The following is a 67,069-nucleotide window of genomic DNA, read 5'->3' as shown; positions in this document are numbered from 1 at the left end:
TTCAGAGCACCCCAGCACTGATGGGCACCGGGGGATTCTGCCTAAGAGCTCATCTCCATCTCCCCTCGGGCAGGTTCAAGCCATTCCCCTTGGCCTGCCCCTCCAGGCCCTTGTCCAAAGGCTCTCTCCAGGTTTCCTCTAGCAGGGCTGGATCCTGCTGCGGTGCATGCATGGCCCTGGCACTGCCTGCACCATCCAGGGAGCTCCTGCATTCCCCCCCCCCCCCCCCCCCCCCCATCACCCCCAGCATCCAGGCAGGCCCCAGCATCCTCATGCACATCTCCTGGGCTGGTCCAGCACTGAGGGTGTCCAGGAGCCATGCTCCTTGGGGATTGGGCTGGATTGGGTGGTTTTAACCATTTCCCCATGTTCTCCCACCCTGCATGTGCCACTCGGCAGGAAAAGGCAGGCATTGAGCCACCATCTCCCTCTGGTTGGTGATGGATGGGTCTGAAATCACTCCTGGCCTGAGGCAAAAGCAGGGGCTCACTGGGGCTGGAGCCGGGTGATTGTCCCAGGAGGCTGCTTGTTTTCTCCATCCGAGCCATGGGGGATGCTCAGCAGGAGCCGTTCCTCCTCCTCCTCCTCTCCACCCATCCCCGTGTGTTGAGGGATGCTCCATCCCCAACCTGGCCCTGCCACGGGGCTGCCGCACCAGGGGCCGGGCGAGCGCCCTCACCCCCATCCCCATCCCTGCCCGCTCAACTTTGGGGAGAAGAAAATTCCTCGTTTCCATGGGAACCAGAGCAAGGAAAGTTTCTGGGGCTGCGGCTGGGATCGTGCCCCGGGGGGGAGAGGGGCTGGCACCGGCATCTCCCCCCTTGGGGTGCCCCATTCCCACCTCCTGCACCCCGAGGGGTGCCCAGAGCAGCCTGGGGAGCACCGGGGCTCCTCGCCCCCCACCCCTGCGGGGCTGTGTCAGGAGCCATCCGACATCAGCTCAGCCGCGGCGATGGCTCCGATCTGCTCCTCTCCTCCTTCCACGCTCTCCCCCGAGGCGAAAGCTGCTGCTGGGGGAGCAGGGAAGGGCTCTGGCAGCATCAGCATCGCTGTGTGTGGGGCTGCAGGGTCCCAGCAGCACCGGGCTCTCCTCACCGGGCCCTCCCATCACTCAGAGACCGGTTGGCAGGGCCTGGATGTCGGCAGGGGCAGAGATTTGGGGCAGCTTTAGGGGTCTCCTTCCTCCTTTATAACTCCTGACTCCGGGATGCTCAGGATGCAGGGAGCAAAGGCAGCAGCTCCCTGTGGAAGGGGCATCAGGACCCCTCTGAGGGGCTGCCCCCCGCCCCCCCCCGGGGACATCCATCCTTCTGCATCCCTCCCTTTGCCGCTGGGTACCACATGGACCCCATCTCCCTCCTTTGTCCCCAAGTATTTGGAGTGGATTTGGGAGCAGGCGGTGAGGAGCACAGCAGGTGCCCCACATCTTGTGGGGCCTTGGGATGCTTCTGGGGCTTCCTGCTGGTCCCCAGGGCACCGCCACCCTCTGCAGCCCTACAGGATGAGGCCAGGACCCCTGAGACCCCCCAAATCCCCTCCCCAGACCTTGGAGATTGCCTGGAGCAGGGGGTTAATGACGCATCCAGACAGAGCCTGACCTTTCCACCTTCCAGCTTCACCTGCAGCTCCCTTTTCCCTGCCATTATCTGCAGGGATGCCTGTGGATTTCATTTCCATATTCATGGTGCTTTAATGACCACGTAATATCTTTATGTTCTGCAATAAATGTGGAATCTTTCTTTTGTGGGGTTCCCCCCCCCCTTCTGCAGATTAGCATCTGCACAGGTTCATTTGTGGCATCTGAGCAGAGAAAGGGGAGGCTGGGCAGGAGGGGGACGGGGTTAATGAAGCCTCAGAGAGCAGCTCCACTGCCAAACGTCCTTCTTACTATTGGAACCAATGAGGGTTGTGAGGGAGCAGCTCTGGGCCACCCTTTGGGGCAGCTCCTGGGGCTTTTGGAGCGACTCAAAGCCATGGAAGCACACACGGGAACACAGCAGCAAGATCCAAAGCATGACCGAAGCTCTGCTGGTGTCACTGTGGGTGCAGAAGGGTCCTGTGCCCCAGCCCAGCCCAATGGGGCCCTCAGAGCCTCTCCACCATGCAGTGTGTGGTCTGTCCATCCCCCAGCAGGCAGCCCTTAGGGTGGAGAGGTGCCCTGGAGCAGGGCAGGGAGATGGAGAACTCATTCCAGCTCCTATCGCTCCATCTCCGTTCCTGGAGCTCATGGGCATCTCTGCCGGCTGCGCCAGCCCCTCGCTGGGACCCTAATTGGGTTTCAGCCCTGCGAGATGGGCTGAGAGCAGAGCAGGGAGGAAGAGGAGGAGGCAGACACAGATTTCCCCCCACACACACCTTGCCCTCCATCACCTCCTTGCCTCTCTGCGTGCCCATGGGATGCCCTTGGGAGCCCTTGTGTGAGGTGTCTCCCATCACATCACGGGGTGGTTGCTGGGGACAGGCAGCTCCCTGGAGCCACGGGCATCCCCAGGGAGCAGAGCTGGGCTGTACCCAGCGGGTGGGTGGTGATGCTGTAGCCCCCCCCCCCCTCTTTCCCCCCAGCTCTGTGTGGCTCCTCGCAGCCTCCCCCTCCTTTTCCCTCGGTCCTTTTGAAGCTGCAGCTGTGAACGAGATGTTTGTGAGGCTGAGGCGCATTGAATAAAGATGGGGCTGCAAAACACCTTCTCCTGGGGCTGCCGGCTGGGAAGGGCAGCGCTGAATTCATTGGGAATGCTGCCAGGCACTGCGGGAGCCTCAGCCTGGGCAGTTGGAGCAACACGTGCTGACACCCCCCAGACATGTGTGACAGCCCGTGTCCACCCCCTGAGCACATGTGTGTGCATGGGGGGGGCAGCCACATGTCCCATCAGGCCACAAGTGCCTGCAGCAACACACGTGAGGGACCCTTGTCCATCCTGCACCCACTCCCACAGCTCCTAGCGGGGGGCTCCTGGGATGTGAGGCTGGATGCAAGATGCGAGGATGGAGCGAGGCAGGGCTGCTCCCTCCCAGTGCCACCACTGCATCCGGCTGTTCCCTCCCAGTGCCACCACTGCATCCCGCTGCTCCCTCCCAGCGCCAACACTGCATCCCGCTGCTCCCTCCCAGCGCCAACACTGCATCCCGCTGCTCCCTCCCAGCGCCACCACTGCATCCCGCTGCTCCCTCCCAGTGCCACCACTGCATCCGGCTGTTCCCTCCCAGTGCCACCACTGCATCCCGCTGCTCCCTCCCAGCGCCACCACTGCATCCCGCTGCTCCCTCCCAGCGCCACCACTGCATCCCGCTGCTCCCTCCCAGCGCCACCACTGCATCCCGCTGCTCCCTCCCAGCGCCACCACTGCATCCCGCTGCTCCCTCCCAGCGCCACCACTGCATCCCGCTGCTCCCTCCCAGCGCCACCACTGCATCCCGCTGCTCCCTCCCAGCGCCACCACTGCATCCCGCTGCTCCCTCCCAGCGCCACCACTGCATCCCGCTGCTCCCTCCCAGCGCCAACACTGCATCCCGCTGCTCCCTCCCAGCGCCAACACTGCATCCCGCTGCTCCCTCCCAGCGCCAACACTGCATCCCGCTGCTCCCTCCCAGCGCCAACACTGCATCCCGCTGCTCCCTCCCAGCGCCAACACTGCATCCCGCTGCTCCCTCCCAGCGCCAACACTGCATCCCGCTGCTCCCTCCCAGCGCCACCACTGCATCCCGCTGCTCCCTCCCAGCGCCAACACTGCATCCCGCTGCTCCCTCCCAGCGCCAACACTGCATCCCGCTGCTCCCTCCCAGCGCCAACACTGCATCCCGCTGCTCCCTCCCAGCGCCAACACTGCATCCCGCTGCTCCCTCCCAGCGCCAACACTGCATCCCGCTGCTCCCTCCCAGCGCCAACACTGCATCCCGCTGCTCCCTCCCAGCGCCAACACTGCATCCCGCTGCTCCCTCCCAGCGCCACCACTGCATCCCGCTGCTCCAGAGGGATGCAGGGCTTCCTCACCCCCTAAGGCTGACAGGCACCAGGATGAATGAGTCCCTCATCAGCGCTGCTTCGTTCAGCTCCCTCCTGGAGTCAGCAGCTCAGGGTACCACGAGGCAGCATCCAAGCTGTGCCCATGGCAGCAGGGCCGGGGGGCTCACAGCACTCTGCCTTCAGTCTATATTTCAAACACAGGACCTTCCCTGGGTGCAGGATTGATCCCACCAACCAAACCCATGGCAAAGTGGCCATGGGGGAGCCTGCAGCACGGGATGCTCAAGAGGCTACCCCATGGTGAGAGACCATGGCGCATCCTGCTTGGTGCAGGAGGGGCTTTGTGCTGCTTTGCTCTTCCCTCGCCTCCAGCTCCAGGCGTTCCCACACCAGCAGAGTGTGCTCGGAGGAAGCAACCATTCCCTGCCTGCTCTCCCGGCGCTGGCCTTGTGGGAATGTCGACATCCCGAGATGGATTTGCCATCCCAGCGCCGTGCTTGGCAGACACGAGGAGCTGCAAAGCCTTCACTTGCCTGTTGGAACTGTCACATCCCAGCTTCCCCCCGTATTCCAGCACCTGGGATGGCTGTTACCTGACCTGCAGGGCTAATCCCCTACGGCTGCACTGGAATTCCCAGTCCCATGGCAACGCCATCAAATCAGCATGTCAAGATGGGATTGAGGGTGAATTTGGGAAGCTAGAGGTTGCTGCAGGAGGGAGGGAAGAGGAAATAGTGTCCATTTGGGATGCTATGCTCCATTTGGGATGCTATGCTCCATTTGGGATGCTGATGCAGGCACGGTTGTTATGGGAGCTGTGAGAGGGGAGGTACCAGCCTCACATCCAGGGTCTCTGCTCCACATGTCGCCTTCCCAACACCTTGTAACAGTTGGAAAGACGGAGTTTGGACTTGGACCAGGCTTCCACGTCAGGGCTGTGGTGTCTGAGGAGGAGAGGAGCAGTAACAAGTGGATTGAGCATCACAGGGGCATTCCCCCCAGGAAGCCCATCCCTGCATTACAACCAGGAGGGAATGACTACCCCTGGAGAGTCATCACCTTGGTCAAGGTTCCTTGGGCACTGGTGCTGGTATCACCATCAGGGACAGAAGCATCTCTTATGCTTGTAGCTGTTGCACTTCATAGGTGTTCCCAGTCAAAATGCTTCCTGTATGATCTGTTTTGACAAGGGCTGTAGGGACAGGACAAGGAGGAATGGCTTTAAGGTCCCTTCCAACCCAAACCAGGCTGGGATTCCATGAGGTTGGTGGCACCTCAACCCCTCCACCCTCTCAAGTGGCCATGCTGGGATGTACAGAACCTGCACCAGGGCTGCACAGACCATACGTGTTCAATGAGCAGCTCACAGGGCTGGAGGGGTAGTGAGGAGCTGGCATGTTCCAAAGGATAGAGCCTGTTGGAAAACCTGAAGCAGCAGGTTATTTGTGAGGAGCAGAGCTCCATCTAGCATCCATGGAAACTGATGCTTCTCCACAGCTCAATTGAGAGCTACTTGAAATGGCCAAAGCTGTTCTTCTATCTGTTCACAGCCTCAACCGACAGCAAACTTAAGTGTTTCTTTACAGCCAAAGCTTGTACACACAGCTCTCACCTCCTCTGCATCGCCAGCATCCTTCGTGCCTCCAGCAGGACGTGTTTGGACACAAACCCCACTTTCCCAAGGCAGGGTTAGTCCTTTCCCTATCCTGCTACAGGGCTTTTTTTCCCTTTCAAAGCTGCTTTTTGAACCCTTTTTGAAGCCTTTACTCATATCTCCAATCCCTTGTGGCTGCACTGTATCCAGTAGATAGGTCTTTGCTGTTTGTCTCCAGGCTGTAAAGCTTTTCCAGGAAGCAGCATTGCTTACCAGGAGGGCAAGGCTGACGTGGTTTAGAGGCAAAGCAACCCTGGTTTTGGCCAAAGCCACTTCATCCTTCTATGCTTTGTTGTCTTTGTCCACAGAGCAGCAGTTTTAAACTGGGGAGCATCACTGGGGAGCATCACAACATCAGTGGCAGGCAGATGGAGAGCTCCAGTCACCGGCATCCCAACCCCTGCATGGGGTTTAAAGGCCTTTGAGAAGCTCAGCATCAACATCAGGCAGCAGAATGGGCATGGGCAGTGGAGCTGAGCTGCTGCTCCCTTCCCCACTGTGCTGGGGTGACCCTGGCTGGGGGCTGGCTACATCCCCTCCTTCCTCACTGACCTTGGGCTCTGCAGGGCTCCTGCTCTCATCTTCTCACTCCTCAATGTGGCTGCAAAACTGCTCAGGGCTTCTTTATCCCTCCCTTCCTCAATCTTATCCCAAAGGTGCTTCCTCCATCGCGGATGGGCTCAGCCTTGGCCAGTGGTGGCTCTGCCTTGGACCCAGCTCTATGGGTTTTATGGGATGCAGGGAAGCTCTGAGCAGCTCCTCACAGAAGCCACCCTTGAACCCATGGGCTGCCTGAGCTGCTTCCCATATCCCATAGGGAAGCTCTCGGAGCGAACAGCAGAGGGCCTGAGAAGCCATGCCCATTCCTGATCCCGAGGCAAAGCCTTCCTGCTTTTTGTGGTGGCAAAAGACCTGGGAGCCAGGCAGGAAACAGCCCTGAAAGGGAACTATTGGAATGGAATAAAGAGCATCCGCAACGTGTTAGTCCTTTGAGAAGGGAATAAAGGGCTGCTGAAGTGCACTGGGGCACAGCTCAAGGGCCACCACCACTTCAGAGGCACTTGAGGACGCGTTGCTTCCCGAGCTCAAAAGCCTGAGTGAAACCGGGTTGCGGATGCTGCTCCTGGGGAAAGGAGCTTGGGAATCCTCCCCAGGCACAGCTCTGTGGTGGCATCACTGCTGCGGGACAGAGCTGCTCAGAGCCCGAGGGGCATCAACTTGAGCTGAGTGAGCATAGAACCAGGGAATGGGTTGGGTTGGAAGGGACCTTAAAGCTCCTCCATGGGCAGGGACCCCTTCCACTGGAGCAGCTTGCTCCAAGCTCCTGTGTCCAACCTGTTTCCTGCAGCCCCTTGGGGCACTGGGAGGGGTGTCACAGGCAGCTCTGCAACAGCACAGCCCCAGCCGCTGGTGCCAGCGCATCCCTGGGGCTCCGGGGCACGACCACGGCGCAGAGGCAGCATCCTGGGGCTCCAACCCCAATTCCCCCCCTTCCCTCCCGCTAACTGGGATCCAGCAGCTTCTGAGCAACGTGGAGGGCCACGGACTGCTTCCTGCAGAGTGCAGCTCGGTGAGCAACTGACTCTGGGATCAACTGACTGCAGTGATCGATGGACTCGGGTGATCGATGGATTCTGGTGATCGATTGACTCTGGTGATCGATTAACACTGGTGATCGATGGATTCTGGTGATCAATTGACTCTGGTGATCAATTGACTGATGATCGATTTGACTCTGGTGATCGACTAACTCTGGTGATTGATTGATTCTGATGATCAATTGACTCTGGTGATTGATTGACTCTGGCGATCAATGGACTGATGATTGATTGACTCTGGTGATTGATTGACTCCAGTGATTAACTCTGGTGATCAACTGACTCTGGTGATCAATTAACTCTGGTGATCGATTGATGATTGATTGACTCTGGTGATCGATTGATTCTTGTGCTCAATTGACTCTGGTGATCGATTGACTCTGGTGATCAATTGATTCTTGTGCTAAATTGACTCTGGTGATAGATTGACTCCAGTGATCAAATGACTCCAGTGATCAATTACCTTTGGTGATCGATTGATTCTGGTGATCAATTGACTCCGGTGATAGATTAACTCCAGTGATTGATTGACTCCGGTGATCAACTGACTGATGATCGATTGACTCTGGTGACCACTTGACTGATGATCGATTGACTCCGGTTATCAACTGACTGATGATTGATTAACTCCGGTGATCAATTGACTAATGATCGATTGACTCCGGTGATCAACTGACTGATGATTGATTAACTCTGGTGATCGATTGACTGATGATCGATTGACTCTGGTGATCAACTGACTGATGATCGATTGACTGATGATCAATTAACTCCGGTGATCGATTGACTGATGATCGATTAACTCTGGTGATCAACTGACTGATGATCGATTAACTCTGGTGATCGATTGACTGATGACTGATTAACTCCGGTGATCAATTGACTAATGATCGATTGACTCTGGTGATCAACTGACTGATGATCGATTGACTGATGATCAATTAACTCCGGTGATCGATTAACTCTGGTGATCGATTGACTGATGATCGATTAACTCCGGTGATCAACTGACTGATGATCGATTAACTCTGGTGATCGATTGACTGATGATCGATTAACTCCGGTGATCAATTGACTGATGATCGATTGACTGATGATCAACTGACTGATGATCGATTAACTCTGGTGATCGATTGACTGATGATCGATTGACTCCGGTTATCAACTGACTGATGATTGATTAACTCCGGTGATCAATTGACTAATGATCAATTGACTCCGGTGATCAATTGACTAATGATCGATTGACTCTGGTGATCAACTGACTGATGATCGATTGACTGATGATCGATTAACTCTGGTGATCGATTGATGATCGATTAACTCCGGTGATCGATTGATGATCGATTAACTCCGGTGATCAACTGACTGATGATCGATTAACTCCGGTGATCAACTGACTGATGATCGATTGACTGATGATCAATTAACTCCGGTGATCGATTAACTCCGGTGATCGATTGATGATCGATTAACTCCGGTTATCAATTGACTCAAGCTCTGGCTGCGGGCACAGCGCCTCCGTGTCCCGGGGCCCCTCCAGGCCCGCCCCTCCCTCCGCGGCCTCCGCTCCCGGCCCCGCCGCCGGCTCCGCTTGGCCCCTGACCCCTGACCCGGCCCCGCACGGCCGCGCCCCCCGGCGCTCCCCCGCCCTCCCGGCGCCGCAGCCAATGAGCGGCGGCCGCCACATCCGGGGCCTGAGCCCCGCTGCCGCTCGCGCTCGGCCATGGCGGAGGTGAGTGAGGAGCCGCCGGTGCGCTCGGGATGGGCCTCGGGCCTCCCCCGGCGGAACCCGGAGCCCCGGCACCCTCCGGTCCCGGTACCCCCGAGCCCCGGCACTCTCCGGTCCCTTCAACCCCGGGCCCCACCACTCCCAGGGCACCGGCACCCCGAGGCCTACAGCCCGGCGCCGCTCGGGCTCAGGGTGCTGCGGCCGCGGGGTGCAGCGGGGCCCACCGGGGCCGGGCGGAGGGCAACGGGCAGGGGCCGGGGCCGAGCCCCGGGAGCAGCCGCGGGGCTGCCCGGGCCAGGCCTGCGGGAGCGGGGCCGGAGGGATGCGGGTGGATCTGCGGGGTTACGGGGACGGAGCAGAGCCCCGAGGCTTTGGCCCGGCGGGGTGGGATGGGAGCCGGAGTCTGAGGGGTGATGGAAGGGGGCTCAGGAGGGTCGGAGGTGAATGATGGGGTCCGAGCAGTTGGAGAGCGCTGCCGGGCAGGGCATAGGAGCAGGAGAGACTTTGGGATTGGTTTGAGTGATGGGAGAGGGAGACCCACCTTGAGAGGGGGATCCCACAGTGGTGGTTGATGGGGGCCTCGTGCCGAAATGCTGCTGCCATGGCTCCACCGCGCGCCGGCTGCTGATGCCGTTCGCTGTCGCATCTTATCACATCCTTGAGATATCCCCATGCTGTTGTAATGGTCGTGGTGGCACATCCGTGCTTCGTTTCCATCGTGAGGTCCTCGTGGTGACCACGATGTGGGAAGAGGACACTGGGAGAGATTGAGACTTCACTATCAGGGTGTTGAAGCACTGTGAGGAGGAAGGTGCCATCTGGTCTCTCATCTGTCTGGGGGGGGTTTGCTCTTTTTAGGGAGATGCAGGAGCTGCTGGTGTCCCACAGATGAGGCTGGAGTATCTGCAGCAGTGAGTGATTGGGATGCAGGTTTTCCTGAGCTCTGTGTCTCTTGTCCCCTGTTTGTTTGCTTGTTCAGGTGCAGGATGAACCCGTTTCCGTCCATTCCACTTCCCTCTGGCTACAGCTGGAGTTTGTAGAGGAGGGACCCATGTCAAGCAGTAGGGGAAAGGCAAAGGAACAAGGAAGGCTTCTCACTGGGTCTGAAATAGGGGTTAGAGTAGCTCAGGGAGCCATGGGAGTTATTGAAGATGTAGCACTGGAAAGGGAAACCTGCACTCTTCTTCCTCGCTTCCTTGTGAGGGTGGTTTCAGCCTGTAGGTGTTGGGCTTGATGGTTCTTATGGATCCCTTCCAACTTGGGCTACTCCGTGACTCTCTGCAAGGTGTTCTCTGGTAGTGCTCTGGAGAAACCCAGTTTGTACTCATGCCTGAGAAGCAGACATTGGCACTGCCCAAAGTGAATGGAATTCACCCCTGCACCCTTCCCTGCTGATCAACCCTGCCACCAGCCAGAAGAGCATCTCCACCTGGACCAGGAGCTCCTGACCTGGAGATCCCCACCAGCACCTTGATGTCTTTCTGCCCTGTGTAATGCTGTTGCGTGTTCTGTTTCCTGTGTGATACCTGGATTTGAAGCATTGGACTGCAGCTCCTCACCTTCAAACACACCCCTGGCATCAGGAGTCAGTGGGATTGGGAATATTCTCTCTGGCATCGTTCATGTTTTGAAGCCAGACCTGCCTTTCTCCCATGCTCCTTTGACTTGTTTCTGTGGGCTTCTGGGTTTGTAAACCGTTGGAAGGCTTATTAAGATCAACACCTCTTTACATTTGGGGGTGGAGTGGGCTATTGGTCACTTATTTCTCCCCTTCTCATCCCAAATCCGGTGGTGCTGGTTATTTCGTGGCAACTCCAGCTCAGAGCAGCTCCCACTTGCTCTTAATGCTGCGTTACTACTTTGGGGAAATAAACTGCCAAGTTGTTACCCTGTCATATTGCCTGTCACTCTTCATTCCAGCACCTGATTGTTAATGTAAGATCTCATCATTCCTGAAGGATTCTTGACATCCTTTCAAGCTGGCCCAGCCACTGGGACAGATTCAGGCTTTGCTTTCAGAGTCCTTTACGTGCAGCTCCTTATCGATCCCTGTGTGAAGGAGGTGCAATCCATAGATACAAAGATGAGGGTTTCAGCAAAGATCACTGAGGACTGGAGTGTGAGCTTCCCCTTATCCTGCTCATCAAACCAGGGATGCTTGCATGGAAGGCTTTACCCAAGAGGGTTCTGTACTTGGTTGTGGTCCAGCAGAGCCCAGAAAAGCGGCGCTGATACTTCCTTGAGTTCCGAAGCTGTTGCCTGATATGACCATGCTCCAAATGGAGCCTGTCTGATTCCTTTCCATCTTCTTCTCCTTTCATGATCCCATAAACTCCTTCCTTTTCTTTTGGTGACCACCTCTGGGCTCTGCCTGCAGCTACAGTGGTCTCCAGTGGGGTTCTCATGCCTGGGGACAGTGATCTGCAGCGTTGAACCAGAGGCATCCTCTTTTCCCTGGTCCTAGTAGAGGAGGGAGCAGGAATTCCACCGCTGCTTCACACATCCTTCTCCTTCCTCCTTCTTGAGCCTTCTTTCTATGGCAATCTCTTTCCAGGCCAGCCATCATCTCAGTGATAATTAGACCTAAAAACCAGCTGCCTCTGTGTTGCTATGGAATTTGCAGTTGTATGTGTTGGTACCTGAAGGCTCCAACTCCAGACCCAAAATCTGGGGTGGCTTTTCTGGTGTACACTTTGCTTTATTGTTAGAGGATGCATTTTGATGTGAGGCTGGGCTGTGCTTTCAGTTGTAAGAGCCTCGTGCTGCAGCACTGTGGATGTCCTGGCTCCCACTGAGGAGCACCAGTGCACGGCTGAGGTTGTTAATGGCTGAGCATCGTAAACCAGTGTCAGTGGTGACTGAGGGACTGTGATTTTCTTCTGCAGTCGGATGCTCTCAGTCACCCAAAGGCCCTGGTTAGTCCCCTGCTTGCTCCCCACCTAAGCTGAGCTTGATGAACAGCATTTCCCTGCACAGCAGCCCAGGCAGCAGCAGATGTCCTGGGTTCTTTGCCAGGCCTCAGCCCATTCTGCTGCCTGAACTTCCGAGTGAGCACTGAATGCCAGAGGGCAGGTGCCTGTTCTCAGTGTCTACCTGTCTCACCTTTTCCCACCTCACCTGGGCCATTCCCAGTCCTACCAGGCTCCTTTGCTGCCTGCTCAGCACTAAATCTCTTTACTCACCCCTTGGAGCCTTCTGGATGTGGTGAGGAGTTAGGCAGAAGCCATTGAGTTGTGGCTGTCTCCGATTGCCTCCAATGGGGCAGCTCCTAAAAATGCTGCCTTAGACAAGCATGATGTGTGCATTTAGAATAAGGGTCCAAGTAATTCTGTGAGGGAAGATGTAAGACAGAAAGATCTGAGGTCTTAAATTGGTGAGAGGAGAAATAGTTAATGGAGTGCTGAAGATAAAGTGGAAACAGCTCCATACACAGAGAGCCAGGCGAAGGTGATGGAGCTGGGGGATACACTTGAGCTCTCTTTGCACAGTCTCTCGTGCTGCCCATGTGGGTTCTGTTAACTTTGGCTTTGGGATGGCATGAGTTGCATTGCCTGGCGGGGTCACCTTCGAGGAGGAGATGTCTCAGGTGTGGTTTTCTCTTCTCTTCAAGGCCTCGGTTGGGCGGCAGAGCCCCCGGGTGGTGCCGTACCCAGCACGCAGCCTATGTCCTGCAGAGCCCGCCCTTCAGACTGCAGCAGGTACCCGTGGTTTAAGTCTGTGTCTGTCTGTTGGCCCCGTTTCCAGAGGAGGCAGAGCTCCTGTGCTCAGCTTGTCTGTTCCCTTCTCCTTCTGCCATCTTCCAAACCTGTCAGTGGACTTCCATGCCATTTGACAGGGAAGTATTAGAGATGCCAGAGCTCTAAGTGCCCATTTGCCCATTCTTTCTATAAGGGGTAGTTATCCTCAAACCACCTCAGGTGAAGGAAAGGCTTCCCCAGCCATTCACGTGTTGTGACACCAGGGAATCCAGTTGGGACAGACACACTAATACCCAGAAAACCCTCAGCTTTCGGTCACTTGTGGACTTGAATGTGCAGAGAAGCCAGAGTTGGTGTTCCCAGCCCATTTCTACCTCATCTCCTCCTCTCCCTTCTCATGGCTGCACACACATAAGAAGGGATCATCCCAAGCTTTGTTGCAGCTGCAGATTTGGTCCAGGGTGGTGCTAGTGTCCAACTTCTTTTAATCCCTGCAGTTGTGTCCATGGGCTCAGCTGATCATCGACTGAACTTAGCAGAGATCCTTTCACAGAACTATGGTGTACGGGAAGAAAGGGAGGAGGAAGATGATACTCAGGAGAAGCAGAAATCTTTAGAAGAGCTGGAGAAGAGCTTCAGTGCCCCTCAGGTAAAGGCAGCGAGGGAAGGGAAGAGGGGGTTGGGTTTGCTTTGGATTTGCTTCGCTTCCTCTGTATAAACACAACTGTGCTGTCTGGCATCTCTTCACCAGCGTGGAATCTAGTATAAAAAGTAAAGATAATGATTTAATAGTGTGTAATAAATGCAAAGTAATTAAATGTAACATAGAGATATAAAAAGAAATATGCTTTTTAATGCCCTTGGCTGGGCTGAAAGCTACTGGCTTCTCCCCACCCCTGAGAAGAGCAGGTTATGGTGGGTCCTGTTAGACCTCAGTGCCTCCTTCCTTACACAGCATGACCCGAGGCAGATCAGAGCCCCCAGAAGAGCAGAGGTGCCTTGACTGCCTCTGCATATCTCTGTGTTCACTGCAGCTGGTGTTGTGCTCGGTGATTGTTCCCTTCCTGATGAAGCTTTGTCCTCCTCTCGCTCAGAGCAGTGAAATGCCATTTGAGGAGCTGCTTGCACTTTATGGCTATGAGGCATCTGATCCCATCTCGGAGCAGGACAGCGAGAGCAATGATATTACTCCAAATCTCCCAGATATGACTCTGGATAAGGTAAGAGCAGCTCTCTGCTTGGTGTGTGCTCTTAGTGCTGTTGGTTACTGGGCTGTCTGGAGCTTGAGGCATCCAGGAGCTCTTTTCAGCTGGGGTTCAACTGATGCCAAGGGAAGGGGCCTGCCTAGGTCTGGTGTCCCAGTGAGGAATGCCAGCAGCAGCAATGTGAACATAAAGAGTTTAGAGGAGAGAGCTGTTTAAAAAGACCACTGTAAAAACTCTTTATGGAAGCTGGGTTACAAGTCTGGGCACACAGGTGTGGCTCTGGAGAATCAGGGAGGGTTTGCACCTTGCCAGGTGAAGATGTGGCTCCTCTTCTTCTAGCTACAGTCTATGGAAAGCTCTTTTTCTCCTTCCAGCAACTATCTGCTATGAGGGGAGCTCTACAGAAAGGACCACTTGCTTGTCCTCTCTCTGGCTTCCGTGGGAAGCCACTCTTGACACTTGTCAAGGAGCTTCTAAGGAAAATAATCTGGGGGTGGTGGGGAGAGTGAGGGAGAATCTGTCTTTGGGGTTTGAATTGGCCAGGAATGCTTTACTCTAGGCCTCATACCCCACCCCACCCCTCCTCTATTTTCTTCATTTAAACATATTTTTCACTTTCTTGTTGTTGTTAAAAGGAACAAATAGCGAAGGATTTGCTTTCAGGGGAAGAAGAGGAGGAGACACAGTCTTCAGCTGACGACCTGACGCCATCCGTCACATCGCATGATGCATCGGACCTATTCCCAAACCAGCCTGGCTGTATGTGTCCCTAAGTAATTGGGGTTTCTTACTTAGATGTCATGTGCAGGGTAAAGCAAGAAGGGGTTTCTTTCTTTTATCACTCGGTTTCTTGACATCACTTTCCTTCTGGGGGCTGCAGATAACCAAACCTGAGTGCCAGTGGTGCTAAGGAGTGTTGGTGAAGATGTGATAGAGTGGAGATGAGGGATAATTGCCTTTGGGTGTAACTCATACCATTGAGAAAGTGAGAACTGCTTTGCTGCCTGCTGTGGTTGCAGTCTGAGAGATCAGCCCTTGATCTGACATCTCTAGAAGTGAATAAATGCAGTAGTGTGAGTGCTGTGATACACAGTGGCAGTTCCTACATATGGGAAACCGAAGTGCAGAGAGGGAGACTCAGCACAAAGTGGTCTTATCCCGTCTGCTACCCTGCAGAATGAAGGAGCCTGAGCCCCCCAGGTTGGTCAGCAGCACCCATGTAGCAAGGGGGCATATCCTTGTATTTAATCAGGGTAAGTTGTCACTGTGGATCCTGATGAAAGCAACTTTAGGACAGGAAATGAAGGGAAGGAGAGGGAACATAGAGCAGTGTGGGGGGGAAATAACTATAGGTGTTTTCCTTTCCCACAAAGCAAACAACTTCCTTGCTGATGAAGACAAAGAGCCCTGTTCATCTCCATGTGCTTCCTCCATGGCTGAGGATTCGGAGGAGGATTCCATCCCATCCAATGAGTGTAAGAAGGTAAATGATTGGGGCATGTTGGGAAGGGGAGCCAATGCAGTGTGCCTGAGCCTGAGGAAAGCGTGATACCAAAACCAAGGAATTCTATCTCTTTTCTTTTTCCTTAGCACCTTGTATTCTGTGGGAGGTGGCAGCAGATGTGGGTTACAAGAGGTACTTTAAATCCAATCTTGAAACCTGCATCTGAAGTTATCTTCTGCTTCAGCTGTGGCAAATGCTGCTGTGCCTTGGCAAATGAAAACTGCAGCCTGTAGCCCTATAAAGGTGAAAAGCTGTGCAATATTCCCAGCAGGATTTACAGAGGGGGCAGCACCATAGGAAAGAGAGGAGCAGACTTCCAAATACATCCTAGTTGTGAAGGTTGCAGGAGAGCTTCTGCATGACTTTGTCTCCAGCTGAGCTGCTTGCCATATATCTTCACCGTTAAAACTATGTAAATGCCTCCAGTCCCCACAGTACCATCTTGTTGGTAGTAAATCTTCTTAGTTAGCCTATAAAATACTCAGGGTTCCCTAGAACAGTGACAGGGGGGACTACCAATACATAAATCAGCCTCATAGTGTTCCAGCCCCTAAATCATGAAGTGCTCCTCTGTGCCTGCGTGGAGCTGTTTCTATTTCCATTTACCAGCATCTCTGGTGATGTTTCAGGAGATCATGGTTGGACCTCAGTACCAAGCCACTGTTCCCATCCTCCACTTGAACAGGCATGGGGAAAAAGGTAAGCACCTGCTTTCTGTGCCCTGTTTGGATGGAGGGCTGCTGTATTTGGGGGGCCTTCATTTGGAGGTTGTGTCTGATAACCAGGGTGATACCAGAAGCAGCTTGTGGGGTTTCTGAATGAAGTAGCTGACAGAAAGCTCCGTCTGCAGAAATCCCTTGTTTCCTCTTTGGGTCTTTTATCCTTGCAGACTCTGAGCAGATAAGTTCAAGGGGATAAAAGTGATCTGTTTTGCAGGGCCTGTTTCACATTTACCTGTGCAGCTCTCAGAAGGTTTCTGTGTAACTCTTATCAGTGCTCTCAGCCTTCTGTATTAAGAGCACAGATTTAGTGTGTGTTTTCCATGTTTGCATCAGTGTGAAATGAAAGTAAACTGATAGCAGATCTCAGTGGGGGGCCTTCTGTGCTCTGTCAAGTGCCTCTGACCTGATTTTAGTGATTTTACAGGGCAGAAGGGTTGGTTCCTTTGCCTGTGGAAACCAGTTCAGTCCAGGAAGTGCTGATGTCTTCATTTGAATAGAAAAATCTCAGCATTTCTGATGATTTCCTATTGCAGAGTCTTTCTTCTTGCTTCCTCTATGCTGTTACTTTACTTCAGCATCTCTCTGCATTCTTGTGTGCTGTGTTCTCATGTAGAAAGAGCTTTGAAAGCTGAAAGGGGCAAGAATTACTTGATGGTCATGTGTGCTCCTGTGGGTGAAGCAGCTCCTGGAGGAATGTTAGAAGCTGCTGGGGGGACACTCAGCTTTCCAGCTGCTTAGTTCTGTGTCTAGGACAGGGAGAAGGGCTTGAGCCTAAGCCAGGGTTGTAGCTCAAAGCTGCCTTCAGCTCCCACTCCTCTTGTTTACTGTGTGCAGGAAAAGACACCTTAGAACTTAGGGGTTTCTAATAATGAATCAAAGCAACAAGCTTTGAGAACATGGTAACAAAATCCTTATCAGCCAACTCTTCTGAAGAAGTGGAAGCAAGCTGAGCCTGTGCCAGGGCTTGATAAGAGGTATAGGGAGCATTAAGCATCTCCACCTCCAGTATTCCCAGCGATGGTTGCCATCCCTAGTGCCAGGTTGTGGGACCAAGCCCAGGTTTCCTCCCTCCTTGTCTCTCTCCTGTGCAGACCATTCCTGAAAAGCAGTGGAATTCTCTGTTTGATTATCTTATTTCAGTGCTTTTTCTGTTAGCCTATGAGAATGAAGATCAGCTGCTTTGGGACCCAAACATCCTCCCCGAGAGAGAGGTGGAGGAGTTCCTGTACCGCGCGGTGAAGCGGCAGTGGGACGAGCTGTCCAGCAGCAGCCTGCCAGAAGGAGAGATGGTGAAGGACAACGAGCAGGTAAGTGTGGGGCTTCCTGCAGGGATCCTTTGTTCCTGCTTCATAGAACCATGGAATTCCAGAGTGGGTTGGGTTGGAAGGAGCCTTAAAGCCCCTTGCCATGGGCAGGGATACCTCCAACTAGAGCAGCTTGCTCCAAGCCCCTGTGTCCAACCTGGCCTTGAACACTGCCAGGGATGGGGCAGCCACAGCTTCTCTGGGCACCCTGTGCCACAGGCCTGTCTGCCTCAGTGCTGTACCCTCAACGCAGTCACAGTTGCTTGTGGCATGCATGTAACAGGCTGGGTACTGTTCTAACTGTACTCTCCCAGTCTCCCAAACACAGAGCTTGTAGCAGGGTCACCTTTTTGGCTCTGTCCTCTAGAACAGCATCTGATTCTTCTGTGAAGCCAGCAGAAGATCAAACATTTGGCTAAGAAACGAGAGCAGTTGTGTTTCCTCCATGTAGCCAGGTTAGATTCTCACCCTAAGTCTGCAGGAGGGCAATGGCACCCCAGAGGCCTGCAGAGCTGCAGACTTAGGGTTTGTGATCCGGTGCCTCCAAAAGCAGAAGCATCTCCTCTGATGGTCACAGTGGGGTTAGTGGCAAAGTGGCTCCTGGGAAAAAGAGGTGACAAAGGTGAGGCTTGAGCAGGTTGGTTTGGGGTGTGTGGCTCAGTTACACGCTGGGAGTCTTTGCCTTCTCTTTTTAGGCTTTGTACGAGCTGGTTAAATGCAACTTCAATGCAGAAGAGGCACTGCGGAGGCTACGGTTCAACGTGAAGGTCATCAGAGGTGAGAACCCCCTTGCTTGGGGTCTGCCCCAGACCTTGAGGCATGTGTAGAGTCTGGAAAGAGCTCCATCTCCTCCACTTCCACTTTCTCTCTGCTCTAGATGAGCTTTGTGCCTGGAGCGAGGAAGAATGTAGGAATTTTGAGCATGGCTTCAGGGTCCATGGGAAAAACTTCCACCTTATCCAGGCAAACAAGGTAAGGGCATTCCCCACCGCATCCCACTAAGACGGAGGAAAGGAGGCACGTGCCTTGGCACCAGAGGTATGTAGTGAGCCTCAGCTAATGCAGGAAGTTCAGGACTGCTGAGTTCCCATCCCAGGCTTTGTGTTGACTCATGCTATAGCAGGTGATGGGCTGTTCACTGCCCTGCTCTGCCTTATTTTCCAGGTGGGAGAAGTCACAAACACCACTGACCTGCATGAGTGATGTCAGTTAATTACTGATTAGCCCTTTCTGGAGTCTCAAAAGTTCTTTCCAAACTCTCAGCCCTTGCAGTGCTTCTGTGAATGAGTGAGTTGAGCATGTGGATGTTTTGTAAAGTCCCCTGGGGTCCTCTAGAACCAAAGATGCTGTTGTAGGGAAGAGCTGGGCCCCAGGACATACGCTGCTGTGCTGGGAGTTGGCAGAACCAGAGAGTCCAGTTCTACTGCTGATTAATTGTGGGCATGTTGATGCTGGCCAGTGAAAATGGATGCAGGTTTGCTCTCTTGATGGTAAACGTGCTGCTGGAAGCGCAGGGATGTCCTGCACCAACACTGGGCTCTGCAAGAACAACTGTGCACTGTGGGGAGCCCTTTCTTGGGCCGATTACCACCTTGGAAAGCTCACTTTGTGCTGCTGTTGGGGCAGCTTAGATGTGTCCGTAGTGCTAGAAATGACTGGAATTTTTCTATGCTGCTTAAATGGGAAGCTGCTCCTTGCTCCACACCTGGAGGTTTCACTGGGATCTCTTTCCCCTCAGGTCCGTACCCGGTCAGTGGGCGAGTGCGTGGAATATTACTACATGTGGAAGAAGTCGGAGCGTTACGACTACTTCACTCAGCAGACACGTTTAGGAAGGAAGAAGTACGTCCTCCACCCTGGAGCCACGTGCGTGGAATATTCTCACCCTAAACTTAGTAACTCTAAGCTCCCAGTGAAGATTCCTGCTGCAGAGCACCAACGCTTGCTCCTCTAGAAGGTTGCTGGGGTGGGAGTGGGGAGGGATGCGCTGGATGCTCCCACAACCTGATCCCTGCAAGCGTGGGGAGGGGAGAGGAAGCAATGAGTCGCTTGGTTGGGCACTTTGGGTGTCAGAAACCACTTTTCATTCAAGGCAAAGGCAAACAGAAGCACGCAAGTGAAGGGCAAGGGCAGGGATTCAGGGCTGAGCTCGGTGACTCAGTTCAGGGAGGTTTAGGGAAGGGAGCTTTTGAAGTTCAAAGTTACCATTTCTGGTGGTTTGGAACCTGAATTCGTTCCTTTCCCTGCTGCCACCCTTCGAGGCAAATTCCTCACTTGGAAATGCATGCAGGTAGGGCAGGCGCTGCACAGAGAGGTGGAAACCGAAACGTTTTAAAGGTCAAACTGAAGTATTTCAGTTGAATGCATTAAATCCATAGATGAAGTCTTAGATAATCACTTTTTATTGTGATGCAAGAAAGGAAAATAGCTGAAATCCCAAATCCCTCCAGGATGGGAAGATATTTTCCCATCACTTCCCTTTGCTGGCATGCCAGCATTGCCACAAGCCACCCAAGGGGAGGAGGTGTTCCCTTTAAGGAAGGCCTGTGGCTATCTGTTTCCCTTTGGAAGGGGCTGAGGCTCAGAGCTCTGGTTGGGAAAGCTGCGGAGCCCCTTCAGGTTTCTCCCAGGCTGATCTTGGCCACCCTGAGCTACCTTCAGTCACCTCAGTGCTGTTTAAACTGGGCTCTGCCCACCAAGGAGGGATGGACATTGGTTCCAGTGAGGTCTCTACAGTCCTGTTGCTTTCTTTGTGGCTGGGTTGTGATCCCAGCCCTGTTTTCCCTGCCTGCATCCTCACTGGCAGGGGTGGCAGTGCTGACTGTCTGTCTCCACAGGGATTACACCGACAATGACTTGGATGGGGGTGAAGTTGAAAACTCCACTCGTCCTCGGAGCTCCCCTCCCATTCCCTCTGGAACTGGCTGCCTGGATTCCCACTTCAGTCAAGACCAGATAGCAATAGAGAGCACAGGTAATGTCCTTTGTGTTCTCTCTGCCATGGGGATAACTCATCTCCCTCACTCAGGGGGTCTGGGCTGCGTTTGCCTTTCTCCCATTGCCATTATCGAGCTGTTGCTCTTTTCCCCCTACCTTGCCAATGGGTTCACTTTGCCCTGTGCCAAAGAGCAGAGCTTGGTGTGAGCAGAGAAGACTTTGGCTCTGCCTTGACCAGTAGTGACTGAAAACTGCTCCAGAGGCTGATTTATGGCACCAGGAGTTGGGCTGTACCTGATACTGCTCCCAGAGGGATCTGGCTGTGAGCAGACACACAGGGAGTCCCAGATGGGTTCCTTCCCTCATTGTCACACTGCAGATGAGGCCTTTGTGTAGGCATCTCGCAGGGGCTGCCAGCACGAGGGGGGAGAGACTTTGGATTAGCTTTATCTTGGAGTGTCTCTGAGATTCCCTTTAATTTCCATAGAAACACTGCTGGCCTCCCATCTGCTGGCTGCATCTTGCCCTCCTTGGGCCCTCGGTCGCTGTAATAAACCTTTGTGCCAGCAAACTGGTTGGGATTTAGGCAGGATCGAAGTGGAAGCTTGGACTCACTGCAGCTTTCTGTCCCTTGTCCCTCCCCCTTTCTCCCTCCCTGTCTCTCTTGTCTGCCTCTCCCCTCCCCATGGGATGCACAGAGCCCCTGAGCGTGGAGAGCACTGCCTGCAGCCTGGGCAGCATGAGCGAGTCGGGGCAGGGCTACGAGTGCAGCACTCCTTCGGAGACCAACTGCTCCTTCGACCCCCAGGAAGAGCCATCCTCAGGCACCCCCTCGGCTCCCTGCCCTCGCCACCCCACCGCCAGCACCGAGCCGCGGCTCTTCCCTCTGCCCCCGGCGGCCCCGGCACAGGCGGAGAAGCAGGAGCCCTTGCAGAGCTCTGGTGGGACGCTAAGCATGGACTTCCCTCTCCCTGCAGACATTAAGGAGGCTTTGCCTTTAATCGCTGGCCCTGTGGATTTGGACAGAGAGCCAGAGGTGGCCCCTGCGCAAGTGTCCTTATCGGTCACAGAGTTTGGCCTCATCGGCATCGGAGATGTAAATAGTTTCCTGAGTGCTCACCAGGCTTGTCCAGCTCCTGTGGCTCGGTCGGAGCCTTTGTCACAGTGAAAGGCTCCGCTCATGGACTTGTCCCAGACCCAGCAAGGACTTTGAGCTGACTTGACTGAAATCCGGGAGCTTCCGCTGCTCCCCAGGGACAGTTTGGAGCTGTTGGTCAGAACCCGCCTTTCCATCCTCCTTGATCCAAGTGAAACCAAACACCTTTCTGCTCCAGTGTGTTCTGACACCAGCCCGCAAAGCTGGTGGCTGGCTGTGGTGATGGGGGGGGAGCTCGCTCACCCCCTCTTGCCTTGACCCTGTGTCACCCCAGGTAATGCCAGGCTCAGAGAGTCCCTGCCTTGGGACAGGAGAAGTGGCCTTGGCCCCAGAGATGCTTTGAGAGCAGGGATGTGTCACCGGTGCCATGGGGACCCGGGGCGCAGGATGCAGTCTGCAGGTCCAAGAGCTTAGGACATGCCCAGGAAGCACGTTCCAAGGGACAGGCATGGCCATGCCAGAGGAGGAGGATGGAGGAGCCTTTGCCCTTCACCCACAGGTAGCGTGTTGCCGTGGAATCATCCTGCCCATTCCCGTTGTGGGTCCTGGCACCCTGATGGTGATCTCTGCCCGCTGCTGTGTGTTCCTGCGGGTGGGATGCAGCTGGAGGCCGGCCTCAGGTCCTGGCGAAGGGATCCTGTGTGTGCTTAAGTCCTTCTCGCCTTCCCTTGCAGGGAATTGTCCTGGGAGGAAAGGGAGTTTCTAGACACCCCCCCCCAGAGCTGTGCCGCTTCGGTGCCCGGCAGTGAAGGACTTGATCCTTGTGAGCCCTGCAGTGCAGGAGGGGAAAATGCAGATGGAAAGGTCTGGAACTTCCCAGCTCGTGCAGCCATCCCAGCTGTGGGAGGAGGAAGATGAGGAGGGCACCAAGTGTGGTGCCAGCATGGAATCCTGGGCAGGAGAGAGCATCCCTGCCCCTTCCTGCAGCACAGGGAAAGCTGTGTTCCAAGAGGAAAGTCTGTCTTTACTGCCATTAGCAGTGCCCAGGGAGGTGACAACAGGGCTGTGCTGGAGGCCGGAGCCGCTTCGCTTCCCGGGTGTGTTCCAGGGCTTGGGTTTGGCACTGGCTTCAATGCACGTGTTCTCCTTCCCTTTTTATCCATGCGGGAATGCTGTCCGGCTGGCGCAGACCTTCCCTCCTCCATTTGTTTTCCACATTTGGGAAGGGGTTGAGGTTTTCTGCTCGCTTTGATTGAGCCCTTTGAGCTGCCATCAGTGGGTCTGGACGGTGACTAAACCCATTAACCCGCATCCTGTTGTCGCCAGCCCTGGGAGGTGGTGCTCAGCCCCGCGGGAGGGGGGGGATGACAGGATCATACCTTGTGGCTCCTCTTCCAAGCCCCAGGCTGGTTTCATGGGCAGGGCTTTGCTGTGAGGGGTGCTGAGCTCCATCCATCACCATGTGATAACTGGGCTCAAGGGGAAGGCAAACACATGGAACCAGAGTGGAACCACCCGGCTCCGAGTCCTCTTTCCTGGCTGGAGAGGAAGCTCCTTGGAGGGAAGAGAAGCAGAGGGGAGGGCCAGACCTCAGCCTCTCCTCTCTGCCAGCCACAAACAGGCTTAGTTTTCCCCAATCCCTTCTTTCTTTGGTTCATTTCAAGCCCTCCCGAGGCAGGGATCCCTTATTTATGTTCTCCAGTGCTGTTTACAGTCGCATGGGCTCCTTCACCACCGGGGTCCTGCTTTTCCCACCCATCTTCCAAAGGAGAGGAGGGCAGGAAAGGGCTGGGCCAGGGGGGAGGAAGCAGGGGTTTGGTGGGGTTTTCTTTCTCCTTTACAAAGCACATTCACTTTGAGCCACTCCCGCTGCTGGACTCGTTCCCCCCCCAACCCCTACACTGTGAAGTGAAACTGCCTTGAAGCCCCCCTCGCCGCTATTTATTTAATTAAACCCCTCATTTGAAAGTGAGCAGGAGCCTCTTGTGCTGTCGGAGCCGGAGAGAAGCAAAGAAGAGGGTCCTCACCTCGGCCTCATCCTGCCCTGGGGCTGTTGGCCGTTCAGCGTGGAGGCTTTGATGCTCTTACAGGTGCTCTGGTTCCTTTGGAGAGCCTGTGGTTGTGGTAGGAGGAGAAGGGACCCATCCCTCCATCCATCCCTCATTGGCTTCAGCCAGAAACTACATCCAGCGTTCCTGCTGCTGCTCCCTTGTGTGTTGCTCCCCACAAAGCCCCTCTGTTTTGTCCCAAACTCCCTAAGTTTCCTTCTCCAGCTCTTGCCCAGGGCTTTGGGGGTGATGGCAGCTTCCCATCTCCATCCTCAGCTGGAAAACCAGCAGGAAAAGGGCTTGGGGAGCTCTCCTGGTGCCATGTTTCCCCAGGATCGGCCCTGGATGCAATGGGGAGCTCTAGGTCTTAGGGGGTCCCTGTCCTTTGTCTCATCGCATCCTCTAAAGGCCCTTCTGGCTCTGGAAGGTGCAGGACCAGCGGGACCAAACCCCCCACCATCACCACTGCATCCTGCGGGGACGCTGCGGGAGCGGCGCTTCGACGGCAGAGGGGGCACCGGGACCGGGACCGGCTCCTTCCCGGGGCACCGGACATCGGATCCCGCTGCAGTTGCAGCCCCTTGGAGCGGAGCATCAGCATTCCCCAGGATGGGGCCCTGGTGCTGGAATGAGTGCAGGACCCTACGGGAAGCACAGGAGGAGTTGATGGTTACCTAATGGATAGGGGCCAAGTGCCAGGCACCCCCCCACCCTCCCCCGCGGCCCTGCACTGCTCAGCCCCCTGCCCAGCCCCACACAACTGAGCTGGGATTGTGGGGCCGGGCTCAGAGCAGCTCAGAGCCGGGGCTGGGCTCTTCCGGGGTGTCTCCAGCAGCCACAGCACGCTATAGGGCAAAGTCCTGCCCATGGGGCTGCTCCGTGAGGCCATTCCATGGGCACGGGAGCTGCTGCCTTATTTTGCCCCTCTCTGCCCTGCTGCAGCAAGGGGCCTGCAGCATGGGGTTGTGTGACCCCACCAGGCTGCATCCTGTCCTCGCTGAGCCCCCCACCTCCACATCTGAGCCCCTAAAACTGAGTGGGAGGCTCAGCACAGCCCAAGGCCTGCTGGGGGCTGCGATGGGGCTGAGCTCAGTGTGGGGAGAGGCTGCGTTAAACCCTGCATCCTCCCCACCCAGGGCATAGCTTGGGCACCCCACAGTGCCACCAGCCCCCCCTGCCTCTAGCATCCCCGCAGTATTCCCCCCGGCATCTTCTCCAGTATCCCCCTCTGCATCCTCTGAGCACCCTCCCAGCATCCCCTCCTGTATCTCCTCCAGCATCCCTCCCTGCATCCCCTCGAGCATCCCCCCCTGCATCCCCTCGAGCATCCCCTCTAGCATCCCCCCTGCATCCCCTCGAGCATCCCCTCCTGCATCCTCCCCTGCATTCCCCCCAGCATCCCGCTTCTTTCCTGTCCCGGAGCTCTTCCCCTCCCACCCCTAGGACCCGGGGCCCACAGGTAGCACGTGTGGGGCAAACCGGGCCCCAGCAGCAGCACCGGGGCCCCGCAGCACCCGCGGCCAGGAGGGAAGTTGCATCGGGGCACATGGGGTTGGAGCAGAGCAGAGAGACCCCAGCAAGCAGCTCTTGGCCCTCTCCTTAAATCCCAGAGCACCCCAGAGCGTTTCCAGCTCCGCTGCTTCCCCCCATAGCCCGCCCCACACCCCCCAGCCCAGCCCCACGGCTCCAGTTGGGTGCTTTCCCTGTTATTTGTTTCCTTCCGTTCCTGATTGAGACTCGGGCCTGGAGCAAAAGAGCCGGGTTCCGGCTGTCCCCGGTCCCACCGGGAGCTCACATGGGGACCCGTGTTTGACCCTTTGCTCCCATCCCTGCTCTGCCACATCCCAGCAGCGGGCTCCGGCACCGCCTGAGCCTTGGGGAAGCGATGTCCCACATCCCAGAGGTCGGATCCTGCCTTAAAACAGGAGCTCCTCCAGACGGAACAACCGGGCCTGTGCCAGCCCCGCAATCCGCACCCCCCCACCCCGGCCCCGCCTTCTTCCACTCTCGGCTTTTCCTTTTTTCCCCCTTTTTTCCCCCATTTTCCCTCGGGAAAGGAGCCCGGGGCTGGAGGAACCCGCAAGCGGCCTCACCCCCTCCCTCCCGTCCCCTTTCCTCGGGGGCAACCGGAGCTACCGGGGGGGGGGGTTCCCCACCGCCCCACACCTGCCCCGGCCCCTCCGCAGCCCGCGGGCGGGGGCACCGAGCGGGGCTGCCGGTGCCGCCCCGTCCCGCCCCAGCCGCGCTCCGCCCCGTCCCGTCCCGTCCGCCCGGACTTTACCTCCCGGCCGGGCCCGGCTCCGTTCCGGGCCATGTGAGGAGCGGGGCCGGGCCGCAGGGCCGCCACCGGCAGCGCCATGGAGCGCAGGAAAGTGTTCGTGGTGCTCGACGTGCTCTGCCTGGCGGTCGGTGAGGGCTCGGGACCGGCGGATCCCGGACACCCCCCCCCCCCCCCTTCTCCTCCTCCTCTCCCCCGTCCTTTCCCCGATCCCCCCCCCCCCTCTCCGGTGGGGCTGTACCGGGGGGGGGGGGGGGGGGGGGGTCTGAGTGCCCCCGGTGCCGGGGCTGCACCTGAGCGGCCCCACCGGCGCCGTTTCCCTTCCGCGGCGGGCACCGGGCCCTACCCCGGGGCTGCGGGGCCCCGTCGGGGATCCCAGCGCTTGGAGCGGAGGGAAGGGGGGGGTGTTGGGGTTGGTGTCAAGCGTCGAACCGGGGGGTGGAAGCGGCGACCGAAGGGGTCCTGCGACGTTGGCCGGGCTGGGGCCGTTCCCGTTTGCCGCTGCCCCGGGGGGGGCGTTTCCAAACGCCCGTTTCTAAACCGGGGAAGCTGCGAATGGAACCGGGCTAAAAATAAAGGCCCAGGTCGTAATTCCGGCCTCAAGGAGCGGGGCGGGGGGGGGGGGGGGGGGGTGTCTCCTGGGTTTGTTTGGGTCCCGTTTCCCTGCTCTTGTTTTTCGGGAAGCGATTTTGGAGCATGGGATTGTGCAGGGAGGGATACGGGGTCTGATCCGAGCCACGGGGGATGCTTGAGGTGGATGAGGAGGAGGTTGCGAGAGGGGGACCAATACACATACACACATACACGTATACATACATACACATGCATACATGCATACACCCATATACACATACATACATGCACCCATATACGCATACACATACAGACATACACACATATACACATACACACATACATACACATACATCATACATACACACACACACATACACACATACATACACATACATCGTACATACACACATACACACATGCATACACATACATAATACATGCATACATACATACACCCATACATGCATGTACATACATACATGCACACATATACACATACACACGTACACATATATCATACATACACACACATACATACATGCACACACATACATACACGTACATCATACATACATACACACACATACATACACATACATCATACATACACACACATACGCACACACATACATACATACACATACATACATACACACATACATACACACATACATACACACATACATACACATACACCATACACACATACATACACACATACATACACACACATACATACACATGCATCATACATACACACACATACATACACATACATCATACATACATACACATACACACATACATACCCCCCCACACACACATACATACGCAGACATACATACACACACACACACATACATACACATACATCATACATACATACACATACACACATACATACCCCCCCACACACACATACATACGCAGACATACATACACACACACACACACACACATACACATACACATACACATACACACATACATACACACACACATACACACATACATACATACACATACACACATACATACCCCCCCACACACACATACATACGCAGACATACATACACACACACTTACACACATGCACACACCAGGGCTTGGTCCCGGTCCCGGTGGCTCCGCCCGTTTCTTCCCGTTTCCCCGGGTTGGTGCGGGCGGGGCCAAAGGTGCTTGTTCCCGGGAGACGGTGGAACAAGGGCCGGCGGAAGCCGCTGGGAAAGGCGGAACCGGGATCGGAGCCCGGCCTCAGGACGGGCCGAGCATCCCCCGTGCTCCGGGCCAGGAGGTTCCTCTTTGATGGGCAGGGATGGGGCAGAGCCCCCCACGCTCCAAACCACGCTGATGCCGGGGACCAGCCCGTCCCGGCCGCTTGCAGCATCCCTGCAGAACCCGGAGCGGAGCAGGGGATAAGGGAGTCCTCACCCCCCCCCACCCTGCATCTCCAGGCATTGGCTCCCCTGGAGCCGGTGTGAGGGTCCCACTGCTGCGAGAGCCTCTTCTCATCGGTTCTAACGAGCTGCATCCTCCTGGGCTGGAAGACCCTGAGCAGTGGGAGGAGAGGGCACAACATCAGCACCGGGGAGCTGTGGGGCAGCCCTGTGGGTGCCCCGCCGCCATCTCCTGTGGTATCTGGGCGCCTCAGGCAGCTGTGGGTTGTGATAGGGCTCTATCAGCATCAGGGCGAGTCCTCCTGGCCCTGGGGTGCGGGTGGCTCCGGATGGTGTCCCCCGGGGGGTGCCTGTGTTGTCCCCCCCCCTAACTCCTCACCTCTCCTCTGCCTTGCAGCGTCTCTGCCCTTCGTCATCCTGACGCTGGTGAACTCCCCGTACAAACGGGGCTTCTACTGCAACGACGACTCCATCCGCTACCCCTACAAGGCGGACACCATCACCCACGGCCTCATGGCCGGGGTCACCATCACCTGCACCGTCGTCATCGTAAGGAAGCGCCGTCCCCTTCCCTCTTAGGGGTGGGATGCTCCCCCAGGCGTTATCCAGGAGCAGGGGCCCAGCACACCCACCTCCAGACGCCAACGGGGCCCTTGGGTCGGGAGCTCCCTTGGGACCTTCATGCCATGGGGTCGGGCACCGGGAGCATCCCATATCCATGGTGCTGGGGAGCTGCTTGATAGCTCCAAGCCCTTCAGCCCTTGTCCTTTGCAGCTCTCATCAGGGGAGCTGTACCTGGTCTACACGGAGCGCCTCTATTCCAAGTCGGAATTCAACAACTACCTGGCTGCCCTCTACAAGGTGGTGGGGACCTTCCTCTTCGGAGGGGCCATCAGCCAGTCCCTCACTGACCTGGCCAAGTACATGATCGGCCGCCTCCGGCCCAACTTCCTGGCTGTCTGCAATCCCGACTGGTCCAAGGTGAACTGTTCCATCTACGTGCAGCTGGACAACGTCTGCCAAGGGGAGAGCAGGAACGTCACCGAGTCCAGGTGAGTTGTGGGGCTGGGGGACAGCGATGCTCTCCTGCCATGGAGGCCTCACCACCCCTTTTGCCCCGTAGGTTGTCCTTCTACTCGGGCCACTCCTCCTTTGGGATGTACTGCATGATGTTCCTGGCGGTAAGTGCCCCCATGGACCCTGTTACCCAGTGCCCCCCTCACCCCACACACACACTGGGTGATGGCTCCCCAATCCCCTATGCAGCTCTATGTGCAAGCCCGGCTGGTGGGGAAGTGGGCCCGGCTGCTGCGTCCCACCATCCAGTTCTTCCTCATCACCTTCGCCATCTACGTGGGCTACACCAGGGTGTCCGACTACAAGCACCACTGGAGCGATGTGCTGGTGGGGCTGCTCCAAGGGGCTCTCATCGCCATCCTCATCGTGAGTGTCCCCGGTGCCACCCAACCCCGCCATGCTCCTTGGGCCGCAGCGGTCCCCATGCGTCTCCTTCCCGATGCTCTTATCCCAGGTCCGATACGTCTCCGACTTCTTCAAGCAGCGTCCCCCGAGGCCCTGCGATGGGAAGGACCCGGAGCGCAAACCCAGCCTCCCGCTCACCATGAGCGACCCCGACCGCAATCACTACAGCTACCGGGGCGCGCCGTGAGCCGTGCTCCGCACCGGGCTCCCTATGGACCGCTGGCTCCCTATGGAACGCTGGCTCCCTATGGACCACTGGCTCCGGTGCCGCTTGCTGCCGCAGGTACCTGCGGGTTATCCCTGCCTATCCCCACTCCTGGTGTTCTCCGTGCCCGTGGTGCCCCTGCGCTGGCACCGGTGCCCGGTGATCCCAGCATCCTCCCTGAGGGAAGGGAGCTCCTTGGTTCCTTGTGTGTCTGAGTCACGCTCCCAAGCTGCCATCCCGGCTTTCCATGCGCAGGGAGGGGAAGGGAGGCACGTGGGATGGATTTATCAGGCTGGCAAATGGCACGGAGCGAAGAGCAAACTCCTTGGGAAGCCTGAGCTTGCCTGGGCTGTTATCCCTGTCGAATGATCCAGCCTCATGAGCACAAGGAGGGCGGCTGCTGGGTTAGCAAGGATTAAAGCGATCCAGACCTTTCTCTGTTCCCTGATTCCCTTAGAAAGCAACGCTGGTTTCCAGTGTGTGTGAGCGCAGGGAGCATGGGAAGGGCTCTTCCCACTTCCTGATGCTGGGAGCAAGGGATTCTTGCACTCACCGTGCTTGGGGATGCTCCAGCCTTTGTCTCTGCTGCAGCTTCAGCTGATGCTTTAGGGGGTAAGGGGGGGCAAAGGGAGAAGCTTTCTGTGGTAAAGGAAAACCGATGGGGATGTGGAGCTGGATGTGGGGTTCCGAACACCTCGGGAAGGTGGGGAATGGGCCACGGAGCGGGTCCCAGCGCAGCTCTGGAGCCTCTTCCTCAATTCCACACGTTTTCACGATGTGTTTTGATACAAAAAATGCGTTTTCTAAATGAGATCATCCTTAAAGAATGTCTGTGTCAGGCCTGGTCTCTCCTGCCATGGATGCTCCCGGCCTTGGGGTGGATGGAACGGGGCTGAAGAGAATCTGCAGAGCCCCATTCCCATGGGAATGCTGGTCCCATGGGAGCAGCATCCCCTGGGCTCCTTGCCCGCGGTGCCCATGCGCTGCTGCCTTCAAGAGGCTTCTCCTTCACTCAGCCGAGCCTTGGAGAGGTGAGAAAGAGCCGTGGCCAGCGCAGGATCCGGGCTCCATCCCGGCTGGTCCCATCCCTGCTCCCGGGAGCCTCCGGCATTCCCGGCTCCGCAGCCGCTGCCCTCAGCAAAGGGGGAAGGGAAGGGAGGGGAGAAGCTCTTGGAAAAAGTGACGTTTTTGTGCCTGCAGCTCCCTTGGCTGCTCTGGCAGCGCAAGGACAGAGCCTTGGCATGGGATAGGGATAGGGATGGGGATGGTGGCAGCAGCAGGAGCAGAGCCAGGGGCCTTTCAATGGGGGGCATTGGGAGGCAGCGTCAGGCTTGAGGGTGAGCTGGGGCTCCTCCATTGCCCCCGTGTCAGCCGCTATGGCACCGGGAATGCTGTAGGCTCCTTCCAGCTCTGCAGGGTACCAGGGAACACCGGGATCATCCCATCCTGGGCTCAGCTCTGCCTCCGAAACCACTCACTGGTGCTGCTGGTTGTGAGTGACTCCAGTCTGGACAAGCCCTTTGCGGATGCTGCTTTGCTCCTGCAGATCCTTCCCTGCTCCCCACAACGGGATCCTTCCCCCTTTCCCAGCCCTCCAGGCTCCTGGGTTAACATCTGATGGTGTCAAACAAAGCCGGGGGGATGCGGCAGGAATCGCAACCGAAGGTCTGGGAAGGAGCAGCAGCTCCTGGAATAGGGAGCAGGAGGCATCAGCCGGGGCTCCCTTTTCCCCTTTATCCTGGGCTTTGGTGCTCAGCAGCTGCCCCAGATCTTGGCACGGTCCCACCAGCTCCTCTGTGCAGCCAGGAACGTGCCTGTTCCCTTCCCTTGAGATCTGATTTCACCCCTTGGATGCGGCTCTGGAAAAACCAGCTGGGCCACAATGCTGCAGTGTGCAGCTCCCAAGGGCAGGGCAGGCTTGGAGCCGAGGGAGCGCGGCTGCTCCTTCCCGGATGGATGCACGCTGCCAGCCACGGGAAAGGGGCTGAGACCGGACCAAACTCGTGGCATCCCAAGCCCGGAGTAACCTGCCCTTGGTGGGATGCAGCGCCCCGCGTGAACTCGATGGATCCCCTTCCATAGGGATCCCCGATTCTATGATCCCAGGCTGCTCCTCTCACATTCCAGCCCTGGGCTGTGACTGGGGTGCCCGAAGCCCTTTGCAGCCTGCGCTGCCGGAGCCACGGCTCCCATCCTGCTTGTGCTGGGGTACGTTTGACCGCGGCATCAGCTCCATCCCAAGGCTCCTCCTTCCCAAGCCGGGCTCCGGCTCCAGCCCCGCTCGGAGGGGCCCTGCGCTGCCTCCCCCAGCCGGTGCCTCCTTCCTTGTGCCACGCAGCATCCTCCTCCCCGCTCCCTGGCACCGGGGGTTCCTCCATGGGCCGTGTCCCGTTCCTCTGGCTCCAGCCCCGGCTCTCTCCCTGCTTGTTGGCTCCGTGCCCCGGCCCCCTCGCTTCCCGGTGCCCGCTTCCAGGGACGGGCAGAGGCATTGCCAGGAAGGATGTTACTCATCCCCTAAACATCCCGTTCCCTGGCCCAAGGCCCCGGGAGGAGGCAGCAGCGGAGCCGGGACCGGGGATGGGAAGCGCCCCCGGGGCCGGTGCCCGTGGTCCGGAGCGGGGCGGCGGCAGAGGGCCGCAGGAGCCCGGTGGAGCCCGCTCCGCTCCCGGCGGCCTCGCAGGCCTGGCCCCGGTGCTGCTCCTCCTTCTCCTCCTCCTCCTCTCCTCTTTCTCGTCCTTTTGCTCCTGCTCCTCCCTCTCCTTTTGCCTTCTCCTCCTTCTCTTTTGCCTTCTCCTGCTCCTTCTTCCCCCTTTCCTCCTCCTCCGATCCCATCAGTGCCGCCTCCCCTCTCCCCTTTAATCCATGATTCCGGGTGCAGCCGCCTCCTTTGATCTGGCTGCGGAAGGGAAGGAGGGGGCAAAGGAGGAATTAAGCAGTGAGGGCAGGAGGAAAGGAGAAGGGGAAACCCTCCCGTGGGAGGTGATGCAGGAGGTGCCTCTTTATCAGGCAAGACCTGGCCCAGGCCAATGTCCCGGGGAGCGAGCGGGGCCACATCCTGCTTTTGGCTCTGGAGCTGGGACTGGGGAAGGAGCTGGAGCTGGGGATGGAGCTGGGGATGGGAATGGAGAAATAGCTGGGAATGGACATGGAGCTAGGGTTGGCAAAGGAGCTAGGACTGGGGATGGAGCTGGGGCTGGGAAAGGAGCTGGGAATGGACATGGAGCTGGGGATGGGGAAGGAGCTGGGGATGGGGAAGGAGCTGGGAATGGGACTGGAGAAATAGCTGGGAATGGAGATGGAGTTAGGGTTGGCAAAGGAGCTAGGACTGGGGATGGAGCTGGGGATGGGGAAGGAGCTGGGAATGGGGATGGAGATGGAGCTGAGGCTGGGGATGGAGCTGGAGCTGGGAATGGAGCTTTAGGATGGAACTGGGGCTGAAGTTGTGGTTGAAACTGGGGATGGAGCCAGAGCTGGGGCTGGAGCTGTGGACAGAGCTGGGGATGGAGCTCAGCTGGGGCTGGAGCTGGGGCTGGGGCTGGAGCTGGGGCTGGGGCTGGAGCTGGAGCTGGAGCTGGAGCTGGGGATGAGCTGGAGCTGGAGCTGGGGATGAGCTGGAGCTGGAGCTGGGGATGAGCTGGAGCTGGGGATGAGCTGGAGCTGGAGCTGGAGCTGGAGCTGGAGCTGGAGCTGGGGCTGGAGCTGGGGCTGAGCTGGAGCTGGAGCTGGAGCTGGAGCTGGAGCTGGAGCTGGGGCTGGAGCTGGGGCTGAGGCAGGGGCTGGGGCTGGGGCTGGAGCTGGGGCTGGTTCTGGTTGTGCTGCGGGACCAGCAGCTGCGGTGGCAGCGGCGCCGGGAGCTCTCCCCTCCACGCAGCCCCGTCCCTGCTCTGGCACCAGGCGCCGGAGCCAGGCCCGGAGGCACCGCCAGAGGGGACGAGCAGCGCTTTGCTTCCCTGCGCTGCCAGGGCCGGGGCCGTGCTCCCTGCAAGCGTTGGCTGTGGGATGCTGGATGCTCCCCCCTGGCCCTTTCCTCGCACATCCCCACCAAACCCTCTCTGGGATCACTGTGACAAGAGCCCTGGAGAGGGGCTTGGGACAAGGGATGCAGGGACAGGCCAAGGGGAATGGCTTGAACCTGCCAGAGGGGAGACTGAGATGAGCTCTTGGGCAGAAGCTCTTCCCTGGGAGGGTGCTGAGGCGCTGGCACAAGCACGGGAATGGTGGTGCTGGATGGTGCCATCAGAGCCCCGTTTCCAGGATGGGATGGGATGAGCTGATGTGGACCCCTTTTGGTCTTTGATTTCCCTCTTTTTCTCTTACCATAACCTTGGTCAAATGCTTTCTCCTCCCTTTGGGATTTATGGCCCTTTTCCAGAGCGGATCCGTTCTGGCCACCAAAATAGACCTTGTGCTCTTATTCCATTTGAATACATAAGAAGGGCTGGAGAGGGTTCTGCTGCTGCTCCCCCCAGCCCCAACCTCCCTGCCTCCCCAGAGCACAAACGTCTGGGTGGCTGGTGCAGAGCCAAGAGTGGGTGCAGCGAGGGCAGGGGCATTCCCAGCCTTTTCCAGCTCTGGAATTGGGGCTTTCCCATGTTTGCCGAGGGGATTCTTATGGTTCAGGGCCTGGAGGCAAGCTGTGCTCCCTGCGGTTGGCTTCTTGGTCCCTGGATCCTGATGGTGATGGGGATCCAGACACCCAGCCCAGCCCCTTGGGGCTCATTGGGGCTGCAAAAATCAAACACCCAAATGGGATCAATCTCAGCTTTTCCCGTTGCTGCTTTCCCTGCCCATCACCCCGACGCGGTTCCTGCGTCTCTGCCTGGGTATTCCAGGGTAATTCACTTCCTGATGGATTTTCCCCTTCCCGTTACGTGCACAGAGCCCAGTTCCTGCTCTGGACAAGCGGTGGGTGCAGGAAGGTGGTGCCAGGGGTGCATGGAGCACCAGGTTGTGGCCAGCACCGGTGTCCCTATGGGCAAGCAGCACCAGAGCCAAGAGCAATTGTTCCGCCTCCTGCTTGCGGGAGAGGCTTTGCCCACCCTCGGTGTCTGCACATGGATGGGTCCAGAAGGGGGCTGGACCACGAGAACCAAGGGGATGGAGCCACGAGCGGGACATTTCCCTGCTCAATGCTTGAGGGGGAGGAAGAGGAGGAGGAAAAGCCAGAAATCCCATTGGAATCCTCAGTTCCCATTGGAATCCCATTGGAAACCCCCAAACGTGGGTTTGATGATGGACACACGGGGTGGATGGGGAGAATCGAGGGTGGCTGAACTGCACTGGGGATGGGGGATGCTGAGGCCTTTGCTGGTGAGAGATGGGGGGGTCCTTCATGGGGGGGGCGTCACTTATGGGGGGTCCTCATGGGGGGGTCACTAATGGAGGGGGTCCCTTATGGGGGGGAGTTCCTCATGAGGGGGGTTCCTCATGGGGGGGTCCCTTATGGAGGGGGTCCGGGGTCACTTACGGAGGGGTCCCTCATGGGGGCATCCCTTATGGGGGGGGTCCCTTGGGGGGGCTCCCTCATTGGGGGGGTCCCTTCTGGGTGGGGTTCCTCATGGGGGGAGTCACTTATGGGGGGGTCCCTCATAGGGGGGTCCCTTATGGAGGGGGTCCGGGGTCACTTATGGAGGGGTCCTTTATGGGGAGTCCCTCATGAGGGGGTCTCTTATGGGGGGGTCCCTCATTGGGGGGGTCTCTTATGGGGGGGGTCCCTCATGGGGGGGGAGGGGGCCTCACTTATGGGGGGGTCCCTTATGGGGGGTCCTCATGGCGGGGTCCCTTATGGAGGGGGTCCGGGGTCCCTTATGGGGGGTCCTTCATGAGGGGGTCACTTATGGGGGGTCCTTTATGGGCTTCGGGGGGTCACTTATGGGGGGTCCTTTATGGGCTGGGGGGTTCATTATGGATTTGGGGGCTCTGGGGGTCCCCCATTGGAGGGGGTCTCTGGCTCGGGGGGGGGGGGGGGGGGGGGGGGGGGGGCTGGATGCTACCGGTAACGTGGGACCCCCCCCCCCCCCCCCCCCCCCCCCCCGTGACCCCGCGGACCCCCAGGGACCCCCCCGGTCCCCGCCGGCCCCGCAGGGGTTAAATCCCCGCCCCCCTCCCGCGCCGCCTCCTCTTTGGCTGCTCGGCCTCCCTTAGATTGACACTTCCCTCGGCGGCAGGGCCCGCCTGCCCCACGTGGAGCTGGCGCTGGCGCTCGTTCATTGATCGCGCTCCGCAGAGCGGCTGCCGCGGGAGGGGCGGGGCCGGGCGGGGGCTCGGCTCGGCTCGGCTCGGCTCGGCTCGGCTCGGCTCGGGTTCGGCTCTGCTCGGGTTCGGGCTCGGGCTGGGGCTCGGGCTCGGCTCAGCTCGGCTCGGGTTCGGGTTCGGGCTCGGGCTAGGGCTCGGGCTCGGCTCGGCTCGGGCTCGGCTCGGTCCCGCTCGGCTCCGTTCGGCTCCCCTCGGCCCGGCCCGGCCCGCCCCGCCGCAGGGGTGCGCGCCTGGGTCCGGGTCCATCACCGCGGTGAGTCCCGTCCCGTCCCGTCCCGTCCCGTCTCATCCCGGTTCGGTGCCCGCAGCCGGGGCCGGGCCCGCCCTACCCCTGGGCTCCCTCCGGCCGGGGTCTGGCCCCACTCGGGGCTGCGGAGCCCTCCCCGCAGCCGTCCCTGCTGCGGGGCTATTGTCTGCGCCGTGCGGGAGGGCGCGGGCCTGGGGTGAGGGCGGGGGGAGCCGAGCGGGGTTCCGAAGGGGTGCACGGAACCGGAGCCCTGCGGTGGTGACTCCCGGTGTCTCTCTCCCAGAGCCTGATCCGGAGGTGAGAAGCGTCCCCAGGCCCCGTCCCGAGGCTGCGGTGGGGACCGGAGCAGCCAAAGGGGTCCTGGGCCAGTCCGGTGCCGACGATGTTCCCGCAGAACCGGCCCCCGGTGAGCCCGCACCTCGGCCTCATCCCCCTCCTGAGCCCCGGGCACCCCACACGGGACGGGACATAACGGGCTTTGGGCCCCGAAAGTTGTGCTCCGCGGTCCGGTGCCTCATGCCAAAGTGATGCCGAGCGCCGGCACTGCGGGGTCTGGGTCCCATGGAGCCAGATGGGGATGGCGTTGATCCCCTTCCCTGGCTCGGGGGCTCTATGGTGCCAAAGGCGGAGCAGGGCTGCCCTGGGCAGGGACTCCTCCTGCTCCCCCATTGCTCCTGCCCTGGTTGCCCAAAGCTCCCCCTCAGGGACTCGGCAGCCTCTCAGGGCCAGCAGCAGTGACCCGCGGGGTCCCCTCCTGTGCCCAGGCCCATCTCCAGGCACCCTCCGCTGCCTCGGGAGCCGCTGTGGCCGCCAGCGCCATCCCCAGCACCCCGCAGTCCCTCAAGCTGACTTACCCGGAGACCCTGGACCGCATCAAGGAGGAATTCCAGTTCCTGCAGAACCAATACCACAGGTGAGGAGCGGCCGGAGCTCGGGGGCTCTGGTGGTGCTGGGCCCATCACCGGTGCTGGTGAGAGCCGGGCTCCCCACGGCGCTGGGCATCAGAGGACCAAGCACCACCATGGTCCCTTGAAGTGATGCTGTTTGAGGGAGAAACTCGGCCTCCTCCTGCCGAAAGCCCCGGGATGAGGGTGCTGGCTTCCAGGGCTCCATTCCCCCCCGGGATCACCTCCCCTTCCCTACACCAGTGCCGGGCAGAGCAAGGTTTGGAACACAGCTCGGCTTTGCAGCTCGCTCCATTTGGGAAGCAGATGCTGGGGAGGGGGTTAAAACTCCGTGCGGATGGCTTCCTGACGCCTGGATTCCCTTTGCTGTCCATCTCCTCTTTATCATCCCCTTCCCAATCCTCTTTCAGGTGGTTTTCTGGGCTTGTGCTGGGAAATGGGATTGAAGCTGGGAGCAGGAGGCTGAAGCACATGGGGCAAAGGGGGGGGCTCATGCTCTGTCCAGCTTGGGATACCTTGTCTGGAAAGGGGGGGGGGGGGGGGGGGGGGGATGTTCTTCCTCTCCCTCCTTCCCTCTTTCTTTCTTCTCTTTATTTTTACAGCTTGAAGTTAGAATGTGAGAAGCTGGCAACGGAGAAAACCGAAATCCAGCGTCATTATGTCATGGTCAGTGCGCTCCACCTGAGGGGAGGAGGGTGCTGGGGGTGTCTGCTCTGAGCCATCAAAGGATACGCGGCCCCGGGATGCTTTGCCTTCCCTTTGCCTTCGGGTTGTGTGGCCAGGCCTGGAGCTGCGGTTCCTGTGGCTCTTGCTGGGTGTTCTTCTTCCCCCAAAGCAAGCGGATGGTGGTGGTGGTGGATCAGTTCCCGTGCTGGTTGTTTCCTTTCCCATGGGCAATGAAGGGGAGGATCGTGTCCATTCCGCAGCCATGTGCTGGAGGGACCTGGGGACCATGTTCTCCTCCTGGCCTGGCCCCAGCACAGCCATCCATGGCCAGGCTGAGCCTTTGTGCCAGCGCTGGAGAGGGTTTTGTGGCTGTGATTCCCCTGGGCTCTCCATCCAATGCTGACGCTGCCTTTTCTCTCTTGCAGTACTATGAGATGTCCTACGGCCTCAACATCGAGATGCACAAGCAGGTGAGGCTGGGTGGGACGGGAGCATCGTCCTGGCTCTGTCATCCCGGCTTTGTCATCCCTGTCCTCATCTTGCTCTCTGGGCCCTTCGGGGTCATCCCTTCCTATGGGAAGTTGCTCCCTTCTGTAACCCAGGGAAGGCTGGATCTCTCTTCCATGCTTCAGGAGCTCTACATCATGTCCTTGGCCTGTCTCCTTAGCTCTCTCCTCACTGGGTCCAGGCTGCATGGCCCCGTCTGGGTCTCCCCATGCACTTGTTGTGGTGCAGGACTTGCGCTTGCGCATCACCTCGTGAGCAGCCACTTGGGGACCCCGGTGAGGGATGCAGGGTGCTGAGGAACACCCCGAGGTGGGAAGGAGGAGGCTCGGGGCTGCACATCCCCCCCCCCCCTCCCCTTACTGCCTCCCCATCCATCCCTCTTTCCTCCCTCCCTTCCTCCCTCTGCGCCGCGCTCCGGGTCACCAGCTGCTCGGAGACAGAAGGTTTCTTCTCATCTATTTTTAAAGAGGCTGCGGAGGAGCCGGGCGAGGCGCGCTGCAGCCGTGGCCTCCTTCCATCCCTCCCTTCCTTCCTTCCTTCCCTCCCATCCATCCATCCATCCATCCATCCATCCATCCATCCATCCATCCATCCCATCCTTCCCATCCCACCCTGTGCCCGACGCCAACTGTTGCGCGGGAGCACGGCACTGGGATGCTGGTCCCTGTTCCCCCATCCCAGGCTGATGGCTGGTCCCATCAGCCAAGCTGGCTGAGGATGATGATAAAGGATGAGGAGGAGGATGAGGAGGAGGTGTGAAGTTGCCCTTGTGAGGGGCAATGCTGAGGGTTCCTCATCCCAGTGCCCCCTTCCCGGAGGCCTCCCTGCTCCCCTCATCCGCCTACCGGGATTGATTCTGCCATGGAATGGTGCGGGGGTGTTTACGGGTCCCAAGTGCTGCCCTTTCACAAGGGCCCCTAAGTCTGCTCCAGCAGCCAGCGGCCATTGAGGGAAAACCGGGAGCTGCCGGTGCGGGAGCCGCCGGTCCCCCCCATCACCGCGGTGGCAAGGTCGGGTCGCTGCTTTTCCTCCCTTTGCCCCACATCCAGCGCTGCCCACCCATATGGGCACGGGCAGGGGTCCTGAGCACCCTTGGTGAAGGCAGGGGGGTGCCGTGGTCCTCTCACAGCATCCCCGGTGCTGCCGGCGATGCAGCGCTTGCCCCGGGGGAGCCCCCGCCGTGTGGGGCTGGGGCTGGCTGCGGTGGGGCAGCGGCAGGCAGGGAGCGAGCAGGAGCTGTTCGCGTTTTGATGGTGGTGGCTCTGGGTTTGGCACGGGGGAAAGGGCTCGGAGCTCTTCATAAAACCACCTCCCCGATGCGCCCGGCCTTGGGCTCGTTCGCCCCGAGGCGGAGGGGAGGTGGCGGCGCTGGGGGGGTGCCGCAAACAGCGCGATCGTTTTTCATGCTGAGAGCGTTAAAGTGCCAGTAAATTGCACATTAACGAGTGCGAGTGAATTGGAGGCAGCTCTCCCCAAGGAGCTGCTGCCCATCAGTGCATTAGGGAAGAGAATCCATCACTGCCGGCCCCGGGAGACAGCTAAATCCTTCCCAGAACTGCCGGCTGCCAAATCTCCTTCCCCCCCCTCCGCCTTTCCCTCCCCTTCCCTTTCTTTCTTTTCTCTCTGTTTTCCCTCCCTGGGAAGGGGAAGCGAGGGCGGGTGTGGGATTGTTGCTGCTCAGTGTGGGTCTGGGAAATGCAGGTCGGTGGCCGCTCTGGATGGGGGTACCGGGGTCTGTGTCCTCATCCTGACCATGCTCCTGCGGTGCCAAGCCCGGCACTGGAGCCGTGCCCGAGGTCCTGGTGGGAAGATGCAGGGTCAGCTCCATCCTTGGCTGTTGGGTTTCCCAGCCTCTGGTCTCCTCCTGGGGCTGACAACAGGGTTCAGGCTCGACCCGCTCGTCTCCTCCAGGGCTGGCTCCGTATCGGTTCCGTCCTGTGCACAGGGATGATGCGGGGATTGATGCCTGCGTTTGGGGAGGGCTCCGGGTCTCTGCCCCTCTCTGGCAGAGTTGAAGACCCCCACGGGCACCCCACAGCCCCAGGGCTGTGCCTGTGGGGCCCGGGGGTGATGTAAAGCCTGTGCTGTCCCCTACGCCGGGCTGTGGAGTGCAGTGGGAGCACGGCACAGCATGGAAGGCTGCCGCTCTCCCTCCCCTCTGCTCGCCGTGTGCTCCTGATTGCCGGTGGCACTCGAGTGCTGCAGGAATCAGCAGCTCTATGGAGAGCATCTCTCCAGGCTTCCTGCCGGCCGGGAGGGCAGCAATTACCGGGCCTGGTGCCGGTGGGAGGGCGGAGGTGAGACCCCGGGGGGCTCGTCTGGGTCGGTGCCATGGGGCTCCGTGGGCCTTGGCAAGGAGGAGGCTGAAGCTCTCAGGGTGGGGATGGAGGATGCTGGAGGGATGGCATCAGGAAGGGCAGCTTTCCTTGGGCCCCCAGGGGGTTTCGGCTCCTCGGTGAGGGGAATGAGCACCAGCGCCTAAGGTCATATTAGAGCGGTTTATTAACATGTAAAACACGGTGGCTGCTGAGGTGGGGATGGGAGGGGGTGTCCTGCAGTGCGGGGTAGCTCTGCCCTCAACCTGATGGGTGCTGCATCTCTCACTGCACCTCTGGCTGCATCTTTCACTGCATCTGTCGCTGCATCTCTGGCTGCATCTCTTGCTGCATCTCTCACTGCACCTCTGGCTGCATCTCTCACTGCACCTCTGGCTGCATCTCTCACTGCACCTCTGGCTGCATCTCTGGTTGCGTCTCTCACTGCACCTCTGGCTGCATCTCTCACTGCATCTCTGACTGCATCTCTGGCTGCGTCTCTCACTGCACCTCTGGCTGCATCTCTCACTGCATCTCTGGCTGCATCTCTCACTGCACCTCTGGCTGCATCTCTCACTGCACCTCTGGCTGCATCTCTCACTGCATCTCTGACTGCATCTCTGGCTGCGTCTCTCACTGCACCTCTGGCTGCATCTCTCACTGCACCTCTGGCTGCATCTCTCACTGCACCTCTGGCTGCATCTCTCACTGCATCTCTGTCTGCGTCTCTCACTGCACCTCTGGCTGCATCTCTGACTGCATCTCTGGCTGCATCTCTCACTGCATCTCTTCTCCCGCCAGACGGAGATCGCAAAGCGACTCAACGTGATCTGTGCCCAGCTCATCCCGTTCCTGTCTCAGGAGGTGAGTGACCCTCAGCCCCCAGCTGGGCATGTGGAGAGCTCCCCTGGGGCACAGGGAGCATGTGTCCTGTCCGTCCCCCCCCCGGGGACTCGGGCCCTGCGCATTGAGCCAGGCTGGGGGCCCTGGTTTTGCCCCATTCCATGAGGAATCCCCGCTGGGGGCTGCGGCATCACCCAGTGCCACGCTCTCCTCTCCCCGCAGCACCAGCAGCAGGTCGTCCAGGCCGTGGAGCGAGCGAAGCAGGTGACTATGACCGACCTGAACGCGGCGCTCGGGGTATGTCAACCCTCTGCCCCCCCCATCCCGCTGGCACCGCTGTTTCCCGTGCTTCCCCATAGGGACACACACCCCGGCAGCCCTCGTGCTGCCTCCTTCTGTGGCTCTGGCAGGGGAGGATGGGGACCCCTTCCACTGGAGCAGCTTGCTCCAAGCCCCTGTGTCCAACCTGGCCTTGAACACTGCCAGGGATGGGGCAGCCACAGCTTCTCTGGGCACCCTGTGCCAGCGCCTCAGCACCCTCCCAGGGAAGAGCTTCTGCCTAAGAGCTCATCTCAGTCTCCCCTTGGGCAGGTTCAAGCCATTCCCCTTGGCCTGTCCCAAGATGCTGCTGCAGTGGTGTTAGAGCAGGGCACTTGGGTGACATGGTGTGTGTCACTGTGGCCTGGCTTGGGGGGCTGTCACCACCATCCCCATACCTCAGTTATCCCCTCCAAATCACAGTGCATGGGTACGGGCAGGGTCCCCTATCCATATGGGTACAGGTAGGGTTCCCCCATGCATCCCAGTAGCTCCTGTCGCAGCTGGGAGGTAGTAGCAGGAAGGATGCTGGGAGCCCAACCTCCATCCTGATGTGTTCCTTTGGCTCTGCTCTCTCTCTCCCTCTCCTCTCCTCTCCTCCCCAGCACCAGCTGCAGACCCAGCACCTCTCGCACCATGCTCCCCCCATCCCTCTGACCCCTCATCCCTCCGGGATGCAGCCCACCGGCCTCGCCGGCATCAGCACCGCCTCGGGGCTGCTGGCGCTCTCGGGGGCACTGGGGGCCCAGGCCCAGCTCCTGGCCAAAGATGACCGAGGAGCCCATGAGCCCGAGCCCAGGGGTGAGTTTGGGGGGGCTGAGACCTTTGGGGGGGGGGGGGTCGAGTCTGGTGTGACCCCCTTGGGAATGGGTGGTGCTGGGCCCTGGGGTGGCACTAGAGCTTGTCTGTGCCATGGGGCTCTTGAATGGGCTGGTGGAGTCAGGGGCTTGGTGGCCATGAAGGGTTTGGGGTGAATGTCCCTCCTGTGGGGGGGGGGGGTCATCCCTGCTTGGGGCCCATGAGCACCCCAGGAGGAGCTTTCTGGGGGGCTCTTGGCAGTGGCACAGTGTGTCCCTCCTTCCTTCCTCCCTCCTCTTCATCCTCCTGCTGTGCCACGGCGACAGAGCGAGACCCCGGCCCCGTAAGTGCCTTTTCCTTCTCTTGCACCATCCTCCTCCATCCGGGATGCTGGGAGCTGATGGCCATGGGGGGGACGGGTCCCGCTCCCCATCCAAGTCCCTGTTGCCAAGGACCCCTTCCCCATGTCCCAAGGGCAACCCACGCTGTGTCCCCTCCTTGCTCCATTGGCAGCAGTGAAGCCCCAAGCTGGGGGCACTGCTGGGGGGCTCTGCATGCCCTGGGAGCCAGCTCATGTCCCGTAACCTTGTGTGTGTGTCCCCATCCCAGAGCTCCCTGGTGCTGCCCAACGGGGAGCGGGCACGAACCATCTCCGAGTACCTGAGCAGCAGCAAGAAGAGGAAAGTGGAGGAGAAGGACTTTGGGACAGACTACGTGAGCCCAGGGCTGGGAGGATGGGGGGGGGGGGGGGAAATGGGGTGTCCTTGTCCCCATGGATGTGTGTGTGGAGCCACCCGTGCCCCTGGCACATCCCAAGCGGGAGCTGGGGCATCCCTTTGGCTCCAATCGGCCCCTGTGTTGCAGGGCAGCGATGCAGACAAGAGCGAAGACAACTTGGTGGTGGATGAGGTCAGTGCTGGGATGGGGCTGGCGCTGGGATGGGGCTGGCACTGGGATGGGGCTGGCGCTGGGATGGGGCTCGCACTGGGATGGGGCTCGCACTGGGATGGGGCTGGTGCTGGGATGTGCTGCTGGTCCCTCTCTCCTGGTTGGGGGCTAATGGGCTCCTAAAGGTGGAGGTGGGCAGCATTGGGCCCCCCACTCACGCTGATGGCAGTGATGAACCCCAGGCTCCCTCGTGCCTATGGGTATCCCAGCCTGTCCTGCTGACCCCCCCTTTCCCTACAGGACCCCTCTTCCCCACACAGCGTCCACTCCTACTCCTCCCGGGAGAACGGGGTGGAGAAGGTCCCTGTGGGGAGGAAAGAGGCCCCACCGCTCAGCCCCACTTCCATGGCCTCCTCCAGCAGCACGTCCCCAACCCGGAGCAAGGATGTGCCCACGGTACGTGTTCACTTGGGGGGTGTCCTTGTGATCCTGCTGCTTGGGCTCAGCTGCGCAGGGCTGCACCTCCAGACTCATGGGGTGAAGGCAGCGCTGGGGGTCCTGCTCTGTTACATCCCATGTGCCATCGAGCTGACCCTATGTTGCTGGAACAAGGATGGAGGGACCCATGGAGACCCCCATCAGGGCTGTAGTGCGATCATCACATCTTCCCCCTCTGTTTGCAGGGGGACAAGGCAGGGACACCCAGCCTCAAGTCCAGCACCCCCACATCCCAAGGGGATGCCACAGCCCCGGGTTCCAGTGGTACCCAGCAGTTTCGCCCCACAACCACCGCCAAGACCCCCGTGGACCCATTGGGTGAGCATGGCCGGGCCGGGGACCCAGGTGGGTGGCTCCAAGCTCCAACCTCTTCCCTTCATCCTGCATCTCCCCCCACAGCCCTGAGCCTGAGGAACCCTTTGGGGGTGCAGAGCCCCTACTCAGCCGCCTTCGGCATGGCCCATGCAGCCGTTAACGGGGACATGGCCGGGACCGGACCCTACGCCAGCCTCCACCTCATGTCCCCACAGCTCAATGGGGCTGCAGCTGCCGGCAGCTATGGGCGCTCGCCCCTGGTACGTGAGCCCCTTCGCCATGGGGCTGTGGGGGGGGACTGTGGGGTGTGAGCTGCTCTCACCCGCCGTCCCCTCCAGGTGGGATACGATCCCCATCCCCACATGCGCGTCCCAGGGCTGGCGGCTGGAATGCAAGTGGGGACGTCAGGGAAACCGTGAGTGGGGCTGGGGTTGCGGCAGGGGATGGGGTGCCCGGGGCTGGTGGGGAGCATGGGATGGGATGGGGTGGAAGGGACCTTAAAGCTCCTCCAGCCCCAACCCCTGCCACAGGCAGGGACCCCTTCCACTGGAGCAGCTTGCTCCAAGCCCCTGTGTCCAACCTGCCCTTGAACACTGCCAGGGATGGGGCAGCCACAGCTTCTCTGGGCACCCTGTGCCAGCGCCTCAGCACCCTCCCAGGGAAGAGCTTCTGCCTAAGAGCTCATCTCAGTCTCCGCTTGGGCAGGTTCAAGCCATTCCCCTTGGCCTGTCCCTACATCCCTTGTCCCAAGCCCCTCTCCAGGTTCCCTGCAGCCCCTTCAGGCACTGGAGCTGCTCTCAGGTCTCCCCTTCAGGAGCCTTCTCTTCTCCAGGCTGCCCCAGCCCAGCTCTCCCAGCCCGGCTCCAGAGCAGAGCTGCTCCAGCCCTCACAGCATCTCCATGGATGCTCCCGTTGGAGCTGTTCTGGAGCAGGACCCTCCTGCCCTGTGCCCAACCAGGCTGCTCCCAGCTCCCCCTCCAAACCACGCTGCCCGTGCCCGACGTGGCCCCGGCTGCTCCATGCATCTTCCTGGGCTACTTCTCACCCTCCCTCTCCCTTTCCAGCGCTTACTCCTTCCACGTCAGCGCCGACGGGCAGATGCAGCCGGTGCCGTTCCCCCCGGATGCCCTGCTCGGCTCCGGCATCCCCCGGCACGCGCGGCAGCTCCATGCCCTGAGCCACGGGGAAGTGGTTTGTGCCGTCACCATCAGCAACTCCACCAGGCACGTCTACACCGGCGGCAAGGGCTGCGTCAAGGTGTGGGACGTGGGGCAGCCGGGCACCAAGACGGCCGTGGCTCAGCTCGACTGCTTGGTAAGGCTGTGCCACCCCGGTTGGGTTCCCTGCATTGAGGATGGGGACCTCGGCATGGGTGATTTGGAGCATCATTTGTGGGCCTGTTTCTAACCGGGGTGCTTGTGGATGCTGGGGAAAGCTGATGGCTCCGTGCTGCTGGTGCTGAGCTGCCCAGGCTGTTCCGAGCATCCCAAGCTTTTTTGGGGGATGCTTCTCCATCACCAGTGCTTGGCACTGCTTCATCTCACAGTGCCAGCCCTCCCTGTAGTTGGTTCCTACAGGCTGGGGCATCCCTTGGGTTCGGCTCTGCTCTGCTTCTGCCTGCGTGGGTCTGGCTGGATGGAGAGAGCTCGGATTCCGTGTAGGAATAAATCATAGGATGGTTTAGGTTGGAAAAAGACCTTTAAGCTCATCGAGTCCAAGCACTGAGCCAGCACAGTGGGGACATGGGTAAACCATGTCCCTAAATGCCACCCACCACTAAACCATGGCCCCAGTCCCTCCAGGGATGCTGACTCCACCACTGCCCTGCGCAGCCTCTCCCAGTGCTTCCCAACCCTTTGGCTGAGGAAATCTGCCCTAAGATCCCATTTAAACCTTTCCTGATGCAGCCCGAGGCTGTTTCCTCTTGTTCTAGGAGGGTTCTTTAGTAGGTGTGGGCACTTGGCCACTGTTGCCCTGGCCCTTGAGGTCCCCTCCGTTGCTGTCTCAAGAGCTCCCGGCAGCATCCTGAGGTTTCCTCAGGTTGGGAATGCCACTGCCAATCCCGGCACAGCCATCAGCAGGGATTCTTTTTAACCTGGGTTCTTTGAGGTTTGTTTTCAATGGGATTGGGAATCCCTGTGCCCGTTGTGAAGGGCCCAAACCCAAACCCTCCCCTCCACTTGCTGGCCTTGGGCAGCCTGACAAATGTTATTCCTGGATGGCGCTGACCTTGAAGATCCCGATGCATAAACAAGGAAGTGACTGAGTCATGATCATTTCCAGCTGCATCCGAAGTTCAGGAATGGGGGGAAATGATGGTTTAGTGCTCGGAGCCATCGGAGCTGCAGCAGCCGCATCTCTTGGGGATGCTGCGGGTGATGGTCCCTAAGGACCTGGAACGATTTGGGTTGGAAAGGACCTTAAGATCACCCGGTTCTGACATCTGGGATGGGTGCAGGAGGGCTGGAAGGGAAAGGGGGATAACGGGATCCTGCCTCTTGCACCCCAGAACCGCGACAACTACATCCGCTCCTGCAAGCTGCTACCCGACGGCCGCAGCCTGATCGTGGGGGGGGAAGCCAGCACCCTCTCCATCTGGGACCTGGCGGCCCCCACGCCCCGCATCAAGGCCGAGCTCACCTCCTCTGCCCCTGCTTGCTACGCCCTGGCCATCAGCCCCGACGCCAAGGTCTGCTTCTCCTGCTGCAGCGACGGCAACATCGTGGTGTGGGACCTGCAGAACCAGACCCTGGTCCGGTGAGTGCGGTGCTGCACGGGGAGAGGGAGCACAGGGCACAATCTAAGCACTGTTGGCAGCCGTGTCCTTGCCTGCTCCCTGTCCCGTTTCCCCCCCCCTTTCCCAGGCAGTTTCAAGGCCACACGGATGGAGCCAGCTGCATCGACATCTCCAACGACGGCACCAAGCTGTGGACGGGGGGGCTGGATAACACGGTGCGGTGCTGGGACCTGCGCGAGGGCCGTCAGCTCCAGCAGCACGACTTCAGCTCCCAGGTAAAGCAATGGGGCTGAACCAGGAGCCCCATGGGGACAAACGGGACTTGCCTCAACCCTGCTTTCTCACCCTAGATCTTCTCCTTGGGTTATTGCCCCACTGGGGAGTGGTTGGCGGTGGGGATGGAGAGCAGCAACGTGGAGATCCTGCACGTCACCAAACCGGACAAGTACCAACTGCACCTGCACGAGAGCTGCGTCCTCTCCCTCAAATTCGCCTCCTGCGGTAGGCATGGATCCCCCGGGCCTGGATTTGGGACCTTGGGATGGGTCTCCTCTCCCGGATGCATCTTGCTGGGGAGCAAGTGCTGGTTCCGTATGTGGATGCCAGTATTGCTTGGGAGAAGGGGTGCTCTGGAGCAACCCCTGTGGCAGTGATGCTGGGATGATCCTCTGGATCCCTTCGGTGCCTCCCATAGGGAAGTGGTTCGTGAGCACGGGGAAGGACAACCTGCTCAACGCCTGGAGGACGCCCTATGGAGCCAGCATCTTCCAGGTACAGGAAGGTTGCTCAGTGCATCTAAATGTACATAGTAATAGAGAGAGAGAGCTATAGGGATGTATATAGCAATGTATTAGCAGTCAGAGAATCATGGAATGGTTTGGCTTGGAAGGGACCTTAAAGCTCATCCAATGCCACGGGCAGGGACCCCTTCCACTGGAGCAGCTCCAACCTGGCCCTGAGCACTGCCAGGGATGGGGCACCCAGTGACCAACGTGGTCCCTGTGGGGTTCCCCAGGATGGGGGCAGGTCCTTGCTCTGTGTTTCCTCTTCTCCTTCCCTTCTCCCTTCTCTCAGTCCAAGGAAACCTCATCCGTCCTCAGCTGCGACGTCTCCACCGATGACCAGTTCATCGTCACTGGCTCTGGGGACAAGAAGGCCACGGTCTACGAGGTCATCTACTGAGAGCAGGAGGTGGCAGGCAGACACACGGACACCCCATGGATGGATGGATGAGGGGGGGGGCTCTGCCCACCCTGCTCCTGCCTTCCCAAAGCAGATCCGGGCCAGCCGAGGCAGAGGAGCGTGGCCAGGGCTGGAGGTGGCCCCGGGCCGATGTCACACAGGGCTGGGTGATGGCAATGGGGACTTGCTCCTTGGTTTGGGCTCTGTTTGATGGATGGGGGGACCTGGGGGGTGGGGGTGGGGGTGTTTAAGGATTTTGGGGGTTTATTTGGGTTTTTTTTAGTTTATTTTTTCACTTTTGGGAGGTTATTTTGGTGGGGGTCGGTTGGGGGAGGCGCTGGGGCCATGGGCTCCATCCTCAGCACCCTTGGGTGGGCCTCCTGGGCTGTATTTAATAATAAAAGCAAGCAAAAGCAGAGTTCTGCCTGGTCCTGAGCAGCTCCCTTGGTGCTGCGTGGCCACGGGATGGAGCCAGGAGAGGATGGAGCCAGGGCTGCAGAGGCTCTGCCATGGCAGGAAAAGCTGTTCCATCACTGCTGCTCCTGGACCCCCAACTCCCCTTCCCAGCCCGTTGCCCCATGGGGCAGCACTGGTTGGGGACCCCTGTTCCATGATGGGATGTGATGGGAGCTTCTGTTCCCCCCGCCACAACGGCTCCTGCATTCCAGTTCTATGGGCTTCAAGGGGCAGGGATGCATTGCTCCAGGATGATGTTTCAATCTGAGCTTTGGGCTGGTGCTTAGACAGGAGAAAAGGAATAAAAGAAAGAAATAAAGGAAAATCAATTCTCTGAGCATCCCCAGGGAATTCTGCAGGCAGCTGCATGGAAAATACCTGCAGAGCCCGGCTGCTGCCTGGAAGATGATTCACATCCCACCGAGGGCATGGAGCTGGGTACCAAACACCCAGTGCAGGCATCTCCTTGCTCTCCTTTGGGATGGATGGACCACAAAGGAATCCAGGGCCACATTCCCAGCCCTGCTGCCCACCCGTGGTGCCTACCAGCCTCTGGTCCTTATCCTTGACGGGCATCATGCTCTGATTGGAGGGGATGGATACAGGATTCCCAGGCATCTCCCAGCTGCTGGGCTCCAAGGGGGGGTCCTGGGGGAAGAAGAGGTCTCTGGGGAGCAGAAAGCCCATTCCCTCTGCACAAGGGCAGGAATTCCAGCTCCAGCACAGGCAGGGAGCTGAGGAAGGGCCTCTTGGCAGCCCCTCACCAGCATTCCAGAGGCACGGCCACCCACCAGGAATCACACACTCCATTAGGGCTGGGATCTTTATCACCACCATTACACCAAGGAGCAGTTTTAGAGGGGTTGTTATACACAAGTCCTGGTGCTCCTTCCAGCGCTTGGATTTCCTTGGGAAGTGGCAATAGACAAAAAAGGAATCAAATCCCAATCACATGCAGTGATTCCAGGGGAGGAAAAGAGATGTCCCCAAACCCAAGAATAGCTGGGGCTGGGATCTGCTGCGGTGGTTGTACTGGGAATGCCTGGAATTCCATGCTGGAATACGGGCAGGAGCTCAGTGTGCTCATATTAAGGCTGCTCTAAGACCAGGCGCTGTATGAGACTGTATGGGATACCCTGTGAGCTCTCCCGCAAAGGCAGCCCAGCATCCCTGCCTGTTCCTGCCACCTCCATGTGCACAAGCTGCCAGCCCGGCTCCCTGGGGCTCTCATCCCAGCTTATCAACCTCTCCATATGGGAGAAGGGGCTGAAAAGGGATTGTGAGGCAGAGCCAAGCCTGCGGCTGGCAAAGCTGAGCCCTGGCTGGCACCGCCTTCCACCCGGAGCTCTGCGAGCCGGGATCAGCCTCGGCTGGCATCAATCCGCTCCTGGCGCATGGTCCAGGAGGATGCTCCTGCCCAGAGCCTCATGGTCCAAGGCTGGAGCAAGGAGAAGGGGCTGGAAATCACATCCCGTTGTCCATGGGCAGTGTGGATTCTCTGCTGTCTAAGGGGGGATGAGCACATGGGTCCTCCTTGGGGAACCTCTATCCACTGTACTTTGGAATCTCTTCCCTGGATGTAGCGGTGGAGGGAATGAGCCATCCACCCATCCGAAACATCCCGAATAACACCCACCCTCTTTCCTTAGGAAGCCACCTCCAAAGCCCTGCTTGGAAACCCTCCGAGGCTTTTCACATGGACAACAGCAGGGATCCCCCTCCTGGAGCTCCGGGAAGATGGGCCAGGAGTTTGCTGCAAACCTGGGCACTTGGGGATGGTTTTGCCTCCTATGGATCACATCAGCATTGGGAGGGAACAAACTGGTCCCAACCTCTTTTCCCCTGGGAAAGGGGATGGAGAGGGATGTGGTACCTTGCGCTCAGCACCGCATCCCTGCTCCACACCGCGGATGTGGCTGTAGCCACAGCACCAGGGATTAACCCACCTTATTCGGGGGGGCTTTGCACCCTCCAGCCCTGCCAAGGGGGCAGCTTCGGGCTGTGCCCAGGGGATTTGCTGCTGGAAGCACACCAGGAGCAGTCAGAACAGTCCCTGGAGGAGCCTGCATAGGAGCATCACTGCGGCTGCTGCATCCCTGCCCATTCCCGGTCCATGGAGCCAGCAGCCAGACTGGGCTGTGGAGTTAACTCAACCCAGGAGCATCCTGAGCGCTGCTTTAATGATGGTTAAATATTGATGCTGTTTGTAAAGCACTCGGTGATCCTGAGAGGAGGCGGCACCCGTCAGGATGAGGGATGAGGAATGACGAGGCACCGCCGGGCTCTGCATCCTCAATTCCCTTTAGGGGTCCCACAGGGGCTCGAAGCAGCATCTTCCCTTGGCTTCAGGCATCCGATCTCTGCTTGGTGTAAACCTTGGCGAGAGGGGGACCGGGGTGCAGAGATCTAATGAGCTGGATCTGGGAATGCCATTCCCAGTGTCGTTCCCATGCTGGGGACACGGAGGAGCAGCAGGAAACAGGGACAGTAGGCAGCAGGATTCCCCCCCCCAGTGCACCTCCGGGATGTCTGCCCTGCATCTTCTCCCCCTTACCTCGGTTGTCCCCATCCACGTCCCCCTTTGTGTCCAGTGTCCCCAGAGGGGCAGGAGCCACCGGGGTGCGGATGGCGCTCGGCCGATAGCACCATGGAGGGATGGGAATGGCTCCAAGCCCATCCCATCCCCTCCATCCAATTCCCAGCACCTCTATGGAGGAGCCCAGAGCTCCCACCTCAGTGTAAATCCCTGTGCATCCTGCTGGGATTTCCCAAGCTGCTGCCAAGGGAGGTCCATGCCCAAGCACCCCCCCTCCCCAGCGCATGGGAGGGATCCCGACTCCTGAATCCCTCGGTGGATCCCGGCCAAGCCGAGGTCTGGGAGCTGTCAGTGCTGCCCCATCCCATGTTGGCTTTGTGGGCTGGCAGGGAGGGAGCGGAGCCACCAGCGCTGGCCACGGGCCACCAGCACCGCTTGCTCCCTCCTGCACATCCAACCCAGACCCAAGGGGGATGCGAATGGATTCAGTCCCGTCCCCCCCCCCCACCTCCCGGCATCTCCCTGAGCTCCCAAAGCAGGGAATCCCGATCTCATCCCTCCTGCTTTGTGTACGGGGGCAACAGCACCCAAGGACACACACAGGGGACCTGCGCCCACGCAGAGCCGGGAGCTGGACATGGGATGAGCTCCTCCAAGCCCTTGGCCGTCACCTCAACCTCATCACCTCCTCAAGCACTTCTCACCTCGTGGGCAGAGTCCTGGCTCCGCACGGCTTGGGATATCCCTGGATCCCAGTCCTGGGGGCGGTGCCAGCCCTGGATCCCAAGCCCAGCGCCGGGTCCCAGCCCCAGCGGAGCCGGGAGCGCGTAGGGATGGCAGGAAAGCGCTGTCGGGGCTCCGGGGCCTCTCTCGCCGTTAACAAAAGGAGCAAGCTCGGAGGGGCTGAGCCAGCTGGAGGAACATGGCAGTTGACTTGGCACTTTGTCAGGCACTGCTCCAAACTAATTTCCCTGGCAGCGAGCCCGCGATGACGGGATTGATAACTCTGGAGAGGGAAAGCAAATTAACGCTGGAACAAAAGGGGAAGCAGGAAAAGGGTGAACACTTCCCCCCCCCCCGGGCTCCGGGAGAGGGAAAGGGGATTAAGGAGAAAGAAAAGAGAAAGACAATTCCTTTGCCTCTGGGCTCCGGCTCCTGCTGTTTCCTCCAGGCTCACTCCTGCTTCTGGCGCCCCAGGGAGCTGCTTAACACCATAGAATGGGTTTGGGTTGGAAGGGACCTTAAAGCTCCTCCAGCCCCAACCCCTGCCACGGGCAGGGACCCCTTCCACTGGAGCAGCTTGCTCCAAGCCCCTGTGTCCAACCTGCCCTTGAACACTGCCAGGGATGGGGCAGCCACAGCTTCTCTGGGCACCCTGTGCCAGCGCCTCAGCACCCTCCCAGGGAAGAGCTTCTGCCTAAGAGCTCATCTCAGTCTCCCCTCTGGCAGGTTCAAGCCATTCCCCTTGGCCTGTCCCTACAGGCCCTTGTCCCAAGCCCCTCTCCATGTTCCCTGCAGCCCCTTTAGGCACTGGAGCTGCTCTAAGGTCTCTTGCCCAAACCATGGTGTTGTCACCTTTGGGGGACCCAAATCCGTGCGGCTTTGGGTCCCCATTCCCGCTGTGTCCGTCCCCCCCCCATGTCAACCTTCACCCAGCTCAATGGACAGCACAAACTGGGGTGGTTTCCCCTTGGGACCCTCACTCAGGACCTGCCACCCCAATTCCCAGCTTCACACCACCCCTCTGCCCATTCCCTCACACCAGAGCCCCCTTCTCCAAGCTCTCCTGCCCCTGTGCTGAGCCCCATGCGCCCCATCCTGCCCGAACACCCCATTCCCCCCATTCTCTGGAAGTCTCCCGGTCACCCCATCCCTTGCTTCCACCCAAATGGGGGTGCTACACCCGCAGCTCCGCTCCCCCCGCCCCTCACCCGTTGCATTGAGCCTGCAGGGACTGAAATTCCTCCTTGATGCTCTCACAGCTTCCCAGGACCGGGAATTCGACGGGATTGAAGCTGCGCCTCCACCACCTCCAGGCTCCCTCCTGCTCCCGGTATGTACCAGGAGCCACCCCTATGGGAACACCCCGAGTGCCCCGGTCCCCGGAGCTCCACGGGTGATACCGGACACCGCGGGCGGGTGGGGGCAGCCCTGGAGCAGTGACCGAACGGAACCGACCGGGCTCTGTTCGCCTTCCTCCTCGCACCGGCACCACCTCTCCCGCCCGTCCGGAGAGGAGCCGGAGCGGGAGCATCCGCATCCCCCGGGAGCGGCACCGGCAGCCGGCGGGGGCACGGGGACCACAACCGAGCTGGGGACCCAGGGCTTTGGACCGGGGGGAGCACCGGGACAGGGACCGGGACTGGGACCGGGACCATGACTAGGACTGGGCCTGGGACCGGGACTGGGTCTGTGAGTGGGACCGGTACTGGGACCGGGACTGGCACTGGGACCGGGACCATGACTGGGACTGGGACCGGTACTGGGACTGGGACCATGACTGGGACCGGGACTGGGACAGGGACTGGGACCGGGACCGGGTCTGTGAGTGGGACCGGTACTGGGACCGGGACCGGCACTGGGACCGGGACCATGACTGGGACTGGGACCGGTACTGGGACTGGGACCGGGACCGGGACCGGGACTGGGACAGGGACTGGGACCGATATTAGGACGGAGACAGGGACTGGGACTGGGTCTGTGAGTGGGACCGGTACTGGGACCGGGACTGGCACTGGGACCGGGACAGGTACTGGGACTGGGACCGGTACTGGGACTGGGACCGGTACTGGGACTGGGACCGGGACTGGGACCGATATTAGGACGGAGACAGGGACTGGGACTGGGTCTGTGAGTGGGACCGGTACTGGGACCGGGACTGGCACTGGGACAGGGACTGGGACCGGGACCGGGACTGGCCCTACCGGGATGTGGGAGGGGCCTCGTCTGTTGTGGGCGGGACCTCATCGGCTGTGGGCGGGGCTTCACTGTGTGTGGGCGTGGCCCCGGTCCCCCCCCCCTCCCCCGGTACCTTAATCATCTTCACGACCCTCATCTGCGACGGCCGCTCCTGCCATTGGCTGCCTCTGCAGCAGCGCTAACCAATCGCCCTGCGGCGTTCCCACATGGGCTCGTGACGCCTCACCCAGGGAAGCCCAATGAGAAGCGAGCGGAGGCACCGCGGGGCACGCTGGGAGTTGTAGTTCTCTGCCGGTGGCTCCGGGAGCCGCCGCCTCTGCCCGGGTCCTGCCGCCCGGTGCCGCCGGGGCCCTCGGGGCTGGAGCCGGTTCCTTGCTGCGGGCCCGGAGCGGCGGGGCCGGGACCCCGGTGCCCGGGGGGGGGGGGCGGAGCGAGTGAACTACGGTGCCCACAAGACCTTGCGGCTGCCACTCAAAGTAACGTGGGGCGGTGGAGCCCGGCGGAGGCTCCGGGGTCCAACCGGACCCACACGGTCCCAAGCGGGCAACGGGACCGTCTCCATCCCCATTGCGTTCCCTGTGCGTGGCATCCCCAAGCTCCAGCGCCATCACCTCCGTGTTACCGCCCTAGGGCTGCGTCCTGGAGCTCTGTTTTAAGTGGGTTTCCCCGCACCGGGTTGGGTTTTATTTGAGGAAAGCGGGTTTATTCCCAAGCTGGAGCCATTCCGGCTCGTGTTTCGAGGGAAGGAGACGCTGCAATGGTGGTTCCCGGCCCCGAGCTCCAGGTGAACCCGGAATGATGGAAGCCGCACACGTCTTCATCACCCTCCGTTAATGATTGACGGGGGCCCTGGAGCGGGACGGGCTCTAACCCAGAGGTGAATGCGCTGGGGTTGAGGAGGAAGGAGCCAGGGTTAACCCCTTGCAGCCCCAGGCTGCAGCGAAGGGAGCGGGTCCCGCTCCTCCCTCGGGATACAGGATGCTCGGCCCCCGGGCTCCGCCGCTCCCTTGAGCCCCAAAGGATGCGGGTGTTTGAAATCGCTGCCAGGAGCGAGAGGCGAGGGCTGGAAACAGCCCCTGCTGCTGATAACCAACCCAAAGCCCACGCTTCGGGATGCCCGGAAGCGCCGTTTGAACCCAGAGCCAAGGAAAACAGGGATCAGCCCCGAGGATTCCACCTCTCGGGTGCTTCCTGGGGCACTGGGACACAGCACCTCCTGCCCTGAGCTCTGTGCTGCGGGGCCAGGAGATGACCGCGATGCTTCTAACCCATCCTGTTTCCAGCTTGAATGAGGAGCCTTGAACTCAGTTCCTGGCACCAGCGTCAATGTCCCTGGGCATTTACACCAGCAGCTGGCACAAACAGGAGCCTTCTTCTGGCTGGAGCCTGGCCTGGAATGAACACGAGCTGGGAAAGGAAAGGCAGGGAAGGGATTGGCAGCGAGGCAGCAAGAGCCGAGCCAAAGCTGTCCAGGGACCAAACCCAGGTCCCAGCCTGGGTCTCCCCATCACCACTGGGGGGGACAGCACCCACAGAAGGGACACGGGAGCCCTTGGAGCAGGGGGTGGTCTCTGGCTCTGCCTTCGATCCGGGTGTTGGCTCCTGTTTGCACTTCCCAGCTCTGAGTGGGTTTGAATTATTGATGCCTCTTTTAGCTTTTATCTGGCGCTGGCTGCCGGCAGGGGCTCGGCGTTCCTGCATTAGTGATGGATTGGGAAGGAGGCCCCCGCTCCGCAGCATTCCTGGCTCGCAGGCTCGGCCATTGTCTCAAGGAAAGCTGAAAACTGAGGAGGGTGGGAGCGGGAGGGGGATGCGGTGGGGTCTGTCCTATGGGATAGGAACCTCCTTCACTCAGGGAAGAGCCGGCACCGGCTCCCCTCGGATGCAGGTTGATGACCCCCCAGACAGGTGGAAAAGATGGGAATGAGCAGAGGTTTGCCAAGCCCAGGGCAGCTGGAAGCAGGAATTGGTGTCAAACGCAGGCTAAACGCTGGGCTGCTCTGTGGGATGCTGATGGCCGGGGTCCTGCCCTCCACAACCGGTGGGACGCTGTCACTGGCTTCTTCTCCATCCCCATTCAATGAGCCAAGGTTTTGCCGTGTGTTTCCAAGGCTCCCGGTGCCAGGAGAGCTGATTCCCAGCCCTCTTTTCCCATCCTGTATCCCACACAAGGATCAAGAGTTTCTCTGCAGGAACCAGGCTGAAAGCACGCAGAGAACAGCTTTGGAGGCCCCACATCACCCACCAGCACCAAGCTCTTATTCCCAGTTCTCCCATAGGAAACAGCCAGAGCAGGGGCAGGAGCAGCCCCAGCCCAAAGGGTTCCCATCGGGAACCTGCTCACCCAGCACCAGTGAGGCCCTCGGAGCAGCCGCAGGACCATGGGATCCGGATTGGATCATGTGGTTGAGGCGGGATAACGGGAGCGTTGTCCATAGCCTCTGTAACCCATCCAAAGCCACAGCAGGGCTGTGCCAGGCCTGGATTGAGCCTCCTACCATTCCCTCCATGCTCACTTTGCACCAGGGAAGGTGTTGCAGGTGCTTGTGCACTTCGCTCCATAGACCCACAGCATCACCCCAGGGACAGAGCCTGCCCCAGACCTGAGCTGGTTCAGCGAATCCCAGCAAATCCCATTAAATCCCAACCTCGGGGCTCATCCTGATGCATGCACGGTGGCCACTGCTCCCCTTCTGGCTCTCACCAGGGTCCCATTGGTGTCACTGAGATCCCTGCAATGGTTCCTTCCCAAGGGAAAGATCTTTTCCCACTCCCATCTGGCTTGGGAGATGCACAGGGATGATGTTACCAGGCTCTAATGATGGAGAGCCAATTCCATCACAGCAATCCCAGCCCTAGGGCACCATGGGTCAGATATTCCAGAGGGGCCTCAGCATCCACAGGGAAAATGAACCCGCGGAGCAGAGTTGGGCAGCCCATAGGGCCCATTCCATGAGTTACCAAAGCACAGTGCTCCTTCTCCAGCCTTCCTCACTTTCCATCCGGAGAACTCCAGGTCCCTTTTGCCATCGCCCGCTTTCCCTTTGCTCTCCAGCTTGTTCTGGCTATGCCCAGGGATTCCTCCTTGCCATGGCTCTGTCAGAGTCCAGCCAAAGCCCTAGCATGGGCACAGAGCTCCATGAGGATGCCTGTAGCATTCCAGAGCGGGATGCAGGCAATGAAGATGCGCCTTGCTCTGAAGCCAGAACCAGAGGTACCAACTTAACCCCCCTCCTATGGCGACTTCAAGGCCAAGTCCTGGGTTTCCTGCTCTCCCACTGCCATTCCCATGCGGAGGAGCAGGAAACCCCTCAAAGCCACCCCACAGGTGACAAGAAAGCAGAGCTTTAACCAACCTTCTTATTTCTTTATTTGAAAGGCACAGCTTGTACGTCCTCGATACAGCATCTTCAGGTTCCTCTTATTACAGGTGATGAAACACAAAAAGCAAACCGAGATCTTCCTAAAGGACTATATACAAACCCCAGGCCCTCACCTCAGCTAATTCTTCCCTCTGGTTTAGTTCCATTGGTGGGGTGTTTAGAAGAGACGTTAGCGCACGGAGACCAGAACAGAGAAAAGCCACTGCATCCTCTACACAGGGATGGGGAGGAAGGACCAGGATGGGCTCTGGCTCTGCCTGCCCCCATCACCCTGAGCCCCCCCCCCCCCGAGCTGGGTGCTGTTCCCAAAGGGAAGCGGGTGGTGGAGGCTCCATCACCAGCCCCAAAGCCAAGGAGCAATCCCATGGGAACGGTTAAAAACAGATAACATGCAGAACAGCAAGGTGCCGGCCTGGAGTTAGTGCAGGAGGAGCATGGGGTGGAGGGGGAGCGATGCGACGAGATCAAGAGCGCTTGGGCAAGGAGGAGATGGGATCGGGGCAGGGAATTGTGCAGCTCAAGGGGCAGCTTTAAATACCACGGAGGAGAGAGAGCAGAGGGGAGCCACTGAGGAGCAGGGATGCGGCCCCGGAGCAGCCCAAGCCAGGCTGCGGCTTGGGAACAGGGATAAGGGAAGCCAGGCTGGGCGCAGGGGGAGAGCACGATCGGCCACACGGTCACTGCTACGGCGCTTGCGGAGCAGCCCGGCTGCAGGGATGGGGATGGGGGACATCATCCCCCAGGCTCTGCTTCCAATGGGAACAGGCCTGGAAAAGCTGCCACCAACACCCCCCTCCCCTTTCCCCTTTCCCCAGCTTCTGCTGCACAGCAACTAGAGAGAGATACTGCATCTTGCATTAACCCGCTTCCCCCCCACCACCCCACAACCAACCCCCCCCATACCCCAACCCCGGCTGCCCCCCCCTTCCCCAGGTCGCTCTAATCCGACTTCTCCCCATCGTCGTCTTGGTGGGCGTCCCCGTCGTGGCCGTTCTTGTCCTCCTTGGAGAGATGAGCTTGGGAGCCCAGGGCCGAGAGCGAGAGCAGCCCCGTGCCAGCGCTGACAGCCGGGAGCGCCGGCGGCTGCAGCCCCACGGGCAGCGGGGTCAGGGGCAGAGCGAGGGCTTGGAGCTGCGAGAGCTGATGGGCTTGAAGCTGCTGCTGTAGGGAACGAGGGGCAAGGCAGGGAGACAGCAGAGGGGCATCGTCATTTGGGAGCGCACTCGGAGGCAGGGATGGGGATGCTAAAGGGAGGCTGAGCCAGGCTGGAAGCTCATTCAGGGGCCTGGCGGGCAGCAGAGCCTCCAGGGAGAAGGGGAAAAGGAGATTCCCGAGGCTTTGGAGCAGCAGGACACAGCCACGAGCCCGCAGGACATCTGGCCTCGGTGCTCCAAGGATGCAGTTAAAGCCCTCGGGAACAGATGGTGCTTGCAAACCCAAAGCTCCTCTCCTTGCATCCCGCTGGGATGGAGGTGCCCACATCGGAAAACACCGGCTCAGCGCATCCCTTCCTCATCCATGCACGTGGAGCAGCCCGTTCCCAGCTCCCACCTGCCCTGCCCAGCTCTGTCCCAGAGGCCAAAGGCACCGATTCCCATCCCTCCAAACCCGAGCTAAACATGCATCACGTACACGGATGATGGAGTTCAGTTCTGGTGCTGTGACCTGCTTGGCCCGTTCAATGGCTCCCAGGACTTGCTGCTGATGCTGCAAGCGAGGAGAAAACAGAGGGATTCGGGAGCAGTTCCAGTGGGAACAGGGAAGGAGAACCCAGGTCTGACACACACAAGGTGATGCAGAGCAAACAGTGAGCCCTAAACCCAGCAGCTCTTGGGAAGCTCCTTGGGACACATCCTGGGTGCAGGCAGGAAAAGCAGCTCTAGCACACAATCTAAAGGGCAACTGCCCTTGCTCATCTGGGAGCAAAAGGTCTCCAAGCTCCAGGCCTGTCCATCACACTCCAGCAAGTGGGTTCTGCTTCCCAACAAGTGGGTTCTGCTTCCCAACAAGTGGGTTCTGCTTCCCAACAAGTGGGTTCTGCTTCCCAACAAGTGGGTTCTGCTTCCCAACAAGTGGGTTCTGCTTCCCAACAAGTGGATTTTTGCTTCCCAATTTGGCAGCAGGACAGGGCTGGGGAAGGGTTTGCATTAAGATGCAAAAGGCTTCGTTGTGGCTTTGCTGTCAGGCGGCTCTGATGGGATCCGCAAGCCACTGCGTCCTTCCCAAGCACAGGAAAACCACAGCCTGGCCCCAGCCCCGGAGCTGCTCAAAGGCCTCCAGGCCTTGAATCCGTCCCCATGCAGGGCTGAGAGCAAGGGACGTGGTTTCCCATCCCAAACCCAAGGCCCAGGACTCACCTCTTGGGACAGGTAGGGCAGGACCTGAGCGCAGATCCCATTTAGCCTCTTGACGATTTCAGCCTGGAAGGTGGCAGGAGCAGAGAGGAAAAGCATCAGGAGATGCTCAGCACCGCCTGCCCCAACTTCCCCATCCCCACAAGCTGTGGCTGCCCCATCCCTGGCAGTGTCCAAGGCCAGGCTGGACACAGAGGCTTGGAGCAAGCTGCTCCAGTGGAAGGGGTCCCTTCCTCCAGTTGGATACCCCTGGAGTGACTGAGGGCAAAGCAGAGCAGCCAATTCCCCCCCCCTTCCCCTTGGAATTCAAGCACTTGGAAACACCTCTACCCCTACCTGTTTGTGCATTTCAATATTGAGCCCGTAGGACATCTCATAGTACTGCAGAACAGGAGAGAACAAGAGAAACTGTTAAATCTCCACCAGGTAAAGCAGTTCCATAGAGCACTGCTGGGAACTGCTACTGCTTTCCCAAGCAAGGGCTGCTACAAAGGCTGGGCAAGGCTCAGGGCTCCATAGACTTCCATATCCACAGCCAAAAGAGGCAGCTGGACTCCATGAGCTCTGCCTGGCCAACATCCTAAAGCCCACGTGGCTGCTCCAGCAGCAAACGGAAGGGATCACAACCGGGCTTCACAAGTACAAGCAGCACATCCAGCTGCACACAGCTCCGGATGCTTGGGAAGAAGCCCTATGGAACCCCCCTCACCCCAAACCACACCACATCCAATAAATCCCACCCAGACCCCCCTCCCTGCACAGCAGCAACATGCGGCTCCAGAGCAATCTCTTGGCAGGAGAAGCTAATTCCTGACCCCTGGAAGAAGCTGGTTGAAGGCTGATGCTTGAGAGCGTTTCAACGTCTCCTCCCTTAGCCTGCAGGCTGCAAGCCTGATGCTCCCAAAGGGAAGGAAAACCTCACGTTTCATTCGAGGAGAAGGATGCTGCTGGATTGGTACCGATGCCACAAGCCTGGAAGCGCCTGGTTCGGCATCTCCCTGATCCCAGCCTGCTCTCACCCCACTGCTGGCTCTCTCCAGGCCTCTTTGCATCATCCTGGAGACTGAGCAGGAAGCAGGAGCCCGACCCCCTAATTGTGACTTCTTCACCAGGCAGAGCAGCTGGAGCAGGATCCCTCCTCTCCGCTTCCCGTCATTCCCTGGGATGGGAAACGGCGGCTCCGGCTCAGCCCCGCAGGATGAGGCAGGAGCAGCTGCACCTGCAGAGCCGCCAGCACTGCACATGGAGCTGCAGCCCCTTCCCTTCTGCTGCTGCTGGTACCCGAGCCCATGCTGGGGACTCCCCACCAGCGCTCAGCCCCACCTGAGCTGAGCATCCATGTGAGGCCCAGGAGCGATCGCCTCCCTGTTAATCCATAAGGAAAGCCGTGACCTCTTCTCCTCATCCCCAGCCCCAAGCACTCTTTGGTCCCCATAGCCCGAGTCCAGCCATGCAGGAGGATGGAAGGACCAACTCCCTCATTCCTGGTTTGCCGGTCCTAACACCGCTCCAAAGAGCATCTTTCCACACCTTATCTCTTCCTTCCAGCAGCAAGTGGGCACCAGCTCATCCCTATGGATGGTACCACACCTCCTGGGAGCTACTTGATGGGAACAGAGCAGCCTGGCATCCCTGCCTCTCCTACAAGGGCTCTTCCATGCACAGGAGCACAGAGGTGTTACCTGCCTGCAGGAATACAGCCCTTTCCTGGCAGATTTATCCTTGGATCATGGCTAATCCTTACCACACTTTATCAAACACAGGCCGCGATGAACCTGGAGCCCCCGGACCTGCAGCTCCTTCTGCAGGTGCTTGCGTGCTCTCACTTCCCCCAGCCCATAGGGACTAAGGTCAAGGACCCCCTCCCATCACCATCATGGAGCAGTCAACTTCCTTGTGTGCTTCCCTGCACTTCAACCCCACAAAACACAGGGAAAGCCCCGTTTGGAGCCAAGTCAGACCTCACAACCTGGAACTCCACCAGGCAAAGGCTCCGTGCCCATGTGGACACAGGCACCCGCATCCCGCTGTGTGTCGTCCCCCTCCCCATACCCATAGCACCGGGGCCGGTCCTCACCATGACGTAGTGACGCTGCATCTCGGATTTCTCACTGGCCAGTTTGTCACATTCCAACTTCAAGCTGGAAAAGCCAGAAAACAGTCAGGAACCCAGAGCCAGGAGGAGAGAGGCATTGATGGCCACAGAGCAGCTGCTTCCTGGCTGCTCTATGGGGTGGGCAGAACCAGGCTGCGCCTGCGATGCTCCCACTACAGCCCCACTAAGATGAGCTCAGGAGAAGCAGCACGAGGTTATCCACAGCCGGACACCATCCTCTCCCTCCCCATTCCAAGCAAATCCAGTGGTGAGAAGCAGAAAGCTGGGCACAAGCCAGCCCAGGAAGGGGTTTGCCTTTCCTCAACTGGCAGCTGGGGACAGCTTCTGGCACGGGCTTGCCTGCAGCACTCAAAGGGATGCTCCGGTCCAACTTCCAAAGCAAAGGCAGATCCGTTTGGGAATGGTGGGAGGGATCCATCCACGAGAAAGGATTCCCCCCCCCCCCCCCCCGTTCTTCACACCCTTCAGGAAAGTGCTGCTGCTCCCAATGTTTTATGAGGCTCAGGCCGGGGTTTTCTGTTTCCAACAAGAAACAGCTTCACCTACACAAAACCTGCTTCTTCCCGAGCGGATTAAGTCCAGGAAGGTGGAGCGGGGAGGGGGGGGGGGTGGGCTAGCCTTCCCTTTCCAGCGGGAATGCTCCTTGGGCTCCTCCACTGGCCCTGGGAACACCAGGAAACAGCCATTTCCCAGCAGTTTCAGTGCTGGAATGACACACCGCGGCAGAGCCGGTTGCGGGTCAGCAGCGGGATTCCCACACACATTCCCCCCCCCCCCCCATTCCCCCAGGAGAGCGTTTGGATCCAAACGCTCCCTCGCAGCACCGGGAATGGCAGCCAGCGAGGAGAGCCTGGGCCGAGGATGCCGAGGGGAGGATGCTCGCTCTCCCGGTGCGGATGCGCTTGACCCCGTGCTACGGGCGCCGCTCCCGCATCCCGCAGACACCGGGGCAGAGCGGAGCGGTGCGGAGGGCACGTACCTGTGGTACTGGGCCTGCAGGAGCTGGAACTCGTCCTTGATGCGGTCGCAGGAGTCGGAGGTCGTGAACTTGAGCTGCTGCGGCAGGTGAGAGGAGCCCTGCAACGACCGGACACGGCGCTCAGCGCCGGGGGCCGCACCGACGGACCCCCCGTTCCCCCCCCCCATCCCATCCCCTCCATCCATCCCCACATCCCCGCCCCGCGCTCAGGCCCGCAACGCGCCCAAGGTCACCGATGGGGCCTCCCCATCGCTACCGGGCTATGGGGCGACCCCCGAGGGGTTCCCGTTGCTTTCCCCCCCCCCACCACCACTAAACCCACCCCGGTGCCCGGCCCCGTACCGAGTGCCGGCTTTGTGGAAACATCATGTCAGGCTGCGGAGCGGCCCGGTCCCGCTCCCCGCTCCCCGCCCCGTTGGTCCCGGTGTCCGCTCAGCTCCGCTCCGCTCCGCTCCCCTCCGCCGCCTTTGTCCGCGCCGGGCCCGCGGCCGCCCCGGCCGCGCCGTTCGCCCCTCGCCGCTCCCGCCGCCGGCGCCTATTGTCTAATGGCGGCTGCGGCTCCGGCTCCGTCCTGCGGCTGCTCGGCACCACCTGCAGCCGCCGCCGCCTCCCCGGCCCGGGCGGGCCCACGGCCGCTCCCGCCCCCGTCGGTCCCCGCCCCCGTCGCGGCACCGGCACCGGCACCGGGGCCGCGCAACCGGACGGGGCCTTTCCCCCCCCTCCGCTCCCGCAGCTCCCCGGGTCCTTCCTCGCCGCCGGGGTCGGGGCTCTGTCCCGCTGAGCCCCCCCCCCCCCTTCCACCAAGGCCTTGGGGCTGCCCCACAGCCGGGTGATGCTGGGATGGAGCGGGGTTACCGGTACCGGTACCATTGGGCCAACCAGGGGAGAGAATCGCGGTGCCTGCATCCCGGCATCGTTAAAGGGAAGGGGAAGCTTCAGTGTTAATGGAGCCGCTGCTCCGGTTCCTCAAATCCTGGTGTGACACCGTAGGACTTGAACTGTTCCATGTGGGAAACACCATCCGAGGCGCCTGGGAATCCATCCGCAACCGGCCCCAAGCGAACCTCGCGTCTCCCAACAGAGAACGTCCTGCTCTGGAGGCCAAGCTCTGCCCTAAACCCGCTGCCTGAGGAGCGCTTGGTGTCCTGGGGGATCAACCGCATCCCTACGGAGAGCAGGGAGCTGGGGATTTAGCCACAGAGTCATTGCTGGAAGGACTTCGTGGCCTCCTTCAAGCCACGCACGCAACCGGGGCAGAGCTGAGGCAGGATCGGATCCTTGGACACCAGCCTGGGAATAACGGGCAGGAAGCGGGTTGGCGCATGGGGAGATGCTCAGCACCTCTCCTGGTTCAGAAGCACCCCCAGTTGTGGTGCTGGTGGCCTGGCCTGGCCTGGCATCAACATTAGAGTGAGGGTGCTGAGGCGCTGGCACAGGGTGCCCAGAGAAGCTGTGGCTGCCCCATCCCTGGCAGTGTTCAAGGCCAGGTTGGACACAGGGGCTCGGAGCTGCTCCAGTGGAAGGGGTCCCTGCCCGTGGCATTGGATGAGTTTTAAGGTCCCTTCCAACCCAAACTATTCCATGATTCCATGATTTTATAACTCACAGTTGCTCCCTTCCAAGCGGGAAATGAAATGTTCCTTTATAGGCTTTTATGGTGGCTACAAAATGTTCCATTTTCTCTTTTTTTTTGTTGTTGTTGTTTTTTCTTTTTCTCTCCTTCCTTTCTTCCAGGAAATGCTCTAATTTATGGGATAATCTTGGCAAATCCCAATCCAGGGGAACACAAACTCACTTGTGCCTTGTAAATGACTCTTTAATGTCTGTCTCCAGCAGGGCAATGCATCTGTGTGTGAAGAAGGGGGATTTTAACCGCCCTGAGCACGGCCTGGGCACAGCAAACCACGCATGGAGGAGCATCCCTAACCCCCCCTGGTCCAAGGGCTTGGTGTTGGAGGCTGGAAAGGGTCCCCAGCACAGGGCAAGCAGGACATGGGGGCTGGAGGAGCCGCTTGCACCTCTCCCATGGGATCCTGTTGGGAATCGACCTGCCGGGGAGGAAGATGCTGTGCCTTTAGCATCACTGCAAGGTGCTGTGGTACCCATGGGGAACTGCAATGTGCTTGCTGGCCTCCCCTAGCCAGAGCTTCCCCACGCTGAGCTTTGCTTTCCACCATGAGCATGTCCAGTTGGAAGCAGGAGCCTGTGCAGGGCTGGAGCATCCCCATGTTCCCACATCCCATGACATCCATGTCGTGCTCCTCAGATTCCCTGGGCACCGGTTACCTCCGACAGGGGCTTTATATTCAGCCTTGCTAATGGAGCAATGGGCTGTCCAATGGGCCCCAGCAGGAAGGGTTCATCCAGGGATGTCCCAGTGAGCCTGGAGCAACTTCCCATTCATTCCCAAAAGGAGCAGTCCAACAAAGGGGCCCCAGATAAAGCTGTTTCATGAAGAGCCTTTGTAAATGGTTCAGCTCTATCCCATGTAACAGCGCTGGTGCAAGACAGACACTTGCTTCTCTGAAGCTCTGGACTGAGTCATCTCAACGGCAAGGTAGGCTCTGAGATCCTGCTTTTATCCTGGGAATAAGGGCTCTGTTACCTGGAATTAAAGAGGGAGGAAGCCAAAATGGCAGGACCATTGGAGGTGTCAATGGCTCCTCCTTGGCCTCTCAGTGATGGGCTGGATGCTGCGGACTCTTTGCACTCCCACCAACCTCATCCAACCTCAGCTGCCACCCACCCACCAGCTCCTAACAAAGCCCATCCCTATGGAAAGCCCTCTCCAGGCATCTGGGAGGTGTCCTATGAGGCACAGAGCTTGCTGTTAGCTCCTCGCCACGCCGCTGGCGCTTCTCCCCTTCCAGCCTCCCTGTTTTCCCAGCCCAACTTCCCTGGGAATGCTGAGCTCCAGCTCCCTGCCCCATCCAGAGCAGCTCTGGTGGGAGCTGAGGCCACGCTGGCCCTTATCAGCCTTCTTATCAGAGGGATTATTGGCTTTTTATATTAAACCTTCTCCAGATAGCCTAATGCAATCGACCGTGCGCCTGGCAAGGGCTGTGATTTATAAGCCATGCCTCTCTGTGGTCTCCCCTTGACATAGAGGCTGTTTCCTCCTCTTCCTCCCCACCAGCACATCCAGCCAGGCAAATCCTCCTGATGTAGGGAAAAGCTGGAATCTTCCCCACATTCCAGGCTGCCCTGTGGAGGACAGATCCCCCCCATGGCACTGAGCCATGCCTATGCAGGTGGATGAGTGCCCAGGTAGGGAATGTCCTTAAGACACCAGTGGTGACAGCAGTGCTGGTGGCTGCATCCGTGTCCCCTGGCAAGCTTCCCCCTGTCCACTGCCACTTTTCCCACCTCTTCCTTGCAGGTGGGTGCTGCATCCCTCAGGGACACACAGTGAGCCCCAGCTTGTGCCTGTGGGCAGAAAGAGCCTTGCTCCAAGGAAAAGCCGTGCTCCAGGCAGGCTTTTTACAGCTGGTGCAGCATTCCCACCCTCTGATCCCGTCTCAGCAGGGATTTAAAAGGCTCCATTCCTCTCCTTCCCCTCTGCTTTGGCTGCAGACCCAGGAGGGGTGATTCTCCTCCTTTTTCCCAGGCAAAGTGCAAGGAGCAGCGGTTCATGCTCCTCACAGGAAGCAGGAAAGGGATCTGCAGCTGGAATTGCCTCTCCTGGGCCAGGGCTGGGCTGGCACCAAGGTCCAGGGAAAGAATAGAGAAACAGAGAGCTTGGAGCTAGAACAGGTCCAGGGGAATCCAGACCTTTGTACCATGGGTGTCCAGGAGCAGGAGTTGAATCCCTGAATCCCTCTGCAAACCAGACAGAGCCTGATGGTGATCCTAGGGGCTGGAATGAGCAGAGAGGCTTCTGCTCCAGGCCTGCCACGGCAGGGCCTCCCACCTCTCTCCTGTTTTCCTTGCTGGACAAAGGGAGCAATGAGAGATCAATCTGAAGGTCAAAGGGATCATCCAGGCTTTCCTCCTGCCTAACACAAGGCGGATAATCCCTCCTGATGATCCTGCATCCCATTGCTGCTGCCCCTGGGCAGGATCAGTGCTGGTCTGCAGGATGGGAGCTCCAGCAAAGGAATACTGCCATGAGTGCAGAGGTTTGCAGTGACTCCGGAATGGGAAGACGGACTGAGATTGCTGCACCCTGCGGGGGCCTGCACTTGGAATTCCAGGTAGGAGGAACGTTTCTTCCTGACCTCAATTTAGGACAAAACACCGGAGAATGAGGATTGATGGCACGAGGAGACTGTGTCTGGGTCCTTCTGCATCTCATAGGTACTCCTGTAGTGCCTCTTGTGGCCTCCTGGGAAGCATTTACCTCCAGTCCTGGATCCAGCCCCAGTATAAGGATGTGGAGCTGGTGGAGTGAGGCCAGAGGAGGCCATGGAGATGCTGCGAGGGCTGGAGCAGCTCTGCTCTGGAGCCAGGCTGAGA

The 67,069-nt window shown here is 59.2% G+C and overlaps 4 protein-coding genes across 14 annotated transcripts; 3 read left to right on the top strand and 1 right to left on the bottom strand.

Annotated features, from left to right (window-relative positions):
- The first annotated feature begins 8,860 nt into the window (after positions 1 to 8,860).
- Positions 8,861 to 21,661, top strand: MIER2 (MIER family member 2). 6 transcript variants are annotated; one of them, XM_057419985.1, is made up of 13 exons: positions 8,861 to 8,948; positions 12,556 to 12,643; positions 13,141 to 13,292; positions 13,738 to 13,863; positions 14,484 to 14,607; positions 15,222 to 15,331; positions 15,982 to 16,051; positions 17,230 to 17,381; positions 18,074 to 18,155; positions 18,256 to 18,350; positions 19,117 to 19,244; positions 20,216 to 20,352; positions 21,014 to 21,661. In XM_057419985.1, the coding sequence occupies exons 1-13, from the start codon at positions 8,940 to 8,942 to the stop codon at positions 21,481 to 21,483; spliced, it is 1,743 nt and encodes a 580-aa protein (XP_057275968.1). In that variant the 5' UTR covers positions 8,861 to 8,939; the 3' UTR covers positions 21,484 to 21,661. The 6 variants fall into 6 exon arrangements, with proteins under 6 accessions (XP_057275968.1, XP_057275952.1, XP_057275959.1 ...); XM_057419969.1 differs by having other exon boundaries at positions 13,678 to 13,863; XM_057419976.1 differs by having other exon boundaries at positions 13,678 to 13,863; positions 17,215 to 17,381; positions 19,117 to 19,220.
- A 4,044-nt stretch (positions 21,662 to 25,705) lies between these two features.
- PLPP2 (phospholipid phosphatase 2) lies at positions 25,706 to 30,224 on the top strand. The gene is made up of 6 exons (XM_057420049.1): positions 25,706 to 25,868; positions 28,108 to 28,259; positions 28,485 to 28,762; positions 28,834 to 28,891; positions 28,977 to 29,153; positions 29,242 to 30,224. Exons 1-6 carry the CDS (start codon positions 25,817 to 25,819, stop codon positions 29,377 to 29,379), a joined length of 855 nt encoding a protein of 284 aa, XP_057276032.1. The 5' UTR covers positions 25,706 to 25,816; the 3' UTR covers positions 29,380 to 30,224.
- A 5,565-nt stretch (positions 30,225 to 35,789) lies between these two features.
- Positions 35,790 to 48,011, top strand: LOC130604937 (transducin-like enhancer protein 1). Of its 5 annotated transcripts, none has more exons than XR_008973567.1 (21): positions 35,790 to 35,905; positions 36,183 to 36,305; positions 36,664 to 36,812; positions 37,407 to 37,470; positions 37,896 to 37,940; positions 41,094 to 41,156; positions 41,358 to 41,432; positions 42,059 to 42,254; positions 42,578 to 42,594; positions 42,861 to 42,965; positions 43,116 to 43,160; positions 43,440 to 43,595; positions 43,823 to 43,955; positions 44,037 to 44,212; positions 44,291 to 44,367; positions 45,017 to 45,266; positions 46,462 to 46,709; positions 46,821 to 46,964; positions 47,040 to 47,190; positions 47,384 to 47,460; positions 47,764 to 47,901. XR_008973567.1 is itself a non-coding variant. In XM_057419925.1 (21 exons), exons 2-21 carry the CDS (start codon positions 36,282 to 36,284, stop codon positions 47,869 to 47,871), a joined length of 2,274 nt encoding a protein of 757 aa, XP_057275908.1. In that variant the 5' UTR covers positions 35,790 to 35,905; positions 36,183 to 36,281; the 3' UTR covers positions 47,872 to 48,011. The 5 variants fall into 5 exon arrangements, 4 of the variants coding, with proteins under 4 accessions (XP_057275908.1, XP_057275898.1, XP_057275924.1 ...); XM_057419925.1 differs by having other exon boundaries at positions 41,358 to 41,399; positions 46,817 to 46,964; positions 47,764 to 48,011; XM_057419915.1 differs by having other exon boundaries at positions 46,817 to 46,964; positions 47,764 to 48,011.
- A 10,069-nt stretch (positions 48,012 to 58,080) lies between these two features.
- Positions 58,081 to 63,039, bottom strand: TLE5 (TLE family member 5, transcriptional modulator). Of its 2 annotated transcripts, none has more exons than XM_057419852.1 (7): positions 62,957 to 63,039; positions 62,615 to 62,712; positions 61,597 to 61,660; positions 59,856 to 59,900; positions 59,523 to 59,585; positions 58,798 to 58,872; positions 58,081 to 58,326 (listed from the first exon to the last, which is right to left on the bottom strand). In XM_057419852.1, exons 1-7 carry the CDS (start codon positions 62,981 to 62,983, stop codon positions 58,105 to 58,107), a joined length of 594 nt encoding a protein of 197 aa, XP_057275835.1. In that variant the 5' UTR covers positions 62,984 to 63,039; the 3' UTR covers positions 58,081 to 58,104. The 2 variants fall into 2 exon arrangements, with proteins under 2 accessions (XP_057275835.1, XP_057275843.1); XM_057419860.1 differs by having other exon boundaries at positions 58,081 to 58,323.
- Between the last annotated feature and the right edge of the window lie 4,030 nt (positions 63,040 to 67,069).

This window comes from Pezoporus wallicus, unplaced genomic scaffold (assembly GCF_028554395.1).
Source record: "Pezoporus wallicus isolate ANWC-B61680 ecotype Strahan unplaced genomic scaffold, APGP_CSIRO_Pwel_v1 contig_14248, whole genome shotgun sequence".
Lineage (NCBI taxonomy): Eukaryota > Metazoa > Chordata > Aves > Psittaciformes > Psittacidae > Pezoporus > Pezoporus wallicus.
This window is presented reverse-complemented; position numbering and strand designations above follow the sequence as displayed.

Bases quoted from the DNA above. Each gene is read 5' to 3' on its own strand.
- MIER2 (XM_057419962.1), top strand. The intron at 15,332-15,981 runs GTAAATGATTGG...GTGATGTTTCAG, and splicing joins CATCCAATGAGTGTAAGAAG to GAGATCATGGTTGGACCTCA. The intron at 20,353-21,013 runs GTAATGTCCTTT...TGGGATGCACAG, and splicing joins GATAGCAATAGAGAGCACAG to AGCCCCTGAGCGTGGAGAGC.
- PLPP2 (XM_057420049.1), top strand. From the start codon at position 25,817: ATGGAGCGCAGGAAAGTGTTCGTGGTGCTCGACGTGCTCTGCCTGGCG. The intron at 25,869-28,107 runs GTGAGGGCTCGG...TCTGCCTTGCAG, and splicing joins CGTGCTCTGCCTGGCGGTCG to CGTCTCTGCCCTTCGTCATC. The intron at 28,260-28,484 runs GTAAGGAAGCGC...TGTCCTTTGCAG, and splicing joins TCACCTGCACCGTCGTCATC to CTCTCATCAGGGGAGCTGTA.
- LOC130604937 (XM_057419915.1), top strand. From the start codon at position 36,282: ATGTTCCCGCAGAACCGGCCCCCG. The intron at 41,157-41,357 runs GTGAGTGACCCT...CTCTCCCCGCAG, and splicing joins TCCCGTTCCTGTCTCAGGAG to CACCAGCAGCAGGTCGTCCA. The intron at 41,433-42,058 runs GTATGTCAACCC...TCTCCTCCCCAG, and splicing joins ACCTGAACGCGGCGCTCGGG to CACCAGCTGCAGACCCAGCA.
- TLE5 (XM_057419852.1), bottom strand. From the start codon at position 62,983: ATGATGTTTCCACAAAGCCGGCACTCG. The intron at 62,713-62,956 runs GTACGGGGCCGG...CGGTCGTTGCAG, and splicing joins TTCCACAAAGCCGGCACTCG to GGCTCCTCTCACCTGCCGCA. The intron at 61,661-62,614 runs GTACGTGCCCTC...TGGCTTTTCCAG, and splicing joins CTGCAGGCCCAGTACCACAG to CTTGAAGTTGGAATGTGACA.